This window comes from Anomaloglossus baeobatrachus, chromosome 1, assembly GCF_048569485.1.
Source record: "Anomaloglossus baeobatrachus isolate aAnoBae1 chromosome 1, aAnoBae1.hap1, whole genome shotgun sequence".
NCBI classification, from domain to species: Eukaryota; Metazoa; Chordata; class Amphibia; order Anura; family Aromobatidae; genus Anomaloglossus; species Anomaloglossus baeobatrachus.
This window is the reverse complement of record NC_134353.1, coordinates 937359655-937427216: the sequence shown is the minus strand read 5'-3', so window position 1 is coordinate 937427216 and position 67562 is coordinate 937359655. Positions and strand designations below refer to the sequence as shown.

General features: G+C 46.3%; 1 protein-coding gene across 2 annotated transcripts; it reads left to right on the top strand.

The window, feature by feature from the left end:
* Positions 1-9251: 9251 nt before the first annotated feature.
* On the top strand, positions 9252-48728 carry C1QTNF3 (C1q and TNF related 3). 2 transcript variants are annotated; one of them, XM_075343527.1, is made up of 6 exons: positions 9252-9656; positions 13334-13442; positions 21641-21795; positions 34774-34903; positions 41220-41319; positions 48563-48728. In XM_075343527.1, the coding sequence occupies exons 1-6, from the start codon at positions 9378-9380 to the stop codon at positions 48720-48722; spliced, it is 933 nt and encodes a 310-aa protein (XP_075199642.1). In that variant the 5' UTR covers positions 9252-9377; the 3' UTR covers positions 48723-48728. The 2 variants fall into 2 exon arrangements, with proteins under 2 accessions (XP_075199642.1, XP_075199651.1); XM_075343536.1 differs by having other exon boundaries at positions 9261-9461.
* Positions 48729-67562: the final 18834 nt, after the last annotated feature.

Below are 67562 nucleotides of genomic sequence, written 5' to 3'. Positions count from 1 at the left end.
CAACAGCCCCTTGTTCTTGGGATCAGGGCGCTTTTAGCAGCTATCTATTCTGTGGATAGGTGATAATTATATTGTTTATGGGACAATCCCTTTTAGAGTCCCCACTACATTACAAAATGGGGGTCTCACATTCTAGTCTTCACCTCTCCTCCCCTTTTTATCTGGATGAGATCATTATAAAGTCTGGGTGTTGTGGTCCCTGTATGTCACGAGTGTGTCACGGCCTGATGTGATCTTGGGGGATCTGGGATCAGACGGTCACAGCATACTGTGGATCGCAGATCCACTTTATTGTCCGCTCGCCATTTATCCTGAGTTAGAGCATATTTAATTCCATCCGTTACTAAAGGGATTAAGGTTTGTTTCTATCCTACAGTGATCTAACAGGTAGTTGTAATCTCAGCTGCAGCCACTACCTTCAGTTTTATATATCTGCTTCTCACTCCTCCCTCCTGCTGGTTATAGCTCATACCTATGCTGTCCTTGTTGAAGGAACTTGTCTCTGCAGAGCTGTGGTGTTGTTACTGCTGCAGCTGTGAAGTTCCTGTTGAAGAAACCTTGGAGTGTTCATTGTTGTGTCTTTTTCCACATATATATATATGCTTCTCACTCCTCCCTATGCTGGCTATAGCTCATACCTATGCTTTCCATTTTGAAGGAACTTGTATCTGCAGAGCTGTGGTGTTGTTACTGTTGCAGCTGTGAAGTTCCTGTTGAAGAAACCTTGGAGTGTTCATTGTTGTGTCTTTTTCCACATATATATATATATATATATGCTTCTCACTCCTCCCTATGCTGGCTATAGCTCATACCTATGCTTTCCATTTTGAAGGAACTTGTATCTGCAGAGCTGTGGTGTTGTTACTGTTGCAGCTGTGAAGTTCCTGTTGAAGAAACCTTGGAGTGTTCATTGTTGTGTCTTTTTCCACCTATATATCTGCTTTTCATTCCTCCCTATGCTGGCTATAGCTCATACCTATGCTGTACATCTTTAAGGAACTTGTCTCTGCAGAGCTGTGGTGTAGTTACTGTTGCAGCTGTGAAGTTCCTGTTGAAGAAACCTTGGAGTGCTCATTGTTGTGTCTTTTTCCACCTATTTGTCTTTTCCTGCCTTGTGCTATCTTATTGTAGTGGCAAGAATAGTGTCTTGCTGGCCTTCACTAGTCAGGGTGAGTTCAGGGACAGCAAGGGCCTAGGCACATGATCGGCGCACGGATAAGGACTCGACTAAGGATGGTATGGAGTGGAGGGTTCAGCCTCAGATGAGTGCTATTAGGTGACCTCGCTTCCCTCTCCCTAGCATGAGAACTCACCATTGTGTTGCTTTACTGGTGTACGCTGTGTGTTGCGTCGCTTGCTGGGGGTCCTCCCCTCCCCCAGCGTGTCACTACCCTGGTGCTCGCGCTGTGTTGCGCCGCTATCTGGGAGTCCTCCCATGACCAGAAGGCAACATGTGACACTGTAGGTCCCTAAGGACCAAAATACCAAAATGGTCTGAGTTAACATAAAGAACATAATGAAGTTTAAAAAAAAATGAAAAACTTGCTCATAATTAGAGATGAGCAGACCCGTGGAAGTTCGGGTTCTTTGGGTTCAGCAAAGAGAACTTGGCACACCAAAATTGAATATAAGGACTTTATTATACACGCAATCCCAACAAATATATAAAATATAACGTTTCCACCACAATATTTGGGTCTTCATCAGACACAATAGATTCTTTAGTAGGGATATGCCTTTAAGATGGTGACACTGTCACAATCACTGTGAGATCTATAGATAAATCAGATTGCTGTTCTGTATAGATGTAATGGCGCATTATAGCAGAGCGTGTTACATGCAGGAGGAAGGCGCACCTGCTGAAATGTCACCAAATTTAGTCACCAAATTTTCACCTCCTGGCAGAAAACTGAACCAAAACTGCATCAACACTGTTTTTGTGCATTTTTTTTGCGAAGAAATGCAGATTTGAAGCTGAACATTTTATACCATATTCCTGCACCAAATCTACACCTCCTTTGATGCATTTTTTGCCAGGAGGTGTAGATTGGGTGCAGGAATATGCTGTAGAAATTTGAGCACCAAATCTGCAAAACCGTTTTTGTGTGGGGTTTTTTTTGCCAAGAGATGCAAGATTTGGTGCTGAAATTTATAAACTATATTCCTGCACCAAATCTGCATCTCTTGGCAGAAAAAGTTGTTTCGTGCCAGGAGATGCAGGTTTGTGAACTCGGTGACCTCACCTGAGGTGAAGTCACTGAGTTTAATGAAGGCACCTGAGGTCAGGTTAAATGTGGTGACAAGTGGAGGGCCATGGGAACCTCCAGCTGTGACCGCAAATAACTTGAGCGATGTCACCTCTCATTGAAGTAGCTTAGGGGTACTTTTCACGTTGCGACATCGCACCTGCGATATCGTCAGGGTCAAATCGAAAGTGCCGCACATCCTCACTGGTAACGATGTCGCAACGTGTAAAGCTTAGGAGAGAAGATGAACAAACGTGAAACAGTCAAAAATCGGTGATCTGTGTCACGTCGTTCATTTTCATAATGTCGGTGCGTCCACAGGTACGATGTTGCTCATCGTTCCTGCGGCAGCACACATCGCTGTGTGTGAAGCCACAGGAGCGAGGAACATCTCCTTACCTGCGTCCACCGGCAATGCGGAAGGAAGGAGGTGGGCGGGATGTTTACGTCCCGCTAATCTCTGCCCCTCCGCTTCTATTGGCCGCCTGCCGTGTGACGTCGCTGTGACGCCACACGACCCGCCCCCTTAGGAAGGAGGCGGGTCGCCGGCCAGAGCGACGTCGCAGGGCAGTGCATGTGAAGCTGCCGTAGTGATAATGATCGCTACGGCAGCTATCACTAGATATCGCATGTGCGATGGGGGCGGGTACTATCGCTCTCGGCATCGCTAGCATCGGCTAGCGATGTTGCAGCGTGCAAAGTACCCCTTAGTCTTTGCCTGAAGCTCACGGCGGGTGGTCATGTACTGTGCCCATGTGCTGTCACTGCAGAGCTTGAATTGTGGGGGGACCTCATGTGGATTACGTCAGACCTGGGTGTTTTGGGGTTAATAAAGTGGTGAAAGAGGGGGTTTTTTTTGCATTTTATTTGACATAATGGATTTTTTTGTTTGTGTTTATTTATTTTCACTTACAGATTATAATGGGGGGGTCTCATAGCTGCCTCCCATTACTAATCTATTGTTTAGTGGCAGCCGTGAGCTGTCATTAACCCCTTATTACTTCTATTGCCACTGCACCAGTGCAATTGGGATGAGACAAGTAAAGTGCCAGGATTGTCACATCTAATGATGTGATAATCCTGGGCAGCTACAGGCTGCTATTTTTAGGCTGTGGGGGCCCAATGAGCATAGGTTTCCCCAACCTGAGAATACCACCTCCAGCCCCATTTGGCCTTTATCATGGCTGGGTATCAAAATTGGGTAGACTGCACACTGGTTTTAAAAATTGTTTATTTAAATATTGTTTTTTAAAAAAGCTGCATGCTATTCCTCTTATTCTGATGCAAGATAAACGCACGGCTGTGGGCTGCAACCTGTAGCCATATGCTTTATCTCTGCTGGTATTATAACATGGGGGGGACCCTACGACAAACCGGGTCTGTGTTTGAAAGCAGTCAGTCACGCTGTCACACAAACTGGGAGTGTGTTGCGCCCAGGGAAGGGGGTACTCGGTCCCAGGCGGTTGCAAACGGGGATGTCTTTCTGGTGGCCGTTGCCCGGTCCCGTGCCCTGGGGCTTTTTTTGTAAAAGGGGGTATTTACAGGGGTGAATAGAGTTAATGTCATGTGACACTACCTGCGGGTTGCGGTTAAGGATAGAGAACCGCGGCTGCTAAATGTGGGTACTCCCAGAGCTGGTGGTGATTGCAGCAATGGTGTTAGGCCCTCCGCAGGTAGGGCCGTGCCTGGGAGATGATGAGGGATAATAACGGAGACCACACCAAATTGTCTTTAACAGTCTCTACTCACTTGGACCCATGGGTTGCTGGTTCAGGTCCCTTGGAGTATCAGTGCCAATGTAGTGACCCAGGTTGCTCTGTCCCCGACACTCTCTGTTCGTTGGGTCCTCGTAGCATGGAGCATTTGGGGCCCGACTGTCCCTTTTGGGGTACAGTCTCCTTCTCCGTACGGCGGGCAGTGCGGACCCTGTGGGGAGGTAAGTGTCCGAACCCCGATTCTAGTTTACTGCTTATGCCCCCGTATTATTTGGTTGGGTGACGTCCGTGAAGGTGTCCTCACCGGGCAGGTATTTATCAAGCCTTGTAGAACTGGTGCCTGATCTAGGGCCCCGTGCCCCGTGCGTGCTCCGGTCCCAGTTATATCTCCGGTACCTGACCTGGCAACCTCTCTCCTGTGCCCCCGGGTCACCGCTGCACGGACCCAGCTCAGGCACGTCCGCACACCTCTCCTGTGTGCCACACACTCTAGACTCTCTACTGACTGTTGACCCCTTCCACCAGGCTGGCTAATCCCAGGGACTCGTTCCTTTCCATGGGGACCATCCCCTTACATGGTTAACCCTCTATGCCCGGTGTGGAGTGGAGAACTAGGATTTTGGTTGTGCTTTAGTGGTATCAGCACCGGTACTCCAGCTCCCAGGGGGTAGGTCCTGCAACCCCTAGAGGATGCAGTTCCTTATAGTGCCCTGAGTGGTTCAGGGCGCTAAAAGTGCGTCTGACTGTAACCAATCACAGATGCCAGGACTGCCGATGTATATGTGACGCCCTGGACTGGCCAGGCAGTCACAGTTAGGCCCTTGCACAACACCCATCCCCAAATAAGGTGACAGCAGCCAACCTACTAAACCCTAGTCACCTCCCTCTGGGTTTGATGTCCACATCAGGGGAGGCGGAGCCTGGCGGTTGGCCACGCCCTCCGAGGAGTTCACATGCCCAGAGGCAGGAAAAACAGTGCAGTTCAGGGCAGATGAGTTTTGACAGTGAAGTGGAGTGGAGGAGAAAACCTGTCAGTGTCCTGGGTAGGCACCCGGGCACTTTGGCTAGGAGGCAGACAGTGGTGGCCATCTGCAGGAGCTGGGAAGACAGACTGGTGGAACCGTAGGTAGCCGGGACAGGGTAGTGGCTCGCCGGTACCGAACCGGGGAACCGACTGGAAACCGGAGCACAAGTGGGGGTACTCAGACCCTGAAACGCGGTGCCGAATCTACCGGACTCCGTTAATTAACTGATTGAGGTCTGGACTTTAGGTCCTTTCCCACCCAAGTCCCGAAAGAAGGCAACAGCCCACCAATTCCGGATAATGGCCACCGCCAAGGGCAAACGGGCTCTCCTGACATACGCCAGGGAGCGGGACTCCCGTCGCTGAAGCACGGCTGTCCATAACTACAAAAAGGTGCAGGAGAAAGGCGGACACCACCAACCCGTTTGGGGACCGAAGCAGCCGGCTGCGGGCACTGACCATCATCCATTTGGTTTACTCCTGTGTGTTTGTCAGAGTGAGTACCAAATTGCCTTCGGGCCACGCACTGCCCGGCCCCGCCAAGCACCGACATCACATCACATCAAACGGGTCCTAGGGCAACCACCCATGCCCACGGAGGGGTTAACACCAAAAGCTGCACCAACATCTCCCCCGGGGTGCCTAGTAAACAGCAGCGGTGGTGTCTACATTCACCACAACCCGTGGGTGGAGTCACGAACTTTAAATCTAAAACCCCCTTCAAAACGCCAGCCCCCTTGCAGATCGATGTGACCCCCGGTCCGGAGACGCTCGAGCCACCGACACACGAGCCCGGATCCGAGCGGCTCGGCTGCAGCCGAGCGCGGGGCGGTACATATAAGCAGTGCATATACATGAGGATAAGGAGCGAACCTGAACGTAGTGTCACAGCTTTGCGGGAGACTTAGTAAGTACAGTCATGGCCAAAAGATTTGAGAATGACACCAAAATGCTATTGTCACATGATCTGTTGCCCTTTGTTTTTTAATTGTGTTTGTCTGATGTTTACATCACATACAGAAATATAATTGCAATCATATTATGAGACCAAAAGGTTCTATTGACAGTTAGAATGAGTTAATGCAGCAAGTCAATATTTGCAGTGTTGACCCTTCCTCAGGACCTCTGCAATTCTCCCTGGCATGCTCTCAATCAACTTCTGGACCAAATCCTGACTGATAGCTGTCCATTCTTGCATAAACAATGCTTGCATTTTGCCAGAATTTGTTGGTTTTTGTTTGTCCACCCGTCTCTTGATGATTGACCACAAGTTCTCAATGGGATTAAGATCTGGGGAGTTTCCAGGCCATGGACCCAAAATCTCTATGTTTTGTTCCATGAGCCATTTAGTGATCACCTTTGCTTTATGGCAAGATGCTCCATCATGCTGGAAAAGGCATTGTTGGGCGCAAAACTGCTCTTGGACAGTTGGGAGAAGTTGCTCTTGGAGGACATTCTGGTAGCATTCTTTATTCATGGCTGTGTTTTTAGGCCAGACTGTGAGTGGTGCGATTCCCTTGGCTGAGAAGCAACCCCACAAATGAATGGTTTCAGGATGCTTAACAGTTGGCATGAGACAAGACTGGTGGTAGCGCTCACCTCTTCTTCTCCTAATAAGCTGTTTTCCAGATGTCCCAAACAATCGAAAAGGGGATTTGTTGCACCCTGGACTAGCCAGGTCATCACAGATAACACTCAAACACCCCACCCCCATTAGACAGGGACACCAGCCAAACACAAAACCCTTGTTGCCTCCCTCCAGTGTCTGATGTCCACACCAGGTGGGGCGGAGCCAAGTGGTTGGCCCCACCCACCAAGGAGTTCACAGGCCTGGAGGCGGGAAAAGTGGCAGTTCAGAGTAGGAGTTTGAAGTGAGAGGAGCAAGCACTTGAGTGTCTGGGTTTGTGGCCCAGGCACTGACAGCAAGGTTGGCAGACGGTGGTGGCCATCTGCAGGAGTGGTGAAGCAACGCGGAACCGTAGGACCGGGTTCGGGCGTTGGCCCGCCGGTACCGACCGGGGAGCGAAGTGAAGCCAGCACACATAGGCAGGGCCATGGGACCCCGACCAGGCTTGGAGCCGCCGACATTAGTCAAATCCGAATGTGACCGGAACCCCAGGGGTTTCCTAACAGCAAAAGTCCCGATTGAAGGCAACTGCCCACACCGTGAGGGTATACAGCTACCGCCTAAGGCTAGAGACCCAAGGGCCAGCGCCTGCGGGCAAATGGGCTCCTCCGGTACCCATACACCGGGGAGCGGACTACTGTTGGGGATCCATAGTAGTCAAACGAGAACATCAAGGTGCAGGGAAAGACAGCCGCCATCACCTGTCCGGGGAGAGACACTGCAGCCGGCTGCGGGACCCATCCATCCAGCCGTTTGGTTTACCGAGGACTTTGTACCTTTCTTACTGAGTGAGTACACCCGTGCCATTCGGCACCGTGCCGCGCTGTCCCTGCAACCCTGCACCTCACCAACCCTGCCTCCCCGTCACATCACCGGGCTCCGGGACCACCGACCCCTACTCACGGAGGGGGAAAACAACCCAGCTGCTCCCTACCATCGCTCTCGGGATCCCCGTCACCAGCAGCGGTGGTGCCCATCTTCACCACGACCCGTGGGTGGCGTCACAAACTAAATCCCCCAAACCAACCACCCCTTTCACTCACGGGCGAGGAGCGCCGCTCGAGTCCCCGGATCCGGCCCACCACTCGAGCGACCGAGCAGCAGCAGCCGCAGCAGCGCCGGACCCGAGCGTTAGCGAGAGCTCAGCAGCGACGGCTTCCTCCCCGCCCACGACAGATTCATCTGAGAAAATGACTTTCCCCCAGTTTTCAGCAGTCCACTCCCTGTACCTTTTGCAGAATATCAGTTGGTCCTTGATGTTTTTTATGGAGAGAAGTGGCTTCTTTGCTGCCCTCCTTGAAACCAGGCCTTGCTCAAGCAGTCTCCGCCTCACAGTGCGTGCCGAAGCACTCACACCAGCCTGCTGCCATTGCTGAGCTAGCTCGCCACTGCTGGTAGTCCGATCCCGCAGCTGAAACAGTTTTAAGATACGGTCCTGGCGTTTGCTGGTCCTTCTTGGGTGCCCTGGAGCCTTTTTGGCAACAATGGAAGCTCTCTCCTTGAAGTTCTTGATGATGCGATAGATTGTTGACTGAGGTGCAATCTTTGTAGCTGCGATACTCTTCCATGTTAGGCCATTTTTGTGCAGAGCAATGATGGCTGCACGTGTTTCTTTAGAGATAACCATGGTTAACTGAAGACAAACAATGATACCAAGCACCAGCCTCCTTTTAAAGTGTCCAGTGGTGTCATTCTTACTTAATCATGACTGATTGATCGCCAGCCCTGTCCTCATCAACACCCACACCTGTGTTAATGGAACAATCACTAAAACAATGTTAGCTGCTCCTTTTAAGGCAGGAATGCAATGATGTTGAAATGTGTTTTGGGCGTTAAAGTTCATTTTCTTAGCCAATATTGACTTTGCAAGTAATTGCTGTTAAGCTGATCACTCTTTATGACATTCTGGAGTATATGCAAATTGCCATTAGAAAAACTTAAGCAGTAGACTTTGTAAAAATTAATAATTGTAGCATTCTCAAAACTTTTGGCCATGACTGTATAATGTGTGGCTGCTGCAATCTCTCTAACACTTCCACCACCTTTCTAAGTGCCGGATTCTGGTCCCCATAAACTTATACGGGGACTGGTGTCTGGCCAGTTATCCGGGATCATTTTTTTTTTTTTTAAATCTAGTTAGACGCGCCGATCATGGGTATCTGCGAGTATACCAATCACTAGTCAGCATACTTACAGTACCCAAACTCCGAACACGGACTCTGATTTAAGAGTCCATGTTCGTTACGAACCTTGAACGTTACATCTCGGGTTTCCTCATCTCTACTCCTAATTCCAGTTCTAAAAACTTAGAGAGTCGAGAAAAGGAGAAAAGGAAACCTCCTCGATATTCGGATATTTTGAGAAACTTTCACGATTGTGAAATTCTTGGCCTTCGTAAAACCCGTCCTTGTTCCGAGCTCCAGACGAGAAATCCATGAAGTCTCCGTATCTAACAAGGGGCAAAACCCATTTGTTCCATGGAGACGATTTCCCATCTTATTTGTAAAGACGTGAACTCTCCGGAGAGGGGTGACCCCCGTGAACGTCCCCAATTACGACCGTGATACTAAGTTCCAGCCGCAGTGAAATCCATTTCTCCGGTCACAGTAGAAGGATGACTAATACTTTCCTTCAGGCTCGGTGGATTTCGCAGTCCTCTTTTTTTTCCCCCCTCCAGCTGTCTCCAGTATATAACTTGGTCGGAGCAGATTTTTTGGGACCTTTTTTGACCGAGCTTTATGCCTCTGCCTGGATTCTGTACATGAATGGCTCCGAAGCATCTCATCGTCTGGTGGCTTCTGGCCGCTTTTGCTTTGCCGTGTTGCCTTGGTCAGGATGAAAACATGGAGGTGAGGAGAAGATCTAATAAACCGCTGGCCAAAGTAGTTGGGAGTCATCATCAACGGACGGGCGTTACATCCGGCAGGGAAGTGGTAGGAGAGCGGAACCTCCACATTGAGACATTTTCCTTTAATTCTGCTACCCAAAAAGAGTTGGGGACCCCCGAGGTAGATGAGCTAGAGCGACCCTCACACAGAGTCCAGGTACTCTGCATTCATCTTCTTCGCCTCTCTCTGTCTTAGATTTTCTAGATTATATCTGACGAGAACAGTTGGTTGTATATAATGTTCCCTATAACTCACTGGGACAGATGTAGCAGAGCTGATCGTGTTTGGAGGGCTGCATTATTGGATCCTCCTTTTAATTCTATAAGTGATTTAGCAGACTCACCTCTGCTACATCTGACAAGGTCAGCTCTGCTACATCTGACAGTCTCAGCTCTGCTACATCTGACAATGTCACCTCTGCTACATCTGCAAATGTCAGCTCTGCTACATCTGACAATCTCAGCTCTACTACATCTGACAGTCTCAGCTCTATTACATCTGACAATCTCAGCTCTGCTACATCTGACAAGGTCAGCTCTGCTACATCTGACAATCTTGGCTCTGCTACATCTGACAATCTTGGCTCTGCTACATCTGACAATCTTGGCTCTACTACATCTGACAATCTCATCTCTGCTACATCTGACAGTCTCAGCTCTGCTACATCTGCAAATGTCAGCTCTTCTACATTGACAATCTTAGCTCTACTACATCTGACAGTCTCAGCTCTACTACATCTGACAATCTCAGCTCTGCTACATCTGACAAGGTCAGCTCTCCTACATCTGACAATCTTGGCTCTGCTACATCTGACAATCTTGGCCCTGCTACATCTGACAATCTTGGCTCTGCTACATCTGACAATATTGGCTCTGCTACATCTGACAATCTCAGCTCTGCTACATCTGACAATCTCAGCTCTGCTACATCTGACAATCTCAGCTCTGCTACATCTGACAATATTGGCTCTGCTACATCTGACTATCTCAGCTCTGATACATCTGACATTCTCAGCTCTGCTACATCTGACAATCTCAGCTCTGCTACATCTGACAGTCTCAGCTCTGCTACATCTGACAATCTCAGCTTTGCTACATCTGACAATCTCAGCTCTGCTACATTTGACAATTTTGAGCCCTACTACATCTGACAACCTCAGCTCTGCTACATTCTGACAATCTCTGCTTTGCTACATCTGACAACCTCAGCTCTGCTACATCTGACAATCTCTGCTTTGCTACATCTGACAATCTCAGCTCTGCTACATCTGACAATCTTGGCTCTGCTACATCTGAGAATCTCAGCTCTGCTACATCTGACAATCTTGGCTCTGCTACATCTGAGAATCTCAGCTCTGCTACATCTGACAATCTTGGCTCTGCTACATCTGAGAATCTCAGCTCTGCTACATCTGACAATCTCATCTCTGCTACATCTGACAGTCTCAGCTCTGCTACATCTGACAATATCAGCTCTGCTACATCTGCAAATGTCAGCTCTGCTACATTGACAATCTTAGCTCTACTACATCTGACAGTCTCAGCTCTACTACATCTGACAATCTCAGCTCTGCTACATCTGACAAGGTCAGCTCTCCTACATCTGACAATCTTGGCTCTGCTACATCTGACAATCTTGGCCCTGCTACATCTGACAATCTTGGCTCTGCTACATCTGACAATATTGGCTCTGCTACATCTGACAATCTCAGCTCTGCTACATCTGACAATCTCAGCTCTGCTACATCTGACAATCTCAGCTCTGCTACATCTGACAATATTGGCTCTGCTACATCTGACTATCTCAGCTCTGATACATCTGACATTCTCAGCTCTGCTACATCTGACAATCTCAGCTCTGCTACATCTGACAGTCTCAGCTCTGCTACATCTGACAATCTCAGCTTTGCTACATCTGACAATCTCAGCTCTGCTACATTTGACAATTTTGAGCCCTACTACATCTGACAACCTCAGCTCTGCTACATTCTGACAATCTCTGCTTTGCTACATCTGACAACCTCAGCTCTGCTACATCTGACAATCTCTGCTTTGCTACATCTGACAATCTCAGCTCTGCTACATCTGACAATCTTGGCTCTGCTACATCTGAGAATCTCAGCTCTGCTACATCTGACAATCTTGGCTCTGCTACATCTGAGAATCCCAGCTTTGCTACATCTAACAATTTCAGCTTTGCTACATCTGACAATCTTAGTTCTGCCACATATCCATATGACAATCTCAGCTCTACTACATCTGTGAATCGTTGCATTGTGTTTGTCATTCTCTCGCACTGTTTTTTGATGCTTCTCTGTTAGGACGGTTACTGTATGTCTGGACGGGTTTCACTTTTTTCTTAGACAGTTTTGGGTCTGAAGATGGAAATTTTATGCAGACACCATCATTAGAGTTATGGAAGTTTTGGGGATTTTAAAGATTCATTAAAGCTGAATAGTGAGTGCAGCTCTGGAGTATAATACAGGATGTAACTCAGGATCAGTACAGGATAAGTAATGTAATGTATGTACACAGTGACTACACCAGCAGCATAGTGAGTGCAGCTCTGGAGTATAATACAGGATGTAACTCAGGATCAGTAATGTAATGTGTGTACACAGTGACTGCACCAGCAGAATAGTGAGTGCAGCTCTGGAGTATAATCCAGGATGGAACTCAGGATCAGTACAGGATCACTAATGTAATGTATGTACACAGTAACTGCACCAGCAGAATAGTGAGCGCAGCTCTGAAGTATAATACAGGAGGTAACTCAGGATCAGTAATGTAATGTATGTACACAGTGACTGCACCAGCAGAATAGTGAGTGCAGCTCTGGAGTATAATCCAGGATGGAACTCAGGATCAGTACAGGATCACTAATGTAATGTATGTACACAGTAACTGCACCAGCAGAATAGTGAGCGCAGCTCTGAAGTATAATACAGGAGGTAACTCAGGATCAGTAATGTAATGTATGTACACAGTGACTGCACCAGCAGAATAGTGAGTGTTGCTCTGGAGTATAATACAGGAGGTAACTCAGGATCAGTAATGTAATGTATATACACAGTGACTGCACCAGCAGAACAGTGAGTGCAGCTCGGGAGTATAATACAGGATAAGTAATGTAATGTATGTACACAGTGAATGAACCAGCAGAATAGTGAGTGCAGCTCTGGTGTATAATACAGGAGGAAACGCTACTCAGACAACCCCTTCTCAATCCCAATGTCTGAACCCAGTAAAATAACAACACATACTCACCTCCGGTGCCGGCGCCATACTAGTGGTATCAGCACTGGCTCTTACAAGGATCGTTTGATGTCTGACGATCCCTGCTGCCAATCAGTGCTGGCTTCACTCTGCGCTCCATAAGACAAATTAAGACATCCAGGGGGGGTCAGACCTGCGGCCGCGCTCTCGCTTCCTCCAGATGTCAATAATGTCCGAAGAAAGTGAGAGTGAGGCCGGCGCTGACTGATCACAGGAATCGTCAGACAAAACAACATCACACAATCCTCGGGAGAGCCAGTGCCGATATCGATGGGACAGAGCCAGCACCGGAGGTGAGTATAAGTGTTATTAATTTACATAGGTATTGTACATAGGAAAACATAGGTATTGAAAAGGGGTTGTCTGAGGTCTGGACAACCCCTTTAAACAGTTGATATTGACTTTTATGATTAATACTTCCAATAGGTGGCAGTAGAGTTCAAGTTCTTTTCCTCTCTGAAGAGGCAATTTGCATATTCATAAATATTGAAATTCACATTTTGCATTAATGTTCTGTCTTAGTTTTGTTTTGAACCAATATTTCTTTATGTTCTTCAGACGCCACAACAACCAGATTGCAGTAACTGCTGCCGAGGAGAATTTCAATATAGATATCAGCAACCAATTGCCGGACCACCAGGACTACCGGGACCCCCGGGTATCCCAGGTACTGTAACTGTAAAAGAATGTATCTGATAGATAATGTCATAACGCAGACAATAAAAGGCTAAAAAAATCTATTGGAGAAATAATGAATGTTATATGAAAGGCAAGTAATCTGCAGGTATCACATTTTGCTGGCCTGATAACAGCTCCAGATTCAGTCAATATATTTTCCCCAGAATATCCCATGTCACCCGGCTGTTGGGAGAACGTTCACATCTTTGAGATGGAAAAAAATAAAACCTGAATTCTTAGAAAAAAAAATCTATTGGAGAAATAATAAATGTTCTATGAAAGGGAAGCTTTCTCCAATAATCTGCAGGTATCACATCTTGATGGCCTGATAACAGCTCCAGATTCAGTCAATATATTTTCCGCAGAATATCCCATGTCACCCGGCTGCTGGGAGAATGTTCATGTCTTTGAGACAGAAAAATAAAACCTGAATTCTTAGAAAAAAAAATCATATTACACGCTGTATCCATATATTTCATATATTTTCTGCACTTTACACTAATGAACACTTTCAAGCAGTTTTGCATTAAACTGTACGGCTCAGTAAGCTATGCATATAGATTCAGAAAATACATGTTTATATCTAGGGGCACACATGTTCACATTTTATCAGAACTGAATAGACAAAAAATCCTGATCCAGTTGTCAGTAAATTTTCTGAATCAACACATTTTCAGCTCAGAATAACAGCTCATCTATTATCCCTTACGTTGGACCCCCCCCCCTTTTGCAATGTGACAGTCATTGCACATATCCTTTCAAAGTGATAGAAGTGTTAACATGCACAAAGGTTTTTGTATACCCCCTATATGTCACTGAGGAGAGAGGATAAAATGCTGTCATTTGTCAACAAGGACGATACCAAGAAGAAGCTCCTATAGGCTGTACAGAAGCATAGATGCCACTAGCAAGGTGGTGAGAAGGGTGATACCAAGAAGACGCTCCTATAGACTGAACACAAGCGCAGATGACACTAACAAGTTGTGAGAAAGGTGATACCAAGAAGAAAAGCTCCTGCATCTTTCCTTGGGGTTACTGCAGGCTGTATAGAAGCATAGATTATGTTAACATGGTGTTGGAAAGGGTGATAGTAAGAAGAAAAGCTCCTGCATCTGCCCTTGTGGTGGCTGCAGGCTGTATAGATGTATATATGACACTAACATGGTGGTAGGAAAGGTGATACCAAGAAGAAAAGCTCCTGCATCTGCCCTTGTGGTGGCTACAGGCTGTATAGATGTATATATGACAATAACATGGTGGTAGGAAAGGTGATACCAAGAAGAAAAGCTCCTGCATCTGCCCTTGTGGTGGCTGCAGGCTGTATAGATGTATATATGACACTAAAATGGTGGTAGGAAAGGTGATACCAAGAAGAAAAGCTTCTGCATCTACCCTTGTGGTGGCTGCAGGCTGTATAGATGTATATATGACAATAACATGGTGGCAGGAAAGGTGATACCAAGAAGAAAAGCTCCTGCATCTGCCCTCGTGGTGGCTGCAGGCTGTACAGAAGTGTAAATGACACTGCCATGGTGGTAGAAAAGGTGATACCAAGAAGAAAAGCTTCTGCATCTGCCCTTGTGGTGGCTGCAGGCTGTATAGATGTATATATGACAATAACATGGTGGTAGGAAAGGTGATACCAAGAAGAAAAGCTTCTGCATCTACCCTTGTGGTGGCTGCAGGTTGTATAGATGTATATATGACATTATCATGATGGTGGGAAAGGTGATACCAAGAATTAAAGTTCCTGCATCTGCCTTTGGGGTTAATACAGGCTGTACAGAAGCATATATGACACTAACAAGGTGGTGAGAAGGGTGATACCAAGAAGAAAAGCTCCTGCATCTGCCCTTGTGGTGGCTGCAGGCTGTATAGATGTATATATGACACTAACATGGTGGTGGGAAAGGTGATACCAAGAAGAAAAGCTCCTGCATCTGCCCTTGTGGTGGCTGCAGGCTGTACAGAAGTATAAGTGACACTACCATGGTGGGGGGAAAGGTGATACCAAGAAGAAAAGCTCCTGCATCTGCCCTTGTGGTGGCTGCAGGCTGTATAGATGTATATATGACACTACCATCGTGGTGGGAAAGGTGATACCAAGAAGTAAAGTTCCTGCATCTGCCTTTGGGGTTAATACAGGCTGTACAGAAGCATAGATGACACTAACAAGGTGGTGAGAAGGGTGATACCAAGAACAAAAGCTCCTGCATCTTCCCTTGGGGTTACTGCAGGCTGTATAGAAGCATAGATTATGTTAACATGGTGTTGGAAAGGGTGATAGTAAGAAGAAAAGCTCCTGCATCTGCCGTTATGGTGGCTGCAGGCTGTACAGAAATATAAATGACACTACCATGGTGGTAGGAAAGGTGATACCAAGAAGAAAAGCTTCTGCATCTGCCCTTGTGGTGGCTGCAGGCTGTATAGATGTATATATGACACTACCATGGTGGTGGGAAAGGTGATACCAAGAAGTAAAGTTCCTGCATCTGCCCCTGGCATTACTGCAGGCTGTACAGAAGTATAAATGACATTACCAAGGTTGTGAGAAGGGTGATACCAAAAGGAAAAGCTCTTACATCTACCCTTTGGGTTACTGCGTTCTGTACAGAAGCATCGATGGCAATAACAAGGTGGTGAGAAGGGTGATACCAAGAAGAAAAGAATAAATACCAACATCAAATCTGCATCTCTTGCCAAAAAACACACAAAAAAATGAAAGTTCCTGTACAAGGGGCAAAACGATAGGAATAACAGCCTGTAAAGTGGGTGATACTTGATTGTGGGCTGCAGCACTTGATTGTGGGCTGCAGCACTTGATTGTGGGCTGCAGCACTTGATTGTGGGCTGCAGCACTTGATTATGGGCTGCAGCACCAGCTGCAGTCATGTATGGATGATCCACTATGGGGAGTAAACTGACAGCCCTTGGTGCCCCCTACACTATGCTGAATGCAGGATACCCCAACATTAATGACCTCTCCATCTACCCCTTATTGTGAGTGCACATATTTTATTGTAATCAATCGATCCAAGTTTAATAAGAAAACGTCTATTATCTATATATGCATTTTCAGAGAAAAAATGACAACTGTGACACTGTCCCTTTAATTGTTTAGATTGCATACATAGCTGGAGGAAATGCTAATAATGCTGCAATCCTGTGCTAATGTGAGGGCAACGATATCTACGTAACACACGTGTCAATCACCTACACTGTCTGTTTCCTACATGTTCAGTGATTTCCCCAGACGTTCCCCATTATTCATCAACACCTGTTATCACGGTTTATTTCTGTTCTTGCTGGAGACAGTAAAGATGTTGTACAGGATTAGACGTCATAGCTGCTTCCTTCTGTATACAGGTAAATTATAACATTCTGTCTGCCTGGAGTCACCACTAGGGGGAGCTGACTGCCCACAGAAGTATTATTGAATTCAATGACAGCTGTATAAATATCTATGTAGTGAGCTCCTCCTAGTGGTGGGAACAGGCAGATAAAATATTATCCTTTAATCTGCTACATCTGAGAGAAGCATGATGCATTAACTGAAGCCCTGATTCCAGGGATATGTCACTTACTGGGCTGTGTTTTGCTGTTTCAATAAAATAAGTGTTTTATCAGCTGGAGATTATCACTAGGTGTCTGGTAGTAGGAAAATAAAATATTATTCTTTTAAAGAGAATCTGTTACATCTGAGAGAAGCATGATTCAGGAGCAAAATCCCTGATTCCAGGGATGTGTCACTTACTGGGCTGTGTTACTAAAATAAGTGTTTTATCAGCTAGACATTATCACTAGGAGTATGGATATGTCACTTACTGGGCTGTGTTTTGCTGTTTCAATAAAATAAGTGTTTTATCAGCTGGAGATTATCACAAGGAGTATGGATATGTCACTTTATGGGCTGTATTTTGCTGTTTCAATAAGTGTTTTATCAGCTGGAGATTATCACTAGGAGTCTGGATATGTCACTTACTGGGCTGTGTTTTGCTGTTTCAATAAGTGTTTTATCACCTGAAGATTATCACTAGGAGTCTGGATATGTCACTTACTGGGCTGTGTTTTGCTGTTTCAATAAGTGTTTTATCAGCTGGAGATTATCACTAGTAGTCTGGATAGGTCACTTACTGGGCTGTGTTTTGCTGTTTCAATAAGTGTTTTATCAGCTGGAGATTATCACTAGGAGTATGGATATGTCACTTACTGGGCTGTGTTTTGCTGTTTCAATAAGTGTTTTATCAGCTGAAGATTATCACTAGGAGTCTGGATATGTCACTTACTGGGCTGTGTTTTGCTGTTTCAATAAGTGTTTTATCACCTGAAGATTATCACTAGGAGTCTGGATATGTCACTTACTGGGCTGTGTTTTGCTGTTTCAATAAGTGTTTTATCAGCTGGAGATTATCACTAGTAGTCTGGATAGGTCACTTACTGGGCTGTGTTTTGCTGTTTCAATAAGTGTTTTATCAGCTGGAGATTATCACTAGGAGTATGGATATGTCACTTACTGGGCTGTGTTTTGCTGTTTTAATAAGTGTTTTATCAGCTGGAGATTATCACTAGGAGTCTGGATATGTCACTTACTGGGCTGTGTTTTGCTGTTTCAATAAGTGTTTTATCAGCTGGAGATTATCACTAGGAGTCTGGATATGTCACTTATTGGGCTGTGTTTTGCTGTTTTAATAAGTGTTTTATCAGCTGGAGATTATCACTAGGAGTCTGGATAGGTCACTTACTAGGCTATGTTTTGCTGTTTCAATAAGTGTTTTATCAGCTGGAGATTATCACTAGGAGTCTGGATATGTCACTTACTGGGCTGTGTTTTGCTGTTTCAATAAGTGTTTTATCAGCTGAAGATTATCACTAGGAGTCTGGATATGTCACTTACTGGGCTGTGTTTTTCTGTTTCAATAAGTGTTTTATCAGCTGAAGATTATCACTAGGAGTCTGGATATGTCACTTACTGGGCTGTGTTTTGCTGTTTCAATAAGTGTTTTATCAGCTGGAGATTATCACTAGGAGTCTGGATATGTCACTTACTGGGCTGTGTTTTTCTGTTTCAATAAGTGTTTTATCAGCTGAAGATTATCACTAGGAGTCTGGATATGTCACTTACTGGGCTGTGTTTTGCTGTTTCAATAAGTGTTTTATCAGCTGGAGATTATCACTAGGAGTCTGGATATGTCACTTACTGGGCTGTGTTTTTCTGTTTCAATAAGTGTTTTATCAGCTGAAGATTATCACTAGGAGTCTGGATATGTCACTTACTGGGCTGTGTTTTGCTGTTTTAATAAGTGTTTTATCAGCTGGAGATTATCACTAGGAGTCTGGATATGTCACTTACTGGGCTGTGTTTTTCTGTTTCAATAAGTGTTTTATCAGCTGGAGATTATCACTAGGAGTCTGGATATGTCACTTACTGGGCTGTGTTTTGCTGTTTCAATAAGTGTTTTATCAGCTGGAGATTATCACTAGGAGTCTGGATATGTCACTTACTGGGCTGTGTTTTGCTGTTTCAATAAGTGTTTTATCAGCTGGAGATTATCACTAGGAGTCTGGATATGTCACTTACTGGGCTGTGTTTTGCTGTTTCAATAAGTGTTTTATCAGCTGGAGATTATCACTAGGAGTCTGGATATGTCACTTACTGGGCTGTGTTTTTCTGTTTCAATAAGTGTTTTATCAGCTGGAGATTATCACTAGGAGTCTGGATATGTCACTTACTGGGCTGTGTTTTTCTGTTTCAATAAGTGTTTTATCAGCTGAAGATTATCACTAGGAGTCTGGATATGTCACTTACTGGGCTGTGTTTTGCTGTTTTAATAAGTGTTTTATCAGCTGGAGATTATCACTAGGAGTCTGGATATGTCACTTACTGGGCTGTGTTTTGCTGTTTCAATAAGTGTTTTATCAGCTGGAGATTATCACTAGGAGTCTGGATATGTCACTTATTGGGCTGTGTTTTGCTGTTTTAATAAGTGTTTTATCAGCTGAAGATTATCACTAGGAGTCTGGATATGTCACTTACTGGGCTGTGTTTTGCTGTTTCAATAAGTGTTTTATCAGCTGAAGATTATCACTAGGAGTCTGGATAGGTCACTTACTGGGCTGTGTTTTGCTGTTTCAATAAGTGTTTTATCACCTGAAGATTATCACTAGGAGTCTGGATATGTCACTTACTGGGCTGTGTTTTGCTGTTTCAATAAGTGTTTTATCAGCTGGAGATTATCACTAGTAGTCTGGATAGGTCACTTACTGGGCTGTGTTTTGCTGTTTCAATAAGTGTTTTATCAGCTGGAGATTATCACTAGGAGTCTGGATAGGTCACTTACTGGGCTGTGTTTTGCTGTTTCAATAAGTGTTTTATCACCTGAAGATTATCACTAGGAGTCTGGATATGTCACTTACTGGGCTGTGTTTTGCTGTTTCAATAAGTGTTTTATCAGCTGAAGATTATCACTAGGAGTCTGGATAGGTCACTTACTGGGCTGTGTTTTGCTGTTTCAATAAGTGTTTTATCACCTGAAGATTATCACTAGGAGTCTGGATATGTCACTTACTGGGCTGTGTTTTGCTGTTTCAATAAGTGTTTTATCAGCTGGAGATTATCACTAGGAGTCTGGATATGTCACTTACTGGGCTGTGTTTTGCTGTTTCAATAAGTGTTTTATCAGCTGGAGATTATCACTAGGAGTCTGGATAGGTCACTTACTGGGCTGTGTTTTGCTGTTTCAATAAGTGTTTTATCAGCTGGAGATTATCACTAGTAGTCTGGATAGGTCACTTACTGGGCTGTGTTTTGCTGTTTCAATAAGTGTTTTATCAGCTGGAGATTATCACTAGGAGTATGGATATGTCACTTACTGGGCTGTGTTTTGCTGTTTTAATAAGTGTTTTATCAGCTGGAGATTATCACTAGGAGTCTGGATATGTCACTTATTGGGCTGTGTTTTGCTGTTTTAATAAGTGTTTTATCAGCTGGAGATTATCACTAGGAGTCTGGATAGGTCACTTACTGGGCTGTGTTTTGCTGTTTCAATAAGTGTTTTATCAGCTGGAGATTATCACTAGGAGTCTGGATATGTCACTTACTGGGCTGTGTTTTGCTGTTTCAATAAGTGTTTTATCAGCTGAAGATTATCACTAGGAGTCTGGATATGTCACTTACTGGGCTGTGTTTTGCTGTTTCAATAAGTGTTTTATCAGCTGGAGATTATCACTAGGAGTCTGGATATGTCACTTACTGGGCTGTGTTTTGCTGTTTCAATAAGTGTTTTATCAGCTGAAGATTATCACTAGGAGTCTGGATATGTCACTTACTGGGCTGTGTTTTGCTGTTTCAATAAGTGTTTTATCAGCTGGAGATTATCACTAGGAGTCTGGATATGTCACTTACTGGGCTGTGTTTTGCTGTTTCAATAAGTGTTTTATCAGCTGGAGATTATCACTAGGTGTCTGGTAGTAGGAAGAGACAATATTATTCTTTAAAAGAGAATCTGTCACATCTGAGAGAAGCGTGATTCAGGAGCAAAAACCCTGATTCCAGGGATGTGTCACTTACTGGGCTGTGTTACTAAAATAAATGTTTTATCAGCAGGAGATTATCACTACAAGACTAGGTGTCTCCTGCCTTCTGGTCCAATCCTATCCACACCACTGATATAGCAGCTTTCTGTCAATATACAGTGTACACAGAGAGCTGCCAATCAGTGATGAGGCGGAGTTCTACACAGCTCTGCTAGATCTGCGGTAGAGAAAACTGTGATTGTATCAGAACTGCTGCACCCAGTAATCTAAGTGACACATCACTGGAATCAGGGTCTCTACCCTTACAGCAGTCAGATTACATAGCACAAACCTGCTGACAGATCCCTTTTAACCGTGTTTAAAGGGTAACAAAGGATTTTGAGCTGGGTCACAAAAAATGTGTTTTTTGACAGGCTGGCACTAAAGTGGGATTGGCATCCCAGTAATGAGCTCCAAAAAGTCTGTAAGGAGCAACTTCAACTAATAGTTTCTTCAGGAAGTGATGTCAGAGGAAGGGGCGTGGCCTGAGCAACCTCTGCTGCAGCACAGTCACCTGCAGCAGTAGTTGTTAACCATTTCTGCTCCTGCAAGTTACCTATGAAAATGTACCACAGTTTCATGTTCTCACCATTTTTTTGTGTGTTCAATGTTTAGGAAATCATGGAAATAATGGAAACAACGGGGCAACCGGGCAAGAAGGAGCCACGGGGGAGAAGGGGGACAAAGGAGACATGGGTCCAAGAGGAGAAAGGGGGAACGCAGGCCTGAGAGGAGAAAAGGGCTATCCAGGCGTCCCTCCAGAGCTTCAGGTAGGAGGATGACATCACTTAAAGGGGTTTGTCCACTTTTTTTCTTACAGGGGTTTTCCAAAACCAAAGGTGATATTCATACAAAATGTCCATTTAATTGAATTATTTATTACTATTATTATTGTTAGTATTATTATTGTTAGTATTAATATTATTATTGTTATTATTGTTATTGTTATTATTATTATTATTATTAATATTAATACTATTATTGTTATTAAAAGTATTATTATTAATATTATTATTATTATTAGTATTATTGTTGTTATCATTAATAATATTATTATTATTATTATTATCAGTATTATTATTATTATTATTAGTATTATTAGTATTATTATTAATATTATTATTGTTATTATTGTTATTGTTGTTATTATTATTATTATTAATACTATTATTGTTATTAAAAGTATTATTATTAATATTATTATTATTAGTATTATTGTTATCATTAATAATATTATTATTATTATCAGTATTATTATTATTATTATTAGTATTATTAGTATTATTATTAATATTATTATTGTTATTATTGTTATTGTTGTTATTATTATTATTATTATTATTAATACTATTATTGTTATTAATGTATTATTATTATTATTATTAATATTATTATTATTGTTAGTGTTACTGTTAGTATTATTATTATTATTATTATTATTATTATTATTATTATTATTATTATTGTCAGTATTATTATTATTATTAATAATAATAATAATAATAATAATAATATAATTATAATATGCTTCAATTAAATATTCCCTACTGCTGCCCCGACCCTGAGAACGTTCCATTTACACTGGGAATTCTAAAATTAAACGTCATTCGAAGCAAATGAAAAAAAAAGAACATAGGAAGTTAGAGTAGAGAGGGAACAATAGAGAATTTTTAATTGAAATATAATAGAAAAGTGATTAAATTAAATTAAATAGACATTTAGCATGTAATTCACCTTTGGGTTCAGACCACCCTACTAAATGCATATATTTGGCCCTAAAATTAATTTTTGGAATTGGTTTTCATGAAAAATTTTACAACTTCGGCTTTTACAAGTGTTTTGTTTCCCTCCACAAAGGGGGAAATGACAGATAAAAAGAGTTAGAGACTCCCCATCAGACCATCAGAATGAGCTCGCTGATGGATCCTCAGTTAACTCATTCTGAAGCCAGCAATATACAAAGTGGCTAAAGAAGGCATTTTTTTTTATGAAACTCATACTACAAAAATTACTTTTAGCCACACCATAAATGTGCCTATGTAGCTCCGCAGATCTAATGCTGCGCTCCCCAAAATGTCAGGATACATACAGTATACACCGTGTGCAGAATTTTTAGGCAAGTTGTATTTTAGAGGGTTTTTTTTATTATTGATCAACAACTATGTTCTCAATCAACCCAAAAGACTCATAAATATCAAAACTTAATATTTTTGGAAGTTGGAGTGGGTTTTTTTAGATTTGGCTATCTTAGGAGGATATCTGTTTGTGCAGGTAACTATTACTGTGCAGAATTATTAGGCAACTTAATAAAAACCAAATCTATTCCCATCTCACTTGTTTATTTTCACCAGGTAAACCAATATAACTGCACAATATTTAGAAATAAACATTTCTGATATGCAAAAACAAAACCCAAAAAATGAGTGCCCAATATCGCCCCCTTTCTTTCTGATGACACTCAGCAGCCGACCATCCCTAGATTCTGTCAGTTGCTTTATCTGTTTACGATCAACATTGCGTGCAGCAGCCACCACAGCCTCCAGACACTGCTCCGAGAGGTGTACTGTTTTCCCTCCCTGTAGATCTCACATTTTATGAGGGACCACAGGTTCTCTATGGGGTTCAGATCAGGTGAACAAGGGGGCCATGTCATTATTTTTTCATCTTTTAGACCTTTACTGGCCAGCCATGCTGTGGAGTAGTTGGATGCATGTGATGGAGCATTGTGCTGCATGAAAACATGTTTTTCTTGAACGATACCGACTTCTTCCTGTACCACTGCTTGCAGAAGTTGTCTTCCAGAAACTGGCAAAAGGTCTGGGAGTTGAGCTTCACTCCATCCCCAACCCGAAAAGGTCCCACAAGTTGATCTTTGCTGATCCCAGCCCATACCAGTGCCCACCTCCACCTTGCTGACGTCTGAGTCGGAGTGGAGCTCTCTGCCCTTTACTGATCCAGCCTCTGGCCCATCCATCTGGCCCATCAAGAGTCACTCTCATTTCATCAGTCCATAAAACCTTTGAAAAATCAGTCTTAAGATATTTCTTGGCCCAGTCTTGACGTTTTATCTTCTGTTTCTGTCACGGGCGGAGAAGGGGACTCTGCGCTCTCCCACTGCTCGGGTCCGGCTGCCGCTGCTGCTGCGGCTGCTGCTGCTCGGTGGTGGCTCGAGCGGTGGGCTGGATCCCGGGGACTCGAGCGGCGTTCCTCGCCCGTGAGTGAAAAGGGGATTTTTTGATTGTGGGGGTTTGTGATTATTGTCCGTGACGCCACCCACGGTTGTGGTGATATTGGTGACACCACCGCTGCTCTGGACGGGGATCCCAGGAGCGGTGACAGGGAGCAGCTTTGTTGTTAGTCCTCCCCTCCGTGGGTAGGGGGTTGGTTGTCCCGGGGCCTGGTGATGGGGTAGGGATGGATGGCAGGCGGGTTACAGGGCCTGGTGAGGTGCAGGGTCGCAGGGGCAGCGCTGTGCCGCACGGCACGGTGGTACTCACTCAGACAATGATGAAGACACAGTTCTCGGTAAAACACACGGCTGGATGGACGGGTCCCACTGACGGCTACGGTGGTTTCTGCTCCTGGCAGGTTGATGGTGACTGTCTTTCCCTGCACCTATGTACGGTAGATGGTTCCAATGGGTTCCCACCGGTAACCCGCTCCCCGGCTTGGATATAGGTTGGAGGAGCCCCTTTTGCCCGCAGGCGCTGGCCCTGAGAAACGGTTGCCTTGGCAGTGGCGGTGTCTCCCTCACTTGGTTGGATGGTTGCCTTCTGTCGGTACTTGGCTGTTGGGAAACCCAGGAGGTTCCCTTCACTAACAAATTTGGCAAATTCACGGTGACTCCTAGCCTTGCCGGGGTCCGTAAGCCCCTGCCAGATGGTGCTGACTTCTCTTTGTGTACCGGTCCGGTACCGCCGGGCCACCGCCCGTCCACGGTCCTTACGGTAGACTCCAATCGGTCACTCCTGCAGACGGTCACCACCGTCTGACAACCTTGCTGCTCCGTCCGGGCCACACACCCGGACTCACTTCAGATTGCTCGACTGCTACTTTACTTCCTCACTCCTGTAACTCCTGAACTAATCTGCCTGTTTTCCCTCCTCCAGGACTGTGAACTCCTCGGTGGGCGGGACCAACCGCCTGGCCCACCCCCTGGTGTGGACATCAGCCCCTGGAGGAAGGCAACAAGGGTTTTGACTTCGGTGTGCCTGACCGGGATGTGGGGTGTGTGGGTGTTGTTCTCTGTGGCCCCTGGCTTGTCCAGGGCGCCACATTTCTTGTTCAGAGGTGGTGGTTTTTCAGCCTTCCTTACCTTGGCCTGTCCCTGAGTATGGCACATCTTGTGCTTTTTGATACTCCAGTAACGTTGCAGCTCTGAAATATGGCCAAACTGGTGGCAAATGGCATCTTGGCAGCTTCACGCTTGATTTACTCAAAGTTATTTTGCGTCTTTTTTGCCCAGCACGCTTCTTGCGACCCTGTTGGCTATTTGCCATGAAACGCTTCATTGTTCGGTGATCACGCTTCAAAAGTTTTTCAATTTCAAGACTGCTGCATCCCTTTGCAAGACATCTCACAATATGGACTTTTCAGAGCCCGTCAAATCTCTCTTCTGACCCATTTTGCCAAAGTAAAGGAAGTTGCCTAATAATTAAGCACCCCTTATATAGGGTGTTGATGTCATTACACCGCACCCCTCCTCATTACAGAGATGCACATCACCTGATTTACTTAATTGGCAGTTGGCTCTCAGCCTATACAGCTTGGAGTAGGACGACATGTATAAAAAGTGTCATGTGATCAAAATACTCATTTGCCTAATAATTCTGCACACAGTGTATACCATACCTCCATGTTGTTCTCCAAAAAGAACCCTTAGAAATGATTTTCGGTTTGCATAGAAAAAAACACACAAATGTATTCACTGTACTTTGTGTTTCAGTTCCTCGCCATTTTTACAACCTCTGCTTGTTGTCAGTGAATTCTTTACAGCCAAGGGCCATAAAGCTGCACAGAACTAATTAACCCTTCTAGGACTCTGGTCACATGATCTTTCCAACATTCTATTTGTCAGTTCTATTTTATAAACAAACGGAATGCGTGTTCCATTGTGCCAAACGAGCCTCATAGATTACACAGGTGTGCACAATTTGGGTTTATGAAAATGTTTTCATATTCAATGATTGATTCTTATGTTTTCCTTAAGCACTTGGTGGGAGAACTGTGCAGGACTGTTCTCATCACATCAGAGCAATACTTTGGGATGACTGTTCTGGAGTACTGCAGGTCTGAAAATAAATTATTGAAGAGGGAGAACTGTGAAAGAGTGTTCACATCACTTCAGAGCAATATTTTGGCATGGTTTTTGTGAGGTACTGAAGGTATGATATTAATTTATTGGAGAGGGAGAACTGTGCAGGACAGTTCACATAACATCAGAGCAATACTTTGGGATAATTGTTCTGAGCTGCGTAGGTATGAAATGAATTTAATAGAGAGGGAGAACTGTGCAGCACTGTTCACATCACATCAGGGCAACACTTTGGGATGGCTGTTCTGAGGAACTGTAGGTCTGAAATTAATTTATTGGAGAGGGAGAACTGTGCAAGACTTGTCAGAGCAATACTTTGGGATGGCTTTTTGGAGGTATTGCAGGTCTGAAATGAATTTATTAGAGAGGGAGAATTGTGCACAACTGTTCACATCCTGTCAGAACAATACTTTGGTATAGCTGTTCTGAGGTACTGTAGATCTGAAATTAATTTATTGGAGAGGGAGAACTGTGCAGGACTGTTCACATCACATCAGAGCAACACTTTGGGATGGTTGTTTTGGGATACTGCAGATCTGAAATTAATTTATTAGAGAAGGAGAACTGTGCAGGACTGTTCACATCACATCAGAACAATTTTTTGGGATGACCATTCTGGAGTACTGCAGGTCTGAAATTAATTTATTGGAGAGGGAGAACTGTGCAGACTATTCACATCACATCAGAACAATACTTTGGGATGACTGTTCTTGGGTACTGCAGATCTAAAATTAATTTATTAGAGAGGGAGAACTGTGCAGGACTGTGGAGAACTGGGGAGGACTGTGCAGGACATCATATCAGAGCAATACTGTGGGATTGTTGTTCTGAGATACTGTAGATCTGAAATAAATTTATTAGAGAGGGGGAACATGCAAGACGGTTCACATTACAACAGAGAAATACTTTGGGATGGCTGTTCTGGGGTACTGCAGGTCTGAAATTAATTTATTGGAGAGGGAGAACTGTGCAAGACTTGTCAGAGCAATACTTTAGGATGGCGGTTTTGAGGTACTGCAGGTCTGATATGAATGTATTAGAGAAGGAGAACTGTGCAGGACTCTTCACATAACGTCAGAACAAGACTTTGGGATGGTTGTTCTGGAGTACTGCAGGTCTGAAAATAAATTATTAGAGAAGGAAAACTGTGCAGGACTGTTCATGTCTTATCAGAGCAATACTTTGGGATGGCGGTTTTGAGGTACTGCAGGTCTGATATGAATTTATTAAAGAGGGAGAACTGTGCAGGACTATTCACATCACATCAAGCAATACTTTGGGATGGCTGTTCTGGGGTTATGCAGGTCTGAAAGGAATTTATTAGAGAGGGAGAACTGTGCAGAACTCTTCACATAACGTTAGAACAATACTTTGGGATGATTGTTCTGGGTTTATGCAGATCTGAAATGAATTGATTAGAGAGGGAGAACTGTGCAACACTGTTCAAGTCAGAGCAATAGTTTGGAATGGTTTTTTGAGGTACTGCAGGTCTGAAATGAATTTATTGGAGAGGGAGAACTGTGCAGGACTGTTCACATCACATCAGACAATACTTTGGGACTATTCTTTGACCTATTTCCATGTACACTTTATACCCTTTGATTTTCGCTTCTTTCCAGCTTTCTGTTGCGGTAAGAATCTTATACACCGTCTTTTGTCGGAGCAATTGTCTTCAGATTCTGATGACTGCTGATAAGTCCTTATCTTATAGACAATATGTCCGTAAATGAAGAACTTTGCCACCAACAATACCAATATTGCTCTATGTAATTATTACTGTAGGTCTGATGGGTGCGATATCCGCGAGGCCTGGCGTCCATGTCACATTTCCGTCTGATATCTATTGTATATGACATTTGCTTGTTTTCTCCCATGAAAGCCTTGGCTTTTCCGCTATCTCTGTACCCGCCGTTCCTTTATTAGCGGCACCGACTCCTCTGAATATCTGAGTATATCCTAAGTCCCAATAATTGAGTCTGGGAGAAAGAAGGAGCGTTTCCATGGCGATGTCTCCGCGTTTCTTGCCCCTTTCCTTTATCTTTTCTGTATCCTCTCCATTCCGCGTTGTCACGGAGATTGTTTTCTTAATTCTTGTAAGAAGTTTACGGCCTTTTTTATTTATTTATTCATTTTTAAATGGAACTTTAGATCCTCGAGTAAATTAATGCGAGAACCCGGCAAATTCACAAATAATAATTAGCGCGCATGAAAGGACGCCGAACTATGGAAGCCGAGGTTCGGCTACAACAAATATTTAACCCTGTGATTGCCAAGGTTTTGCTAACACTTCTGTGACGCCCTGACACCGCCAGGTGTCGCACACAATATAGGCCGCGCACAAACACCTTCCCTCACAGGGTTACATACAGCTGACCTGAAACCCTAGTCACCCCCCCCCAGGGTAGGACAGACACACCAGTGGGCGGGACCAGGCAGATGGAGAACGCCCACCTAGGGGTCTAGAGAACCCGGGGCGGGAAACACAGTGAGTTAAGCTTGAGTTGGAGTTCAGAGAGGAGTGAAGGAGGAGGTAAAGCTCATGTACAAGGAGCAGTGGCACCGGGGTTGGAGCCCCGGTGCATTGACTAGGTGGCAGACAGTGGTCCGTGTCTGACAGAAGACGGGAAGACGGCAGCCGGAGATCCGAGGTGGACTGGGGCAGGGTTGTAGCCCGCCGGTACCGACACCGGAGAACCGACCCGGAAACCGTGCACAGAGGGGGTTCTTGGACCCTGAAGCCAGGACCGGAACCAACAGCCTAGCTAATTAACCAATTGAGGGCAGGATTAAAGGTCCTGTCCCAACCAAAGTCCCAAAAGCAGACAACCACCCACAGAGAGGGATAGGGCATCCGCCAGGGCCCGGTAGATCCCAAGGGTCAGCGTCAACTCCTCAGGTACACAACACACCGGGAGCGGACTTCTCCCATTCCACACGTGTTAAATCAATACAGAAGAAACACAGAGTGCAGAGGAAAAATGACACAGACCATCAGCCCGGGTGGGGGACCAGAGGACACCCGGCCGCGATATCAGCCGGCCACCAGCACCTTGGGTAACTACTGGACTTGTCTGATTTATTTAACCGTGAGTAAGCTGAGACTCCCTGGTCTGACCAGGCGTGCCAGCCCCTGCCATCACCGTCCCCCCTGCACTGAGTCACCGGGTCCCGGGGCAACCATCCCTACCCACGGAGGGGTTAACAACCAGCTGCCATCCCATCGCCTCAGGTGCCCCACAGCAGCAGCGGTGGTGCCACACTTCACCACACACCGTGGGTGGCGTCACAGACTGACTACGGTAAATCCCGTACGTCCCCCTTTCATTTGGCGTGTCCGCGTGACCCCCCAGGTCCGGAGAATCCCTTGAGCCACACTGCGGATCCGGATCAGAGCAGCCCGGCTGCTACTGACGTGGGGGCGGCACACTTCATTCTCTGGGTCAATCATTTGCTACTTAAACCATCAGATACCAATTACCATGTTTAATGGTCCTAAAATGTTATGGAAAAACCCCGAACCTCCAGCGTACTTCAGATGTGCTGCTCATTTCCCCCGCCAATCTTCTCTTCCAGGGAGAGATGTCATGTGATCACTGCAGCCAATCATCAGGCACTGATTACCTGCAGCAGTGACATTCCGTCTCAGCCAAAAGAAAGAGCTAAGAACTAGGAGACTTTCTACCATTGTGGCTACTGTTTGGCTTCCATGGCTGCATGTCAAAAGAAGTCCAGTACGTGAGTGTAGCACCCAGGGATATGGGATACTCGGTTCTGGGCAGTGTCTCTTTTGGGAATGTCACGTTGGTGGCAGTTGCCCGGTCCCGTGCCCTGGGCCCTTTTTGTAATGGGGATATTTACAGGGGACTGGTGAATAAACTTTATTTGTGACGTCTCTTCCGTTGTTGTGGCTAAGTATAGGGAGCCGTCGCTGCAGAATGTCTCTACTGGGGCTGATGGTATGATCAGCTAGTATGGTAGTCCCTCCGCAAGTAGGGTATTGCCCCAGAGGGTGTATGGTGCAGTGGGCGTCGGAAGAAGGAGTCCAGACAGGTATTCAGTGCAACTGGTTTATTCACTGCTGGTAGATGTTGACTGGTTGCCCGAGGCCGGCTAGTTTCACCTCCAGGTCCCTTTCGTCCCAGTGCCAGTCTGGTTTTCTGGTACCTTCTTCCCCTGCACCTGTCTCTAGTAAGTGGGTCCCTGTGGTATAGAACACTGGGGGTCCCCGTTCTGTGGTTTGTCCACCTCTGTCCGCCTGACGTTAGTGTGAACCCTTTGCGGTTGGAGTCTCTGGTCCTCTCCCCAGTTCTCCCGTTGCTACTGACTCTTCGAATTCTTTAGGGTCAGCAAGGTCCTTGATAGTCCCCTTTGCTGTGTAGGTGTTAACAGGTCGGCTTGAAGCTCTTTCCTGTTCTAGGGTCCTGTACCCTGTCGGTGCGTAGTTCCGGGAGTGCTCCACCGTACTCCACCGGCAACCACCTCTCCTGGGTACCAGGTCACTGTCAACCCAAGTCAGGGTGTCACTTCACCTCCACCTTCACACCTCGCCTGTCAGACACTATCTACTGACTACTCTCCACAGTCTGCCCCTCCCTTCTGGTCAACTAGTGGACTGAATTGGCTCCACCTCTAGGCAGCCATCTATGGTCCGACCCTAGCTGGGCAACATTACATGGGGGAATTGTTGGGGAAACTGGGATTACCTGGGTTTTTGTTGTTACCGGCACTGGGGTTCTGGGTCCCTAAGGGGGTATGCCCTGGGGATGCAGAACCTTGTAGCACCCTGATGGGTTCAGGGGCGCTACATGAGCATTTTTCATCAACAACCATTATATGGAGTCTATCATTGAAGTCTGGGAGGCAGCTTAGGGCTCATTGTGAAGGACGCAGTCTTGGGAGGGCTCTAATAAGATAAGCTACCTCCGCATTCCTCCTGGAGATTTTCTGACCTCCCATTCTATATCCATAAACTTTAATATGGAGTCGGTGTCTTGAATGTGTCACGGCCTGATGTGATCTCGGGGAGATCTGGGATCAGAAGGTCGTCACAGCATATTGTGGATTGTAGATCTTCTTTGGTGTCCGCTCATCGTTTACCCTCAGTTAGAGCTTTTTTAATTTCATCTGGTGTTGAAGGGGTTAAGGTTCTTTTCTATCCTATCGTTGATGGCTGGCAAAATCTGTCTCATTACTGAGTTTTTAATAATAAGTATTATTTTATTCCATGCTACTTTTTATTCATATGGATTTTGGAATGTTAAAATAATCAATACAGAAGTTACTATTTGTGTGTGGCGCTGCAGCCCTTCTATTCCTCTTTGAATATACAGTTCCCAGCAAAGACACTTGCTGTGCTCCGGAAACTCTAGGGCATTACTTGCGGTAAGGTGGCTTCTCTTTTTTTGTAGATATAACGGCTCCTGCTCTTCTAACAATACTCTACAAGATTTTGGAGGCATCTGTGGGAATGTTTCCCCCTTCATCCAGAAGATTGTTTGTGTGGTGATCCTGATGTTGGGAAGAGCCCAAACACAATGATCATTATTGGTGTTGGATGGGACTGAGGTCCAGGCTCTATCACCAAACTCCCCCAACATGTCTGTATGGAGCTTGTGCACTGGGCGCCGTCATGGGGAACAGAAAAGGGTCTACCCCAAACTGTTTCCCCAAAGCTGAGGCTACAATTGTCCACAATGTCTTGTACTGAAGGATTAAGATTTCCCTTCACTGGATCTAAGAAGCCGAGAAAGACCCCTGATAATAGCCCGGAGCATTTGTGGCGCCCTGGACAAGCCAGGTCATCACAGGTACTGCAACAACACACCCCGAGATAGGCACACCAGTCACACACAAATCCTTGTTGCCTCCCTCCAGGGGCTGATGTCCACACCAGGTGGGATGGAGCCAGGCGGTTGGCCCCACCCACTGAGGAGTTCACAGTCCTGGAGGTGGGAAAGGAAGTCAGTGTAGTTAGGGAGAGTGAAGGAGAAGGAGTGAAGTAGTAGTAGAGGAGCAGACTGACCGTGTCCGGGTACGTGGCCCGGACACCGAGAGCAAGGTTGGCAGACAGTGGTGGCCGTCTGCAGGAGAGGCTGATCGACGCGGAACCGTAGGACTGGGGATGGGCGGTGGGCTGCCGGTACCGAACCGGGGAGCGAAGAGAAGCCAGCACAAACCGGCAGGGCCTGCGGACCCCGACCAGGCTTGGAGTCGCCGTTAAACAGGTCAAATCCAATAGCGACCGGAACCTCCGGGGTTTCCTAGCAGCAAAGACCCGATTGAAGGCAACCGTCCAAACAGAGAAAGGGAAATACAGCTACCGCCACAGCTAGAGTTCGCAGGGCCAGAGCCTGCGGGCAAAAGGGACCATCTGGCACCGCGCTGCCCCCGCGACCCTGCACCTCGCCAACCCTGCCTCCCTGACACCTCACCGGGCCCCGGGACCACCAACCCCCCTTACCCAAGGAGGGGAGAGAAACATCTCGGCTGCTCCCTGTCATCGCTCCCGGGATCCCCGTCCAGAGCAGCGGTGGTGTCCCAACCTCACCACAAACCGTGGGTGGCGTCACGGACCAACTCCCCAAACCCAAACTACCCCCTTTCACTCACGGGCGAGGAGCGCCGCTCGAGTCCCCAGATCCGGCCCACCGCTCGAGCCACCGAGCAGCAGCCGCAGCAGCGCCGGACCCGAGCGTGGTGAGCGCAGCGCCCTCCCTGCCCGCGACACATTATCCCCCTTCATCATACTATATAGCGGGCACAGTGCAGTCAGGGGGTAACATTCTCCTGGAATCACCAAACCCAGACTCCTCCATCAGATGCATATAGAGCTCCATCACTGCTCAGAACACATCTCCTCCAAAATCCAGTGGTGGCAGCTTTACACCTCTCCATCTGATGCTCTGCATTGAGCTTGGTGATGTATGGCTCGGCATTGTGTTTGGTGATGTATGGCTCGGCATTGTGCTTGGTGATGTATGGCTAGGCATTGTGCTTGATGATGTATGGCTCGGCATTGTGCTTGGTGATGTATGGCTCGGCATTGTGCTTGGTGATGTATGGCTCGGCATTGTGCTTGGTGATGTATGGCTCGGCATTGTGCTTGGTGATGTATGGCTCAGCATTGTGCTTGGTGATGTACGGCTCGACATTGTGCTTGGTGATGTACGGCTCGGCATTGAGCTTGGTGATGTATGGCTCGGCATTGTGCTTGATGATGTACGGCTCAGCATTGTGCTTGGTGATGTATGGATCAGCATTGTGCTTCGTGATGTACGGCTCTGCATTGTGCTTGGTGATGTATGGATCGGCATTGTGCTTAGTGATGTATGGCTCGGCATTGTGCTTGGTGATGTACGGCTCGGCATTGTGCTTGGTGATGTATGGCTCGGCATTGTGCTTGGTGATGTATGGCTCGGCATTGTGCTTGGTGATGTATGGCTCAGCATTGTGCTTGGTGATGTACGGCTCAGCATTGTGCTTGGTGATGTACGGCTCGGCATTGTGCTTGGTGATGTATGGCTCTGCATTGTGCTTGGTGATGTACGGCTCGGCATTGTGCTTGGTGATGTATGGCTCAGCATTGTGCTTGGTGATGTATGGCTCGGCATTGTGCTTGGTGATGTACGGCTCGGCATTGTGCTTGGTGATGTACGGCTCAGCATTGTGCTTGGTGATGTATGGCTCAGCATTGTGCTTGGTGATGTATGGCTCGGCATTGTGCTTGGTAATGTACGGCTCGGCATTGTGCTTGGTGATGTACGGCTCGGCATTGTGCTTGGTGATGTATGGCTCGGCATTGTGCTTGGTGATGTACGGCTCAGCATTGTGCTTGGTGATGTACGGCTCGGCATTGTGCTTGGTGATGTACGGCTGCAGTTGCTCGGCCATGAAGCCCCGGTTGGCACAGTGTTTGTGCTAATGTTACCAGAGGAGGTCTGGACTCTGCAGTTATGGGGTCAGCAGAGCTTTGGGGACTTTTCTGTCCTCTGCTCCTCAGCACTCGGCCCCCGCTCTGTAACGTTACGGGGTCTCCACTTTGTGGCTGAGTTGCTGTGGTTCCTTCTACTTCTCAATAATATCGCTCACAGGTGATGGGGGAAGATTTAGGAGGAAGAAATGTCATGGACTTGTTACCCTGCAGCATATAGTGTATGTACCCAGTATACAGTACACAGCTTATGTGATTTCAGACCACTCATATACTCCACAAGGCAGTAGTGTAACTTGAAGCTCTCGGATCCCAATTCAAGATGTGTTGAGGCCACCGACTACCATCTGCCATTTATAATGGTGGCTACTCCTCATGTGACAGACGGGCTCTTTTTTCCCTCCACTTTGCCTCAGTAGAACTGTTCAGAATCGTAGCCAGGACAGGCCAGGCCAGGACATTAGTGTTTTATCCATATCTAATCCTTGTCCTCTTCCTCCGTAGGTCGCCTTCATGGCCTCCATGGCCACTCACTTCAGCAACATCAATAGTGGGATCATCTTCAGCAGCGTGGAGACAAATGTCGGTAACTTCTTCGACGTCATGACTGGAAGGTTTTCAGCCCCCGTAGCAGGTAAGAAATTATAAAAAAATTGAGATATAACAGTGTTTAGTCTCTGAATATAATTATTAATCCAAATATACCTTTATAAAATTGTCCTCCAAACTGCAATTCATGCTCGAAAATTAAGGCGAGCCTGTATGTTCTGATCTGGGGATTTTTACTTTTTATGGTTAGAGGAAATGTTGGTGGTTTGGCCTTTTTACGAGTGAAAAGGAAGCAGTAAAAGAAGACGTCCAATATGGTCTCAGTCTCACAAATATGTCATGGCTGGATGTGATCTCGGGGGCATCTTGGATCAGAAGGTCACAGTGTATAGTTAATCACAAATCCTCTTGTTTATCCTGAGTTGAAGCATATTTCATTACATCCGGCACTAAAAGAGTTAAGGATCCTTTCTATCCTGCAGTGATCTAACAGGTAGTTGTAATCTCAGCTGCAGCCACTCCCTTCCACTATTAATATGCACTCCTTCCTATGCCGGCTATAGCTCAAACCTATGCTGTCCATGGTGAAGGAGCCTGTTGCTGCATAGCTGTGGTGTTGTTTCTATTGCAGCTGCGAAGGTTCCTACTGAAGAAACCTAGGAGTGCTTTTCGTTGTGTCTTTCCCCACTTGTTTGTCTTTCCTTCCTCATGTTGTCTTATCGTAGTGGTGAGACTAGCAAGGTGAGTTCATGGCCAGCGAGGGCTTAGGTACATCATCGGCGGATGGGGGAATGACCCTTATGGGGATGTAGAGATCAGCCTCAGGTGAGTGTTAAGAGGTGTGTTGTGTACCCTTTGTGTTGAGTTTCTCACCAGGGGTCTGTTCAGCTGTTCCCAGGATACCTCTTGTGCCTGGCCTGACTCCTGTAGTCGCTTTGTGACACACAGATCAACTGAGTCAAAAGGGGCATTGAGATTATAAAGGACTTGGACTCTGAACTTCCCATCTACTAGGACTGTGTGCACACAGAGACAGAGCGTTTTTTTTATGCATTTTTTAGTACAGTTTTGTCACAAAACTGCAAGCAAATCCTTATGGTAGGAAAGTCTATGAGAATCCTGAAGGCTGTGTACATGTTGAGTTTTTTTTCCTTGCAGATTTGATGCAGAAAATAATCTTCAATTCTTTCAGCGTTTTTGCCTGCGTTTTTCACCATTAAAGTAAACGGAACAAATGCAGCAAAAACACAAAAAAAGGTTCAAAAACACATGCAAAACCACCAAAAAGTTCAAAAACATAGCAAACAGATAAAAAACTGGTCAAAAACACAAAAACGGGTCAAAACTGTAGCAAAAACACAAAACAAGTGTCAAAAACGCACCAAAAACACAAAATGTGTCAAAAACATAGCAAAAACACAAAAAATTCAAAACCGTAGCAAAAACACAAAAAAGTGTCAAAAACATAGCAAAAACACAAAAAGTGTTGAAAATGCAGCAAAAACACAAAAAATTCAAAGCGTAGGAAAAACACAAAAAAGGGTCAAAACGCATGCAAAAGCACAAAAAATGGTTCAAATACGCATGTAAAAAGTCAAAGTGTCAAAACGTAACAAAAAAGGTCAAAACGTAGCAAAAACACAAAAAAGGTGTCAAAAATGCAGCAAAAACACAAAAGAAGTGTCAAAATGTAGCAAAACCCCCAAAAATGGTCAAAAAGTAGCAAAAACACAAATTATTGTCAAAAACGCATGCAGAAACAGAAAAAAAGTTCTAAAACGCATGTAAAAAGACAAAGTGTCAAAATGTAGCAAAAACACAAAAAAATTTCAAAACATAGCTAAAACAGAAAAAAGGTCAAAACATAGCAAAAAGACAAAAAAGTTTAAAAAAGCAGCAAAAACACAAAGGGTCAAAAATGCATGCTAAAACACAAAACAGGTGTCAAAAACGCAGTAAAAACACAAAGTGTAAAAACGTAGCAAAAACACAAAAAAAGTTCAAAAACGTAGGAAAACACAAAAAAGGTGCAAAAACGCCGCAAAAACACAAAAAAGTGTCAAAATGTAGCAAAAACACAAAAAAATGTCAAAAATGCATGCTAAAACACAAAGGTTCAAAAACACATGCAAAACCACAAAAAAGTTCAAAAACATAGCAAACAGATAAAAAACTGGTCAAAATCACAAAAAAGTGTCAAAACTGTAGCAAAAACACAAAAAAGATGTCAAAAACGTAGAAAAACACAAAACAAGTGTCAAAAACATACCAAAAACACAAAAAAATCAAAACCGTAGCAAAAGCACAGAAAAGTATGAAAAACAGTGTCAAAAACACAGCAAAAACACAAAAAGTGTCAAAACTGCAGCAAAAACACAAAAAAGGTCAAGACATAGCAAAAACACAAAAAAGGGTCAAAAACGTAGGAAAAACACAAAAAAGGGTCAAAACACGTGCAAAAACACAAAAAAGTTCTAAAACGCATGTAAAAAGACAGTGTCAAAATGTAGCAAAAACACAAAAAAATGTCAAAACATACCGTAGCAAAAACAGGAAAAAGTTCAAAACATAGCAAAAAGACAAAAAAGTTTAAAAAAGCAGCAAAAACACAAAGGGTCAAAAATGCATGCTAAAACACAAAAAAGTGTCAAAACGTAGCAAAAACACAAAAGTGTCAAAAACGCAGCAAAAACACAAAAAAGTGTCAAAACATAGCAAAAACAAAAAAGTGTCAAAAATGCATGCTAAAACACAAAAAAGAGTCAAAACGTAGCAAAAACACAAACAAGTGTAAAAAATGCAGCAAAAACACAAAAAGTGTGAAAACGTAGCAAAAACAAAAAAGTCAAAACATAGCAAAAACACAAAAAAAGGTGCAAAAATCTACCAAAAACACAAAAATAGGTGCAAAAATGTACCAAAAACACAAAAAAGTGTCAAAACGTAGCAAAAACACAAAAATGGGTCAAAAAGGAGCAAAAACACAAAAAAGGTCAAAAACTCTGCAAAACGTGCTTTTTTTGCACTGTTTTTTTCCTGCCAGAACTGGTGCAGAAATTTCTGCAACCAAATACTCAACGAGCGCACATAGCCTAAGTGTCATTTATAATATTAGTATTGTCCTGTGAAATCTATGGAGTCTGGATGTATCTCTCACCCCCCTATACACACAGCTATGCACAGATTTCGGAGACCTGACCGCCCCCGGGGGTATCACTGGTTCGGTAATTTCAGTTTTTCCATTAGGCCGTTATCTATTGAAACTTTTCCATTAATGTTGTCGTGTGTAATAGATTCCGGAATGAACAGTTCCTGTAATTATTTATTTGTTCTTTACTTTTGGAGCATTATTTTAGCGCTTTGGGCATTTTCACTTTGCTAATCCTGGTGCTAATTGGCTGACCCTTCGCGGCCCGCACATCCGGGGCCGTCACCTCCGCTCCCAGCTCCTCCGCCTCGCACTCCACAATTCACAAAACCCTTTTAAAACGGAAAAGAAAAATGCTGCTGAAAAGATCACATTCATTAATGGCTGACACCGGCCGCGCGGTCTGCCACTAAATCGTTATCTACCGTAATTAGTTTTATTTTGAGTTGTATAATATTCATCTACAAATCGGAATCACTTAACCCCTTCCCTCCATTACCATTTCTTTTTTTCCTTCCATTTTGTTTTCCATTTTTTTGTTCATATTTTTTGTCTCTTTACTCAATAGAGACCCCGCACCTTAGGAAACAATATACAGACCAGTCCTTATAGACATTTTTACCATCCATATACCAACCCTCCTAAATGAAAGGGAATATTGAAAATTCACAGTTTTTAACAGAATCCATCAACTTTATAAATTTCTTAAAATTAAATTGCCCCAGAATCTCTGTTATGAACTGACACCTTAGATGCCGTATCTACTGGTTACCCTGTACCTGTTACCCAAATGTACAAACATAGCTCTTCCCTTTGGCCTATTGTAATTATTTTATAAAACACTACTTATGCTACGTTGTATCACGGCGATAATGAACGTGCACCCCCGGCACCGTGCAGTTTTCCCAATTCTGCTGCATATTCCTGCTGTCTCCACCTGGCTATAGGAAGACAAGGCCAGTTCCTGCAGAAACTTACTGTTATGTTCTACAGGGTTGCTTCTGGGAGTTTATCAGGCAGTTGCTCCCACCAATCCTTGCCGGATCGTAGGTACCTAGTGGCTTCCTGTCTCTAGAGTTCCATCCTAGTGTATGTCCATGTCACCACTCCAGTTTTTAGCCCAGATTGTATCCTCGTTTCATCTGACCTCACCACTCCTGACCTCAGCTCTGTATTCGACCCTGTGCTGCCTGCCCTGACCTCGGCCTCCTATTTGTTTACATCTTTGCTTTTGTCACCCTGTACCTCCTACCTGAGTCTCTGACATTCAGGTAACTTGCAGATTCGGGGACTATCCTAGAGTGGTACCTGCTGGCTACCAGTAGCCAAGCTTATCCTCAAAACCAGTGGCTCTAGTAAATCCCCAGTAGACACTTAGTTACATCTCTCAAGAGTAAGCCCAGCCCATGGCGCAGTGGATCCACTCCCACCAGTGTTACACTTAGATGGCTCTTTCCAAGACATAGTGCCATAAAACTTGACTAATCCAAGCAAGTTGTACTTTAATCAAAGGTTTCACAGAGCTTGATCAGCTAAGGTTAAATGGAGTTTGATCAATCAGGTTTTGATGGAGCTTAGTCAACCAAGATTCAAAGAAACTTGATTCAACCAAGTTTTAATGGACCTTGATCAACCATGATTCAGTGGAGATTGATCATCTAGATCTCAAAGGAGCTTTATCAACCACGGTTTTATGGAGCTTGATCAACCAAAATTCAATGGGCTTGATCATCCAGAGTTTACGTAGCTTGATCAACCAAGGTACAAAGTAGATAGATCATTAAAAGTTCAATGGATCTTGATCAACCAGGATTCAGTGGAGATTGATAATCTAGATCTCAAAGGAGCTTTATCAACCAAGGTTTTATGGAGCTTGGTCAACCAAATTTCAATGGGGCTTGATCATCCAGAGTTTACGTAGCTTGCTCAACCAAGGTACAAAGGAGTTAGATCATTCAAAGTTCAATGTAACTTGATCAACCAGGATTCAGTGGAGTTTTTTCCTCTCTAGCTCAATGATGGTTCTGTAGGAGGTTGTCGCATTACCCCACACGCCTACTAAGCTTTATGCTTTTCCATGGGCTCTATGCTGACTGTATTATACAAGTGTTGAATCCTATAGAGGATGTGCCAGACAATGCGGTTTCTCGATATAGTGGACCCAGGACTGTGTAGTGGCCGTTGCCAGCTAGTGCAAAGTGTTTTTTGTTATGTAATGTGGACTGTATTGTAACTATATTAATGATATATTAGCCAGATAATCTGAAGGTATAGGTTTTACAGAAGTAGTAGTGTTAGACATTTCCTGGTTGAAAAGGAGCTTAGCGTAAGGTAGGAGGAGTGACAGATGGCCAGTGGGTTCATTAGAGAGACGGACATGGTGAGGGCAGTTCTGCAGTAAGGTTCCTGGAAAGAGGATGTGGCTTTATAACTTGGGCCAGTCGGGGAACTCTGAGGTATCTTCCAAGGGTCCAGAGCCTATGTCTCACCTCTTGACAGACTTAGAAGATTTCAGGAACTAGACGGCCATTGGGACAGAGAATCTCGGACAGGCCAAAGGAGGTTGAGTTACTGGAAGCTGTCAGTGGCAGAGGAGAGGACCATGGTTAGCCGAAGAGTAAGGAAGGGTGGAAGAGGAGGTATAGACCCAGCAGCTGGTGATCTAGATTCCAGATAACAGTATAGGCTGAGACGTTGTACCTCAAGAGAAAGTGGCAGCAGGACTGTAGAAGTTTGGCCTTGCCTGTCATCATGGTGAAATATAAAAAAGAAAACTGTTCAACATTGTTTTGCCAAGAGAACCCCGGTGTCATGTGTTTCTCTGCTGCGTCTACGACGGTGACTGGCTGCGGGGTGGTGATCGCTGCCCTGAAGGGAACCGTGTCACACAGCCCGCCCAAAGTGGTTTACAAACACTGATTTTCTCTGGAGAAGTTCCCAATGGCCCGGCATCCACAACTTCCTTCAGTTCATCAACCAAGGTTTTATGAAACTTGGTCAAGCAGCATTCAAAGAATGTGACCTGTGACATTTTTTGGAAATTTTCAGTCATCATTTTTTACTCTCCCCCTCCACCACCCATAGCACCTATCACATAGTGTGATCATACGGCATGGTATAAAGAAGCAGAAGCTGAGCAGAATGATAGATTGGTTTGTTACGTAGGTTAAAAAAAGAGCTAGGTCCATCAAGTTCAACTCTCCAACAATTCTACATTTTTTGTCACTAATTTATTTGTAACCCTTTTTTTCAGGTGTTTACTTTTTTACTTTTAGTATGTTGAAGCATGAAGAAGTGGAGGACGTATATGTGTACCTTATGCATAATGGCAATACCATAGTCAGCATGTACAGGTGAGTGGCCCGGACATCGATGGTGGGGAGAGATGGGGATGGGGTGCCAAGTTTTTTTCAGATTTGGGTCCCTGTGGTTTTCAACAACTTATACAATAAATAGGGACCGAATGTTCGTAGCAAGAGTAATTTACGTTTCTTACAATTTTTGTTCTCCAAGAGATGGAGAGGATTCAGCGGAGCTCCCTCCGTCCTGAAGATTTTCCGTTACGATCCCGTAGTGTTTGCTCATATTACTAGACATTCAGTATGGTCGGAGCCTTATCACCAGTGCACAGAGAAGTGCGCCGCCGCTTATCTCCACTCCACAAATATAGTTATGGACAGATGTCAATTACGAACACTACAGGCGGCAATCAATTTGTCTCAAGAAGTCCAGGAGCTGTCTAATCCCACGCACCACCGGCTGCCTGCAAAACAAATCCATTCCCATAGGCTTCATGAAGGTGTATATAGGAGCAGAATATATTATGTTGGATCCTATAGAGAATACATGGTTTTCAGAATTCGCTGACAAGGTATTCACCAGCCATGTTTTATGAATTGGGTAAACCCGAGGTAGGATAATTTGTCAGTTACACAAGGGGCACAAAAAACACCGCACAACTGGGTGATTGTGCTAAGGTCATAAGCAAGGGTGAAAATAGGACTCTTAATTATAGTTGTGAGAATATATTGGTGCCCGCAGTGGAGACAGCAAAATCTCCCCAAAGGAAAGTATAGGGTGTGGTTCAAAAGTAAAGCTTATTTCTATCCCGTGTGTCTATTTAATGTAATAATCTAATCTCTTTTCTAATATACTTTACATAAAAATTCCCTACCATTCCTTCTCTACTCTAACTGTTTTATTTTTTTTTTACTTCTTCCTCTGATGATGCTTCATTTGAGAACCCTCAGTGCATGCTAAGATAGTCAAACAAAGCGTCTTAAGGGGGCAGACGCTGCAATCACTGTCTCAGCCTATGCACCCTCCTTGCAATGAAGCCTCATCAGTGACCTCCGTTTTTATGGGCTGTGTTCATCTCTGCTCTATTGAACATGTGTTTGTTGTTAATTTCGATGTATGCTGGGTGGATTCAGCCACTATGCAATATGCACAGTGACAGTGCACTTCCACGCCAGCTCTGATCAGAAGTAATGAGCCAGCAAAAGAGTGCACTGTCAGTGAGTGTTGTAAGATTACCTGGCATCTTGCAGGAAAAACAAAAAACATTTACTGTGTCTTCCACCTCACTCTCCATGTTTTACCCTTACCTTATTGTTCCTTATAGCACATTAGCACTTGTATTAGCCCCCTCTCTCATACTCCAATATATTTGCTGTGTCTGCCACCCCACAGTCCCCATTTTACATTTGCCTTATTGTTTCATATCGCCCATTCTATTCTCCCCTTCTGTCTTCTTACCGATCTTGTCTGCCATGTTCAGTTGTATTCAGTGTAGACAACGCTCTATGAGCTAAACACATTGTCAGCAACTGCACAAATCTCTATGATAGTTTGTCACATCATATCAATCAGGAATCCAGGAATCCAAGAGTATAGTATACATCCTGCAGATATATAGACGCCCATTGACTATTCAATGCCACGTCCTAGGCAGCAGGAGCTTTTCAGAAAAAGCCAAGGCAAGAAATAGGCTCAATAACACAAGCGTACAACCCCTTTAAGTTACAGTGGGTGAAATAAGTATTGAACATGTAAGCAATTTTCTAAAGGTGTTACTGACATACATTTTTCCCCAGATGTAACAGTCCATCCAATCCAGACAGGCAAAGAAATGAAACCATAGATATCCATAAATTAAGTTATGTGTAATAATGAGAAATTACACGGAAAAAGTATTGAACACATGAAGAAAGAGAGGTGAAAAAAGCCCTGGAAAGTCATGACACCAGCTGAAATCTCTCAGTAATTAGAAAGACATCCTACCACTTAGTGATAAATAATATCAGCTAGTTCAATTGATGGCCTATTAAAAGCTATCTCATTACTAAGGTGCCACACAATAAACATCTAATGATGGGTAAAACCAGTGAGCTGTCACAAAACCTTTGCAACTTTATTGTTACAAAACATACTGATGGCATTGGCTACAGAAGAATTTCTAAATTACTGAAGGTTCCAGTGAGCACTGGTGGAGCCATAATACAGAAGTAGAAAGAATATAATGTCCCCATAAACCAGCAATGACCAGGCGCTCCTCACAAGATTTCAGACAGGGGAGTAAAAAGAATTATCAGTAGAGTTGTCCAAGAGCCAATAACCACCTCTGGAGAGCTACAGAAAGACCTAAAATCAGCAGGTACAATTGTTTCAGAGAAAAGAATAAGTAATATACTCCCCCTCCATGACCTCTATTCACGCTCCTGTATGCACGCTCCTGTATGCACGCTCACCATGCAGGATTCCATTACTGAACAAAAAGAAGGTTCAAGAGCATTTAAAGTTTACTCAACAACATTTAAAGAAGCCTGTGAAATACTGGGAGAATATAGTCTGATCAGATGAGGTCGAAATTGAATTCTTTGGAGGCCATAATACACATCATGTTTGGAGGTCAAAAGGTAAATCACTCCAAAAACACCAACAACAGTGAAGTGTGGAGGTGGAAACATCATGGTGTGGGGCTGTTTTTAGCATACGACACTGGCAAACTTCATATAATAACCATCAGGATGTGAAGAGTGTTTGTATGGAAGAATGGGCCAAATCCCACCTGAGCAATGCAATGACTAGTGTCTCTATACAGGAGGAGTCTGGAAACTTCATCACCAGCAAAGGCTTTTGTACAAAATATTAAATGCATTTCAGTAAGCGTATTCAATACTTTTTCCCTGTGTCATTTCTCGTTATTACACATAATTTAATTTATGGACATCTATGGTTTGATTTCTTTGCCTGTGTGGATTTGATGGGTTGTTACTGACATCTGGTGAGAAATTCATCTTAATAGCACCTTTAGAAATATATTTACTTAAAAATGTTTTTGTTCAATACTTATTTCAGCCGCTCCATAAAACCTGTTCTTTCATTGTTGCTGTTATTTGCAGCAGGTGATTGGTTAATTTATCATTTCAATTGATCAATCAATAACACATCGGGCTCTAGATGAGTCTCCTGCTGTCATTTCTTCATCTCAGCCTGGATTTATTGTGAGCTTTTAATTCTCCAGTGGCGCGATGCTGCACAGGCGGCACTAAGTATCTCGGATTATTTACCCCCCGCCGGAAAGTATATGAGATACAGATATAATATTGGTATTAGATGTTACTGAGCTGATACTGACAATGGGGCAGGATGAATGCATTCATATGTGTTATGGAAATCTGCATTCTGTTCGTGTGGAACAGCACCACAGTCTTGTCCATTGGTGGGCAGTGCGGCGGGGTCCTTCTCCCATATCACACAACAGAGCGAGAGATGGCTGTACAATTCAAAGAGCATTTATTCCAAGCAAATCAAATGGTCCATAACATAATCCACAAAACAGAGGGTAAAATTAGTCCAGTAACACAAATATAGTCCAGTAAGCGATAAATGTCCAGGTCTCTCTGAGAAGCCACAGTTTCTCCCAGAGGATCAATCCTTCTCTCTTCAAGTTCTCAAACAGACTGCCTCTTCCCCCCAGGTAAGCAAAGAGTTTACAGTAGGTGGATTCCAGGACCACCCCCCCACACCTAGGGATAGAAGTGCTTCAAGAAGCTATAACCTTGCACTACAGGGGGTGATTACCTACAGACAATACAATGTACACACAAGCAGTACAAATAATGGACAGTGAACCAAGCTTAAAATACGAATCTGCACATGATACACCTCCCTCCATATTCCACCATTACAGGCAGTTTTTGCATAAACTCTGCCCTTTTGGCCACCGACACCATGAAAAATTGGGGGACTCATGGCAAATTCTTAACAATTGGCATGTATGTTCTCAGATACATTTGTATTGAAGAGTGAGAACAGAAGGTGTGTGTGTGTGTGTGTGTGTGTGAGTGAAATTGTCCAGCAAAGCTACACATGTGGCACCCAGTGGGACCACGATTTACCAAAAATTTACCAAAATCATGCCCCTATTTTTCACCACATGTGGGCATCGATCTAAAATTCCCTTGACTATAGGCAGCTGAACGCAAACTCACAAGTAGAGATGAGCGAACCCGAACTGTAAAGTTTGGGGTTTGTACCAAAAAAGTCAGTGTCAGAGTTCGGGTCATGATCATATGCGAATAAAGTTTGCTGAAAGGCTGCAGCCAATCAACAAGTTTTATTGCATGCGTAGGTTGCCTGTCCGCTGCTGTCAACAATAAAAATTTTTAAAAAAATGGTGTGGGCTCCCACCTATTTTTGATAACCAGGGCTGGTAAAACAGACATCGACGAGCTGCAACCCTCAGCTGTCTGCTTTACCTTGGCAGGTTATCAAAAATAGAGGGGATTTCACACCGATTTCTTAAATTATTTATTTAACAATTTTAAAAAAAATGTTGTGGGGGTCTCCTCTATTTTTGATAACCAGTCAAGGTAAAGAGGACAGCTGGGAGCTGGTATTATCAGGCTGGGAAGTTCCATGGTTATATGGTCCCTCTCAGCCTAAAAATAGCAGCCCTCAGCCACCCCTGAAGTGACACATCTATTGGATGCTCTAATTCTGGCGCTTTACCTGGGTCTTCCTGACTGCCCTGGAGCGATGGCAATCGGGGTAATACATTTGGGGTTTATATTAGCTCTGTATTATCAGCTGGCATAAAGCACAGAAGTTAGTAATGGGGAGGATTGTCTATGATACACCCCCATTACTAACCCAACAAGGGTAGAGTTAAAAAAAAACACACGCACAGAGTGATTATTCTGGTATATATGTAACCCATCCTGGTATATATGTCCCCACCCCTGAGTCCATCCTGGTACATATGTCACACATCCTGGTATGTATGTCCCCCATCCTCAGATTCACATCCAGCTGAAATAAGTGCTGGCATCAGGGAAAGGGAAACCTTGTGTCTGGGAAAGGAGGAGAGGTAACCCCTGACCAAACCTACCACTTGGCCCTGGCTTCCCTCACCACCCGAGATAGGTTCCGCACCTATGTACATCTAACCTTGGCTGACCCTGAAATAGGGAGTAGATGGGATGAGCTCTTTTAGTCAACTCCAGTAGGCTCTAAAGAAGGCACAGGAAGCACACAGAAGGGAATGTAAACAAATATCTTATTTCCAGATGACTCAGGGAGAGGAACAGCAACAACAAAGTTTTTCCAGATGAATACAAGCCGCCTGCTTGCACTGAAGACTTGTTATAGGCTATTAGACCTATCACCAGCACAGAGTAAAGGAGAATGAGGGTATTTAAAGACACAGAGTAAAGGAGAATGAGGGTATTTAAAGACACAGAGTAAAGGAGAATGAGGGTATTAAAGACACAAAGGGAAGTGCTGAAAATTAAAAGCTGAAAAGGTGAGGAAATCCACAGGGTCCTAAAGAGAAAGGGATAAACCTCAAGCAGAAAAAAGAAGGAAAGTCAGAGACTTGTGTAGCCAAACACTGACCTTCTATAGCCAAAAACTACAGGCCTTTCTGTCAAGCGTGACACACCCGTGACTGGTGCCCTCTGCAGCACAGGTCTGGCCAGGGTTGCATCCTTTGCAACCCCGATTGTTAGACCCCTGCTATTGGTAGTGTCTATGCTTGATACAGTCCATGGAATGAGGCTAAGCTGCAGTACCTGGCACAACCACTACCATATGCACAGTATTGTGGTTAGAGAAGGGTACTATCACGATTTTGTTGTGCAAAACATTCTGTATTGTTCTGCTATGCTCTCCCGCAGAGCTGGTATATATTGCCTATGCTGCAGAGCATTTTGCAGGATGAATGCTCTGCTGGTTGTTTCACAGCACTAGGTTTCACGCTGGTCCTGGGAGGTGCTCTCGCAGATGCTTCTCATCCCCGGTGATTGCTTTGCTTCTTTAGGGGGTGTGTTAGCTCAAGACGCCACCAGTCATACTTCCTGTTTATATTTGTGCTGTTGGGTCCCGTGGTGCTCACTAATAAGATCTTGGTCTCTCAAATCCGGACTGCTGTTTACCCATCTCTGCCTGTCCTCCCCTGTTTTTATTGTGCCTTCCCGGCTTCTGACCTCAGACTTCCTCCTGACCGCGTCCTTGCCTGCTCCCTGTCTTTTGTATGTACTTTCCTGGAACCCTGACCTTTGGCTTGTTTACTGACCTCTTGGTACTGTCTTGCCTTCCGTGGTGCTCAGTATTAAGATCTTGGTCTCTCAAATTCGGACTGTTGGTTACCCATCTCTGCCTGTCCTCCCCTGTTTCTATTGTGCCTTCCCAGCTTCTGACCTCTGACTTCCTCCTGACCGCATCATTGCCTGCTCCCTGTATTTTGTATGTACTCTCCTGGAACCCTGACCTTCGGCTTGTCTACTGACCTCTGTGTACTGTTTTGCCTTCCATGGTGCTCAGTATTAAGATCTTGGTCTCTCAAATCCGGACTGTTGGTTACCCATCTCTCCCTGTCCTCCCCTGTTTCTATTGTGCCTTCCCAGCTTCTGAGCTCTGACTTCCTCCTGACTGCATCCTTGCCTGCTCCCTGTATTTTGTATGTACTCTCCTGGAACCCTGACCTTCGGCTTGTCTACTGACCTCTGTGTAATGTCGTGCCTTCCTGGTTTATGATCTCGGCCTGTCTGACCTCTCCATTTACTGCATGCCAGTTGTGTCTAGCGCCACCTTGTGACAGTCATCCCAGGGACAAGTATGTAGGTCCCTCTGATCATTGTGGACGCAGAATCAGATCTCCATCAATGATGTTTACGACAATTTAATACAATCTTTTACATTTTTTACACTTTATACATTGAAAATATGACATTTTTCCTTGAAATTCTCTCTGAGTTTCTATGAGATTTTTTTTATGAATCATTATATCCTCCCCAAGCAATATATTCACGTCTCTGAACTGCGATATACATTAGGCTCCATTGCATTTAGATACAATATTCTGCCCACAGCTCATATATGACCTTTTAAAAATGCGCGTCTACAATTTATCTGCATTTTCTTGTTATTTCTTGCGTTGAGCGATTTCTAAAAGGCGCCGCAGTAAAATATACTGCCATTGAGTATAAAGGCAAATAGATTCCTTTGTCTCCACCCGCGTTCTAAACAATTGGATCCAGATTTTGTACAGATATTTTTTTGCGGATAATTAATTTTTCTTCTTAATTCCAGTTATGAGTCCAAAGGGAAACAAGACACGTCGGGAAACAGCGCGGTGCTAAAACTGGTGAAGGACGACGAGGTGTGGCTGAGGATGGGAACCGGCGCGCTCCATGGAGATCATCAACGTTACTGCACCTTCTGTGGGTTCCTGCTCTTCGAGACCAAATAAAAAAATTGGATTGTAGTGGTTGTAATTTTTATTGGCGGGTCATCTACTCACCGGCACACACCCCTTACACAGTCCAGTGTCTGTTTGCCCAAATTTACGCTTAGATGTTGGGGCTACAGGGGGCTTCACACGCAGCACTATCGCTAGCGAGCGTACCCGCCCCCGTCGTTTGTACGTCACGGGAAAATCGCTGCCCGTGCTGCACAATATTGTTAGGACTCGTCACACGGACTTACCTGCCTAACGACGTCGCTGTGGCCGGCGAATCGCCTCCTTTCTAAGGGGGCGGTTCGTGCGGCGTTACAGCGGCGTCACTAAGCGGCCGCCCAATAGAAGCGGAGGGGCGGAGATGAGAGGGACGTGAAGTTCGTCGTTCCCGAGGTGTCACACATAGTGATGTGTGCTGCTGCAGGAACGACGAACAACCTGCGTCCTCAACAATCAATGATTTTTTAAAAATGAATGACGTATCAACGATGGATGATTTGGTGAGTATTTTCCATTGTTAACGGTCGTTCCTGCTGTGTCACACGCAACGATGTCGCTAACGATGCCGGATGTGCGTAACGGAATCCGTGACCCCGGCTATATATCGTTAGATACGTCGTTGCGTGTAACGGGGCCTTCAGTATTTTTGGAGAGGGTTATAGAGGTTTCTACAGCCCCCTAGAGATTTGTCCACTCCTCCCAGTATCGAGCACGTCTACTTTTTTGGGGGGATCCTTCTAGACTTAGGAAATAATGGGGGTGGGACAGGTCTTGGTATCTTGGAGAGTTTATGACATCAGTATTATCAATGCATTGGTGCTACAGAAAATCAAGTTCAGCATTTGCACCCGTGAAAAGAGGGAGCCAGTGGTGTACCACTAATGGCAGCAAATCACGTGGCCAGTATGGGACATTGGGCGGCATCACAATTGAAGCAGTAACTGCATTCTGCAGATGTGGACACCATTGAATACAGTGGTGGAATATGGAGCCAACCAACCACTATTCACCCTCTCTGTCCACACAATATCTCAGAGGTAGTGACCAGTGGCGTAAACATAATTCGATGGGCCCCGGTGCAGAATTTGGACCCGCCCCCCACACTTTCCTATATTCTGATATCCATGCTGTCCTCAACACACAGCTTTCCCATGATCTGCTACAATACATCTTTCCCTCAGCACCTAGCTTTCCCATGGTATCAGAGCATGGGAAAGCTGGGTGGTGATGGATAGATGTATAGCAGAGCATGGGAAAGCTGGGTGTTGTGGGAAAATGTATGGCAAAGCACGGAAAAGCTGGGTGCTGAGAGAAAGATGTATAGCAGAGCATGGGAAAGCTGGGTGATGAGGGAAAGATGTATATCTCAGCACAAGAAAGCTGGGTGGTGAGGGAAAGATATATAGCAGAGCATGGGAAAGCTGGGTGGTGACTGAAAGATGCATAGCAGAGCATGGGAAAGCTGGGTGTTGAAGGAAAGATGTATATCAGAGCGTGGGGAAGCTGGGTGTTGAGGCAAAAATGTATGGCAGAACATGGGAAAGCTAGGTGCTGAGAGAAAGATGTCTATCAGAGCATGGTAAAGCTGGCTGCTGAGAGAATTAGATCAGAGCATGGAAGAGATGGGTGCTTAGAGAAAGATGTATAGCAGAGCATGGTAAAGCTGGAGGCTGAGGGAAAGATGTCTAGCAGAGCATGGGAAAGCTGGGTGATGAAGGAAAGATGTATAGCAGAGCATGGGAAAGCTGGGTGATGAAGGAAAGATGTATAGCAGAGCATGGGAAGCTGGGTGCTGAAAGAAAGATATATAGCAGAGCATAGTAAAGCTGGATGATAAGAGATAGATGTAGAGCAAATCATGGGAAAGCTGGGTGATTCGAGAAAAAGTCTCTTTCCCTCAGCAACCAGCTTTCCCATCCAATGCTTGTATCATTGTCCCCCATCCTTGTATATACCTGTATGTCGCCATCCTGGTATTATATGGCCCCATCCTGATATTACATGGTCCCATCTTGGTATTATATGACCCCATGCTGGTATTATATGCCCCCCATCCTGGTATTACATGACCCCATCATGGTGAAACATGGCCCCATCCTGGTATTGTATGGCCCTCATCCTGGTATTACAGGCCCCATCCTTGTATTATATGGCCCCATGCTTGTATATAAGTCCCCATTCTGGTATTACATTTACCCCACCCTGGTATTATAAAGCCCCCATCCCAGTATTATATAGCCCCCATCCTGGTATTATATAACCCCCATCCTGGTATTACATGGCCCCATTCAGTTATTGCATTGCTCCATCCTGGTATTATATGGTCCCATCCAGGTAACCACACAGGAAAAGTCCTCTATATACTTCTCCACACAGGATACATGCTCTATATACTACACCACACACAGGAGACATCCCCTATATACTACACCATACAGGACACATCCTCTATATACTACACCACACAGGACACATCCTCTATATACTGCACCACACCGGACACATCCTCTATATACTACACCACACAGGACACATCCTCTATATACTACACCACACAGGACACATCCTCTATATACTACACCACACAGGATACATGCTCTATATACTACACTACACAGGATACATGCTCTATATACTACACTACACAGGATACATACTTTATATACTACACCACACAGGACACATCCTCTATATACTGCACCACACCGGACACATCCTCTATATACTACACCACACAGGACACATCCTCTATATACTACACCACACAGGGCACATCCTCTATATACTACACCACACAGGATACATGCTCTATATACTACACTACACAGGATACATGCTCTATATACTACACTACACAGGATACATACTTTATATACTACACCACGCAGGATACATGCTCTATATACTACACTACACAGGACACATCCTCTATATACTACACCACACAGGATACATGCTCTATATACTACACTACACAGGACACATCCTCTATATACTACACCACGCAGGATACATGCTCTATATACTACACCACGCAGGATACATGCTCTATATACTACACTACACAGGACACATCCTCTATATACTACACCACACAGGATACATGCTCTATATACTACACTACACAGGACACATCCTCTCTATACTACACCACACAGGACACATCCTCTATATACTACACCACACAGGACACATCCTCTATATACTACACCACACAGGACACATCCTCTATATACTACACCACACAGGACACATCCTCTATATACTACACCACACAGGACACATCCTCTATATACTACACCACACAGGACACATCCTCTATATACTACACCACACAGGACACATCCTCTATATACTACACCACACAGGACACATCCTCTATATACTACACCACACAGGACACATCCTCTATATACTACACCACACAAGACACATCCTCTATATATTACACCACACAGGACACATCCTCTATATACTACAACACACAGGACACATTCTCTATATACTACACCACACAGAACACATCCTCTATATACTGCACCACACAGGACACATGCTCTATATACTACACCACACAGGACACATCCTCTATATACTACAACACACAGGATACATCCTCTATATACTACACCACACAGGACACATCCTCTATATACTACACCACACAGGACACATCCTCTATATACTACACCACACAGGACACATCCTCTATATACTACAACACACAGGACACATTCTCTATATACTACACCGCACAGGACACATCCTCTATATACTACACCACACAGGACACATCCTCCATATACTACACCACACAGGACACATCCTCTATATATTACACCACACAGGACACATCCTCTATATACTAGACCACACAGGACACATCCTCTATATACTACACCCCACAGGACACATCCTCTATATACTACACCACACAGGACACATCCTCTATATACTACACTACACAGGACACATCCTCTATATACTACACCACGCAGGACACATCCTCTATATACTGCACCACACAGGACACATCCTCTATATACTGCACCACACAGGACACATCCTCTATATACTGCACCACACAGGACACATCCTCTATATACTGCACCACACAGGACACATCCTCTATATACTGCACCACACAGGACACATCCTCTATATACTACACCACACAGGACACAACCTCAATATACTGCACCACACAGGACACATCCTCTATATACTGCACCACACAGGACACTTCCTCTATATACTATACCACACAGGACACATCCTCTATATACTACACCGCACAGGACACATCCTCTATATACTACACCACACAGGACACATCCTCTATATACTACACCCCACAGGACACATCCTCTATATACTACACCACACAGGACACATCCTCTATATACTACACCACACAGGACACATCCTCTATATACTACACCACACAGGACACATCCTCTATATACTGCACCACACAGGACACATCCTCTATATACTGCACCACACAGGACACATCCTCTATATACTACACCACACAGGACACATCCTCTATATACTGCACCACACAGGACACATCCTCTATATACTGCACCACACAGGACACATCCTCTATATACTGCACCACACAGCAGAATGCTCCGATCCTGCATATAGTACTGTATAAAAGAAAGTTAGTAGCATTAAATTAACTGTAACACTTTACTGGGACGGCTTCAAGTTTTGTGCAAAAATGTTACAAATTGGTGGATTGTTTCTTTAATCAATAGCGCTGTGCAGTGTGTTGTGTGGGTTGAGGTGTAAAATGTAGAAAACTGTCAGGTGTGACACAAATCATATCTCCTGATTCCTTGAATAAAAGCAATTTAGTCAACTTTTTTGGTGATTTAAACCACTGTCAAATTGTGCAAACATGTCTCAGACGGTGACAGGCACCGAGATTGTGATTAGTTTATTTCTACTGAAAAGAGAGAACAGAAATTGCACCAAAAATAAATCGACTGCCAAAAATTGAAAGGATCCTACTGCTGTATTCATTCTAAGGAATTCTTCAATTTAAAGGGACTTTGACTGCTCCAACCAAGCACCGGCTCCAACGTTCTCCAAGGTGTCTTTCCGCATATCTAAGGAGGTGGACCTATGGTATTTCCCTCCTGAAGACACCAATCGCTTCAATGCTGTGTAATGTAAAGCATGATAGTGATACTTTAAGTGGTCAGCAAGGCCACATGATGTGGGTGTCCTACAGCTAAAGGAGACGGGAGCCAGGAATAGTGTGAAAAATTAGGTGAAAGGTGCACAAAGTATCCAATGTAGTTGGGTCAGTGTGGTGACCAGGAGAGCTAATGGGTAGTCGGCTCCTCAACCGGGCCGCTCAGCATCGAGGCCCCACACAGTATACAACTACAGAAGGTGATGGTCCTGGTCACTCAGTACGTGAGATGAAAAGGGAACCCTGGGCGGATTTTACAAAAGCATCAGTAGCATCAGACTAGGATTCAGCCATAGTGGCCACACAATCTTCTAGGCAAGGACAGCTCTGCTGTTCCAATGTGATTTTCTGCATTCTCAGCTCTGCTGTTGCAATGTGAATTCTGCATTCTCAATTCTGCTGTTGCAATGTGCTTTTCGGCCTTCTCAGTTCTGCTATAGCAATATGCTTTTCTGCAGTCTCAGCTCTGCTGTTGCAATATGCTTTTCTGCATTCTCAGCTCTGCTGTTGCAATATGCTTTTCTGCATTCTCAGCTCTGCTGTTGCAATATGCTTTTCTGCATTCTCAGCTCTGCTGTTCCAATGTGTTTTTCTGCATTCTCAGCTCTGCTGTTGCAATGTGCTTTTCTGCATTCTCAGCTCTGCTGTTGCAATGTGCTTTTCTGTATTCTCAGCTCTGTTGTTGCAATGTACTTTTCTACTTTCTCAGCTCTGGTGTTCCAATGTGAATTCTGCATTCTCATCTTTGCTATTCTAATGTGCTTTTCTACATTCTCAGCTCTGCTGTTGCAATGTGCTTTTCTACATCCTCAGCTCTGCTGTTCCAATGTGAATTCTGCATTCTCAGCTCTGCTGTTTCAATGTGCCTTTCTGCATTTTCAGCTCTGCTGTTCCAATGTGCTTTTCAGCATTCTCAGCTCTGCTGTTGCAATGTGCTTTTCTGCATTCTCAGCTCTGCTGTTCCAATGTGAATTCTGCATTCTCAGCTCTGCTGTTCCAATGTGCTTTTCAGCATTCTCAGCTCTGCTGTTGCAATGTGCTTTTCTACATCCTCAGCTCTGCTGTTCCAATGTGAATTCTGCATTCTCAGCTCTGCTGTTTCAATGTGCCTTTCTGCATTTTCAGCTCTGCTGTTCCAATGTGCTTTTCAGCATTCTCAGCTCTGCTGTTGCAATGTGCTTTTCTGCATTCTCAGCTCTGCTGTTGCAATGTGCTTTTCAGCATTCTCAGCTCTGCTGTTGCAATGTGCTTTTCTACATCCGTAGCTCTCCTGTTCCAATGCAAATTCTGCATTCTCAGCTCTGCTGTTTCAATGTGCCTGGGAGGAAATGTCGCGGGCAGGGAGGAGGGTGTCAGCACACTACGCTCATCCCCTTCTGCTCGGGTCCGGCGGCCGCTGCTCAGTGGTGGCTCGAGCTGTAGGCCGGATCCCGGGGGTTTCTTGAGCGGCACTCCTCGCCCGTGAGTGAAAGGGGTTTGTTGGGTGTGGGGATGATTATTGTCCGTGACGCCACCCACGGTTGTGGTGATTTCACCACCGCTGCTCTATACGGGGCTCCCGGGGATGGTGTTGCGGAGCAGCCAGGTGTTGTGTTGCCCCTCCGTGGGTAGGGGTTGGTGATCCCGGGGCCCGGTGATGGTGAGGGAGGTGCAGGGCCCGGTGGGCGCAGGGACGCGGGGGCAGCGCGGTGCCTTGCGGCACTGTGGTACTCACTCAGCCTGAGACGTGGACACAGTTTGTACGGTAAACCAAACGGCTGGATAGACGGTCCCACGGATGGCTGCACTTGCTCTCCCGGTAGGTGACGGTGATGTCCCTCTTCCTTGCACCTTGGTGTACTTGATGGTTGCGATGGGTCCCCACCGGTAACCCGCTCCCCGGCTTCAAGCTGGACCGGGGGAGCTCTACTCTTTGCTCGCAGGCGCTGGCCCTAAGAAACTGGTGCCTTGGCGGTGGCGGTGTCTCTTCTATACTGGCTGGGCTGTTGCCTTCAGTCGGGACTTGGTTGTTGGGGGATCTACGTCCCCTTCACTGACGGATTTGGCAAATTTGGCGACTCCTAGCCTTGCCGGGGTCCGAGAGGCCCCTGCCCTGGTGCTGACTGTCCTTTGGAACACTGCTCCAGACCGCCGGGCACACAGCCAACGGGGTCCTTCCAGGAACTTCCAAACGGTCCCCCTCCAGACAGTCACCGCCGTCGCTGACCTTGCTGACCTGGTCCTACACACAGCTGGACCCTTCAGGCTTTCTTTCTTTACTGTCACCTCACTTGCTTTCCTCCTTTACCACTTTTCTACTTTCACTACTTGTTTACTCCTTCACTTAGCTCCTCACTCAAGCTCCTCCTGAGCTAATCTCGTTGTTTACTCTCTCATGTCCCTCACTGGACTGCCTGGTTTCTCCCGCCTCCAGAACTGTGAACTCCTCGGTGGGCGGAGCCAACCGCCTGGCCCACCCCCTGGTGTGAATCATCAGCCTCTGGAGGAAGGCAACAAGGATTTTTGGTTAGCTTAGATGTGCCTACCTGGGATGTAGGGTGTGGTGGTGTGTGACCTGTGTCCCCTGGCTTGCCCAGGGCGACACATTCCCCCTTAGCAAAATGCAGACCGTCCGCGGGCTGCCGTCCAACACCGGTTTTATTTTTCTGAAAAAGATAACATAAGGATAATATAACATATTTACATTTTTAATAACTCTTCCCAAGACGGGAGGCACATTTCTTTTAACGTTGCAACGGTTTACGGTTACGGTTTCCGCTCTCTCCCACCCAAGCAACCTGGCCCTGATGCTGCCCCTAAAGCCCAGGCAGCACCCCTTGACCCACAGTCCAGCACACGGTACCCGAGCGGGATCTGTCCTTCCCTCCAGAGGGTAGCCACCGGTTCCTTTGGTGGCTGGGCCCTAGCCTGCTCCGCTCAGGGCCCTCCCTCCAACCTGCCTCTCCGGAGGCGGCATTGCGGAAAACGGTAACGGTAAACAACATATTTACAAGCCACTTAACGTTTGTGGTGCCCTGCAAGTTCACGGGCTTGTCCATGGATAGTCCTCCATGCAAAACTTTTTAACGGTCCCCACAGGGACAACGGTGCCGGCTCCAGCCGGTTCAATCACAAAGCAAATCTGGTTACTGTTCGGTAATTATCATTTTTCATCATCAGCAGAACTTTCAACTTTTCAAACTTTTCAAACAAACTACAAACAGCCACTCTTTACATTCCCTGACCCCGTTTACTCACAGAACGGTCTCCCTGTACCTAAGTGGGTGTTACGGTTGCTGCGAGCACTGGAGACTATGTCCAGATTTCTTGCTACTGCACATGTGCGAGCGCTGGAGACTAAGTCCAGATTTCTTGCTACTGCACATGTGCGAGCGCTGGAGACTAAGTCCAGATTTCGTGCTACTGCACATGTGCGAGCGCTGGAGACTAAGTCCAGATTTCGTGCTACTGCACATGTGCGAGCGCTGGAGACTAAGTCCAGATTTCTTGCTACTGCACATGTGCGAGCGCCGGAGACTAAGTCCAATCTTGGAGCCATTGCACATGTGTGGGTGACATCATCGCTGACACGAGGTCACATGTCTCTGACACCTTCTATGCCGATTGGTCGCTGGTCATGTGCTTGTGACGTCTTGCTCGGTGATAGGCCAGCATGACGTCACTCCTGTCGTTCTGGCAGCGGATTGGCTCTGGTGTCCTCCATCTTGGATGAGGCACAGAGTCTATATAAGACCCTGACACACGCCGCATGGTGCTCAGTCCTCTTGGTTCATGCATATGAGTAGACGCTCTGTGCGCGTTCCTCTAGGCATTCCTCTGTCTATGCTAGGTGAGCGCTACCGGCAGGGTAGCGTTCTTATACCTTACAGCTTCGGCTGCTGTCCGTATCCTTACCTCTTAGGGGAGCGGACATAGGCAGGTGCCTGAGGCACATGGTCTGGCTGGGCCTTGTGATTCTACTCGTAGGTGGACGTTGCCGCTAGGGTAACGTTCCTTATACTGCGTCTGGCAGTTGTTCGTATCCTCGCACACTAGGGGAGCGAACAGAGGTAGGAGCTTTGTGCGGCTTACGCTGCTGTTCGTCTCTTTTGCACCACTAGAAGAGCGGACCTAGGCAGGTGCCATATCTAGTGGTTCGTGTCCTCGCACACTAGTGGAGCGAACGCAGGTAGGAGCTTTGTGCGGCTTACGCTGCTGTTCGTCTCTTTTGCACCACTAGAAGAGCGGACCTAGGTAGGTGCCATTTCGCACACATTGCCTTTGTCTCTGTGATTGTTAACAGAGATCATTCCACACACCCTCCAAGTAAGGGAGGAATTGCTTTACTTACTTATTATATCCTTCTGTGAGTTAACAGAGGTATTGCACTCTGCCATAGTCTGCAGCAAAGTCTTTGCACGGTGGACCCTGACTGTCTGATACTCCTTTCGGTTATTATCAGACAGCCCCCCGTAACAGTGGGGGTCTACCTAGGTTGGAACGGGTGGACCTTCGGGGCCCGCTGTCAGTGGTGCTAGACAGTGGGGTAGAGGGAACAATCGGTTCCTCCTCCCTGCTATAGTGTGGAGCAGGCGGAGGTGTAGGGGAGTTGGGTACAGGTTCATCCCTGGGCATTGGCACTGGTTCTGGCTCACGGTTAACCACTTCCACTACTTCTTCATCCACGGGTTGTGGGAACAGTATCACTGGAAGGATCACCGCGCCGTTCTGTGTAGGCCAGTTTGCTGGGAAGTCACCCATTACAGTGTGGATTACCTCTGCTGCCTTCTCCGCTGGTGGAGGAGCCGGTACTTCGGCCTCTGCCTTCAACGCTGGGGGGCACCTTTTTAGATGGTCCCGGGAAACTGTGGCCAGGGTGCCCCCTTGGTCACGACTGATCTGGTAGGCCTTCCCATCTTCCCATTCTGTGGGTTGTATGACGTAAGGAACTTGCTCCCACTGATCATCCAGCTTGTGGGCCTTCCTCTTCCGTTTCAGCACTACATCTCCTGGCTGGAAAGGACCTGCTGACGCCTTCTGATTGAACTCCTGCTGTTCTCGACTTCGACTGAGGTTTTTCTCCACATACTCCTGGATTTGCCGGTATTGTGCTCTCCTCCGACTTTCCCATTCCGCCGTTGAAGGGAGTGCTTCTGGGGCCTCCAACCCTATCTCCAGATCCACCGGCAGGCGGCCAGGCCGAGCCCTCATCAGATACGCTGGGGTGCACTTCGTCGAGCTGGAGGGGATATTATTGTACATGTCGACCAAGTCGGGTAACTTTTCCGGCCACAGGTTCCGTTCTTCCAGCGGTAGCGTCTTGAGAAGCCCCAGGACCAAGTGGTTCATTTTCTCGCACATGCCGTTGGTTTGGGCGTGGTACGGAGTGGTCCGGATTTTCTTGCAGCCGTACAACTGGCAGAATTCGTGAAACACCTCTGCTTCAAAGGCCGGGCCCTGGTCGGTCAGCACCTTTTCGGGATACCCATGGGGTCGGCAAAAATAAGCCTGGAACGCCCGAGCAGCAGTTCGACCAGTCAGGTCCTTGACGGGGACTACCACCATAAATCTTGAGTAGTGGTCTACAATGGTCAATGCGTAGGTGTACCCACTTCGGCTAGGGGTGAGCTTGACATGGTCTAGGGCGACCAGCTCCAGCGGCTGATGGGTGACTATTGGATGTAAGGGTGCCCTCTGGCTAGTCTCGTCCTTTCTCCTCAGTGTACAAGGACCGCATTCTCGGCACCAATTCACGCATCCCACTCCAATAGAACCGCTCCCTCAACAGCATCTCCAGCTTCTTCCACCCGAAGTGGCCAGCATTATCATGGTATGCCCGCAGGACGGTAGCGACGTCAGCTTGAGGAATGACCAACTGGCATATTTTCTCATGGGTCTTCGGGTTGATCAGCTCACGGTACAGCCTCCCCTGGTGTAGGTAAAGCCGTTTCCGTTCCTTCCACAAGCGTTGGGCTTCGGCTGGAGCGGCAGGGTCTATTCCCGTAGCACCTTGTTCCACCAGAGTCTTGACAAGGCGAACAGCCGGCGCTTGGTCCTGAGCTTCCTGCCACTCTTGACTGGGCCGTGGGTCCAGATCCACCCGTTGCTGATGTACTTGCACCCTCTCAGTAGGCGGTTGGTGAAACGCAGGCAACTCGATCTCCTCGAGGTCGTCATCCTCGCACCCCTCTTCTGACAAATGGGGCATTCGGGAGAGTGCATCAGCATTTACGTTGACACGACCGGCTCGGTACTTTATGGTGAAATCATAGTTGGCTAGCAGGGCTACCCACCGCTGCTCCAGCGCGCCCAACTTGGCCGTGTTCAGGTGAGTCAGCGGATTGTTGTCCGTAAACGCGGTGAATGTTGCTGCCACCAAATAGTGGCGGAATCGCTCCGTGATAGCCCACACCAACGCCAATAGCTCGAGCTTGAAGGAGCTGTAGTTCTCAGGGTTCCTTTCGGTCGGCCGGAGCTTTCGGCTAGCATAGGCAATCACCTTCTCCTTTCCATCCTAGACCTGGGATAGGACCGCTCCTAGCCCCACGTTACTGGCGTCCGTGTGGAGGATGAACGGGCGCCCATAATCAGGGTACGCCAGGACCTCTTCTCCGGTCAAGGCCGCCTTCAACTGGCAAAAGGACTCCTCATGCTTGTCCTCCCACGACAGTGGGGCTCCAATGGGCCTACCACCTTTGGTCTGTCCCACGAGGAGGTCTTGCATGGGGGCAGCCATCTTCGTGTACCCCTTTATGAAGCGCCGATAGTACCCCACCAGACCCAGAAACTGCCTTACTTCCCTCACTGTAGTTGGTCTCGGCCAGCTCTGGATGGCAGTAATCTTCTCAGGGTCGGGGGCGACACCATCCGCACTCACCATATGCCCTAGATACTGCACCCTGGGTTTCAGCAGGTGGCATTTAGAAGGCTTCAATTTCATCCCGTACTTGGCAAGGGACGCGAACACCTCGGCCAGGTGCTCCAGATGGGCCTCATATGTCTGGGAATAAACAATCACATCATCCAAGTACAACAGGACGGTCTCGAAGTTTAAATGTCCCAGACAGCACTCCATCAGCCGTTGGAAGGTTCCGGGGGCATTGCACAGCCCAAACGGCATGCTATTGAATTCGCAGAGCCCCATCGGGGTGGTGAAGGCGGTCTTCTCCCGGTCCTCTGGGGCCACGGCCACTTGCCAGTATCTGCTGGTGAGGTCAAGGGTCGAGAAGTAGTTTGCAGTTCTCAGTGCAGCCAAAGACTCTTCAATACGAGGTAATGGATAGGCATCTTTATGGGTTATCTGGTTGATCTTCCGGTAGTCCACACACATCCGCATGGTACCATCCTTCTTCTTGACCAGTACCAACGGAGCGGCCCAGGGACTACAGCTGTCCCGAATAACCCCTGCCTCCTTCATATTCCTCAACATATCTTTGGCACACTGGTAATGTGCAGGGGGAATAGGTCTATACCTCTCTTTGATAGGGGGATGTTCACCGGTGGGAATGTGGTGTTGGACCCCCTTGATCTGCCCAAAGTCTAGGGGGTGCTTACTGAAAACCTGTTCGTACTCCTGCACCACCCTGTATACCCCTGCCCTGTGATGTGTAGGGGTATCATCAGTGCCTACATGTAGCTGTTGATGCCACTCCTTTGTCTCCCCCTTGGGTGGGGAAGTGTTGGTGGTAGGTGGGAGTGTGTATGGACTGGCTTCATGGATAGTGTGAGGGTCCAGGGTGAGCAGTTTGGCAATGGTGGCATATAGGGGAAGCCTGACTTCTTCCTCTCCACAATTTAACACTCTCACAGGCACTCTCCCTTTCTTCACATCCACCACCCCTCGAGCGGCCATTACAGTGGGCCAGTGCTCAGAAGGCATGGGCTCCATCATCGCAGGGTAGTCACGCCCCTGAGGCCCTACTGCTGCCCTACACCAGATCATCATCTCACTCCTAGGGGGCACAGTCAATGGAGTAACATCCATCACTCTCACTCCACCAATCTCCCCTCCGGTTGAGCTTACATGCTGGCGGTACATCAGGGCTCGGATCTCACGCTGCACAGCCCTCTGCCGGCTCCCTGCCGCTGTGGCGGCTAGCTGTTGCAATAGGGTCAACACATCAGCCATGCAGTGCTCCATCACATTGGTTCCCAGCACTATTTTCGGGTTATGATCACTGGGTTCATTCATGATCACAATCATGCCCTGGTGTTGCAGTTCAGCTTGCCCCACTGTCATAGCCACTTGTTTATACCCCACCTGGGTCAATGGGAGTCCATTAGCGGCAATCAACGTTATACTATTGTCTGGGGGCGCCAGCTCGTCTATGGCCCAATACCGCTGGTACAATGTGTACGGTATGGTAGTTACCTGTGATCCAGTGTCCAAGAGAGCCATCACTGGTATACCGTCCACAGCCACGGGGATGATGGGGCGGGCCCCGATATATCGGTCTCGCCAGTCCGGGGGGCCACGATGTTCTACTCCTGAGGATTGGCCCGGGGCCCCAGGGGTTGCTCGTTTAACGGGCACTGTCGGAAGTAATGGCCCGGCTTACGGCACTTGTAGCAGATTGGAGGTCTGCTCCGCGGGTTGTTAGCACTTCTCCGCTGCATCCAGGGAACATCCTCGGGACTGTCAGCAAGCTGTATCTGTGCTGGAGGCTGAGATCTGGTCAGAGGTTGCAGTGCAGCAAGGATTTTGGCAAGGTCTCCGTCCATGCGACGGACCTGGGCTGCCAGCTCTTCTACTGTGCTGCTCGGGGCTGCAGGTATTAGGGAGGTTGGTTTGGCTGAGGCCGCCACAACGGGAGCCGTCTCGACGGGCCACGGGACGGGCTCCAGAACTTTGGCAGCTAGGGGCTGTAGTGCTTTGATAGCCCGCTCCTTTAACACAGCAAACTCCACATCAGGGTGTTCCAGGGCCCACAGCCGGAGTTGTTTACGATCCTCAGGGGACCTCATCCCTTGCGCAAATTGCTCCACTAACATCTTGTTGCTATCCGCCTCATTAATAGAGTTCACCCGCTTCAGCGTGCGGAGGGCGGTCTGCAGACGTAGAGCATAGTCCCGAATGCTATCCCCAGCTCGTTGCCGGCACTGGTAAAACTGCATCCTCAGCTCAGCTTCAGTCCGGGTCTCGAAGGCAGTCTGTAGCTTCTCAAAGATGGTGGCTACAGAGAGCCGGTCCCCCTCGGCCCAGGTCTCCGCTTCCTGCTCTGCTGCACCGGTTAGCTGGCCTAGCACTATCGCTGCACGTTGCTTATCAGTCAGGGGGTACAGCTCTAGCAACGGGTTAAGCTTTTTCCGGAAGGCCTGTAGGGCATCCGGTTTCCCGTCATACTGCGGTAGCCAGGCAGCTCCGGGCGCATAGGGCAAGGAGAACGGCATGACCTGAGCGAGCGCGGGGGCCGCGGCACCTCCCGCCGGTATAGCCGGGACTTGGGCAGGCCCATTCCCATCCGCGGGTGCCGCTGCGGCTGCGACCACCGCTCCTCCAGCGGCTCCGTCGGACGCAGACATCTTGTTTTCGTCCCCCTTAGCTCTTTCCGGCCCCTCCTCTCTCGGGGCGGGGTTTTGGCCTTCGCGCCTCTACTGCTCGAGAAGACGCTCGAGCGGGAACTTTTCGCGCCAAAGATGGCGGCTTCTGAAATTTTTCTGCCGGATACCTCCGGCAGTAACAAGGCGCACCTCTACCAGACGGCAGAGCGGTAAGATCCTGTTCGTGACGCCAAGTTGTCGCGGGCGGGGAGGAGGGTGTCAGCACACTACGCTCACCCCCTTCTGCTCGGGTCCGGCGGCCGCTGCTCAGTGGTGGCTCGAGCTGTAGGCCGGATCCCGGGGGTTTCTCGAGCGGCACTCCTCGCCCGTGAATGAAAGGGGTTTGTTGGGTGTGGGGATGAATATTGTCCGTGACGCCACCCACGGTTGTGGTGATTTCACCACCGCTGCTCTATACGGGGCTCCCGGGGATGGTGATGCGGAGCAGCCAGGTGTTGTGTTGCCCCTCCGTGGGTAGGGGTTGGTGATCCCGGGGCCTGGTGATGGTGAGGGAGGTGCAGGGCCCGGTGGGCGCAGGGACGCGGGGGCAGCGCGGTGCCTTGCGGCACTGTGGTACTCACTCAGCCTGAGACGTGGACACAGTTTGTACGGTAAACCAAACGGCTGGATAGACGGTCCCACGGACGGCTGCACTTGCTCTCCCGGTAGGTGACGGTGATGTCCCTCTTCCTTGCACCTTGGTGTACTTGATGGTTGCGATGGGTCCCCACCGGTAACCCGCTCCCCGGCTTCAAGCTGGACCGGGGGAGCTCTACTCTTTGCCCGCAGGCGCTGGCCCTAAGAAACTGGTGCCTTGGCGGTGGCGGTGTCTCTTCTATACTGGCTGGGCTGTTGCCTTCAATCGGGACTTGGTTGTTGGGGGATCTACGTCCCCTTCACTGACGGATTTGGCAAATTTGGCGACTCCTAGCCTTGCCGGGGTCTGAGAGGCCCCTGCCCTGGTGCTGACTGTCCTTCGGAACACTGCTCCAGACCGCCGGGCACACAGCCAACGGGGTCCTTCCAGGAACTTCCAAACGGTCCCCCTCCAGACAGTCACCGCCGTCGCTGACCTTGCTGACCTGGTCCTACACACAGCTGGACCCTTCAGGCTTTCTTTCTTTACTGTCACCTCACTTGCTTTCCTCCTTTACCACTTTTCTACTTTCACTACTTGTTTACTCCTTCACTTAGCTCCTCACTCAAGCTCCTCCTGAGCTAATCTCGTTGTTTACTCTCTCATGTCCCTCACTGGACTGCCTGGTTTCTCCCGCCTCCAGAACTGTGAACTCCTCGGTGGGCGGAGCCAACCGCCTGGCCCACCCCCTGGTGTGAATCATCAGCCTCTGGAGGAAGGCAACAAGGATTTTTGGTTAGCTTAGATGTGCCTACCTGGGATGTAGGGTGTGGTGGTGTGTGACCTGTGTCCCCTGGCTTGCCCAGGGCGACACAGAAAGAGTTAACTAAACTTGAGTAGATAGTCAAGCACGCAATTTCCAAGAAGTACAAACTGACCATCTCGATGCTGGACCAGAGCTAAGGACAAATGAATTATTGAAACCATGAACTATGGTTCGCCGAGAAACGAAACTTATGCTTTGCCGTGAAACGAAACACGCTTTGCTGAGAATTGAAACTTACGCTTATGCACACGACACAGCTACGCCCCTATTAGCTTGCTAAAAACCTGTATGTGTAATAAACTTCAGTTCAGAGCGCACACTCTTGCCTTATGTGCAGATACCAGTCTCTGTCTGTATCTCATTAAGGTTGAGAGAAGTGGAGGGGGTGACCGGGACCCTCTCCACATTCGGTAATCGCTGGCAACAGTTGTGACCCATTCAGGGGTCAACCTAACATGCCTTTCTGTATTTTCAGCTCTGCTGTTCCAATGTGCTTTTCAGCATTCTCAGCTCTGCTGTTGCAATGTGCTTTTCTGCATTGTCAGCTCTGCTGTTCCAATGTGTTTTTCTGCATTCTCAGCTCTGCTGTTGTAATGTGCTTTTCTGCATTCTCAGCTCTGCTGTTCCAATGTGATTTTCTGCATTCTCAGCTCTGCTGTTCCAATGTGCTTTTCTGCATTGTCAGCTCTGCTGTTCCAATGTGCTTTTCTGCATTCTCAGCTCTGCTGTTCCAATGTGATTTTCTGCATTCTCAGCTCTGCTGTTCCAATGTGTTTTTCTGCATTCTCAGATCTGATGTTACAATGTGCTTTTCTGCATTCTCAGCTCTGCTGTTACAATGTGCTTGTCTGCATTCTCAGCTCTGCTGTTGCAATGTGAATTCTGCATTCTCAATTCTGCTGTTGCAATGTGCTTTTTGGCCTTCTCAGTTCTGCTATAGCAATATTCTTTCTGCATTCTCAGCTCTGCTGTTGCAATGTGCTTTTCTGCATTCTCAGCTCTGCTGTTCCAATGTGCTTTTCAGCATTCTCAGCTCTGCTGTTGCAATGTGCTTTTCTGCATTCTCAGCTCTACTGTTGTAATGTGCTTTTCTGCATTCTCAGCTCTGCTGTTCTAATGTGCTTTTCTGCATTCTCAGCTCTGCTGTTGTAATGTGCTTTTCAGCATTCTCAGCTCTGCTGTTGCAATGTGCTTTTCTGCATTCTCAGCTCTGCTGTTGCAATGTGCTTTTCTGCATTCTCAGCTCTGCTGTTGCAATGTGCTTTTCTGCATTCTCAGCTCTGCTGTTGCAATGTGCTTTTCTGCATTCTCAGCTCTGCTGTTGCAATGTGCTTTTCTGCATTCTCAGCTCTGCTGTTCCAAAATGACAAGGCGAGACATAACTCAATGGTGGAAGGACATCCAGAAGAGGAGGAACTATATGTCTTAAGGGTGAATCGGTCAACAATAATTTGGGTGGCACTGTTCCTGATTTTTGCATCACTAATAAATGGTACCAGAATTGGAGTCAGTATCAGTATGCTTAATATATCCACCAGCAAATGTAGTGATCTGACTAAAGAAAGACAAGGATGTGGTTGTATCCAAACATTAAAGAATGGGCAAGATAATTTGACCAGGGGTATACAGGCAATAATAAGTACATTGTGTCAAGTGGGAAAGAATTGGAAACTTGTGCACATTGGTGGAGACAGGATTCAATATTTTCACCAATCATCAGCGCTATCATCCTAATTTAGCTTTAATGTTGCAGTGCTAGTCGTGATTGATGTCCTGATTCACATCCAATTACACAGAGATCTCGGATGAACGGGAGAATTACTAAACTTTCCTCCTGATGATGAAGAGCATTAGCACCAACTGAGTCACCCACTTTATATAGCGGCAGGTCTGAATAGCCTTTAATGTGTTAATGAATGATAATCGCTTTGTCCATTAGGACAGTTTGTATTAAGACAATAAGCTGCTGATGAGCGATGGAGGGCAAAGGAGATATTTCACTGGAATGTGGAAAAGATTGACAAGAAAACGCATTCTGTAACTCTTCCGATACCAGGAATTTAACTCAAACCACACAACTCAAGCCACTAGTGGAGATGTATCCCAATTTGGCCCCACATCCCTCTATCCCCTTCATCACCAAAACCGTCATTTCTGTCTTCTGTAGATTGTAAGCTCTTATGGTCAGCGGGGTCCTCTCTCTCTGTAGAGTGTAAGTTCTTATGTTCAGTGGGGTCCTCTCTCTCTCTCTCTCTCTCTCTCTCTCTCCTGTAGAGTGTAAGCTCTTATGGTCAGCAGGGTCATCTCTCTCTCCTGTAGAGTGTAAGCTCTTATGGTCAGTGGGGTCCTCTCTCTCTCCTGTAGAGTGTAAGCTCTTATGGTCAGTGGAGTCCTCTCTCTCCTGTAGAGTGTAAGCTCTTATGGTCAGTGGGGTCATCTCTCTCTCCTGTAGGGTGTAAGCTCTTATGGTCAATGGGGTCCTCTCTCTCTGTAGAGTGTAAGCTCTTATGGTCAGTAGAGTCCTCTCTCCTGTAGTCATCGAGGTCTTCTCTCTCTTTCCTGTAGAGTGTAAGCTCTTATGGTCAGCGGGGTCTTCTCTCTCTCTCCTGTAGAGTGTAAGCTCTTATGGTCAGTGGAGTCCTCTTTCTCTCTTTCCTATAGAGTGTAAGCTTTTATGGTCAGCGGGGTCATCACTCTCTCTCCTGTAGAGTGTAAGCTCTT

What these genes read in the sequence shown, in the direction of transcription:
- C1QTNF3 (XM_075343527.1), top strand. Translation starts at nt 9,378, where the DNA reads ATGGCTCCGAAGCATCTCATCGTCTGGTGGCTTCTGGCCGCTTTTGCT. An exon ending in GGGACCCCCGGGTATCCCAG is followed by an intron (nt 13,443 to 21,640) that starts GTACTGTAACTG and finishes TTCAATGTTTAG; the next exon opens with GAAATCATGGAAATAATGGA. An exon ending in GCGTCCCTCCAGAGCTTCAG is followed by an intron (nt 21,796 to 34,773) that starts GTAGGAGGATGA and finishes CTTCCTCCGTAG; the next exon opens with GTCGCCTTCATGGCCTCCAT.